The sequence below is a fragment of the Phyllobates terribilis genome, unplaced genomic scaffold (genome assembly GCF_046119375.1).
Source record: "Phyllobates terribilis strain yellow unplaced genomic scaffold, ASM4611937v1 Scaffold_5__5_contigs__length_657084704, whole genome shotgun sequence".
Lineage (NCBI taxonomy): Eukaryota > Metazoa > Chordata > Amphibia > Anura > Dendrobatidae > Phyllobates > Phyllobates terribilis.
The window spans coordinates 235,687,392-235,759,480 of record NW_027362765.1 but is presented as its reverse complement, the minus strand read 5'-3'; positions in this window follow the sequence as shown (position 1 = coordinate 235,759,480).

The window sequence follows — 72,089 nt, the reverse complement described above, 5'->3', positions numbered from 1 at the left end:
CTCGGCTAGTCTGTACGAAGACCTATAGATGTGAGGAAGGAATCCCTACAAGAACTAGGGACTGGGAAAAGTTGGACACCTCCTAGCAGAAATCGTAGCAGTCAAAGACAAACACACAACAAAAAGTAAAGAGGTCAGAAGACCTAGCAAAACTAACAGAGAACGGCAACAGAGCACCAAGCTAGCTCAACAGTAGTAAATACAAATGAAGTCCAGCAATGCCAGGAGGGCGGAGCCGGATTAAATAGGCAAAACTGGTCATGTGACCAGCAAACTAAAAAGAACCTAACAGGAGAGTTGTAACAGATACCCGGCTGCCGCCGGCATGAGGTTGTGAAAAGCTTCCCCCTCCACGAGCTTAAAAGGCCATATTTCAAGTGTAAGAAGCGGCCCAAAAATCTTGCAGTTTAGTTTTGCAGCCTGTGGGTCGGTGGCTGGATGGCTGCCTGCATACTTGCGCTTGCATTCCCAGGAATGGGGTAGGGACAAGTGAACGCTGCACTGGGACAAGGACGTGGACTTTGATTGCTTCAAGTCTGCAATGACAGGTTCATGGCGGGAGGCATCTTCGCATGCGCCAAGGATCACTTATGATGGACATGTAGCACCCTGAGGATTCGGCTGCTACAGGGGTATTGCACCTCAACCCAGAGGTGTGATATTCCACTCCCGGGTAAGGAAGGAGTGTGAAACTGAGCTCGGTAGGCTGCATGCACTACACCCATCCCATTTCCGAGGAGCAGACCGACGGTACTCCCACTTAGAAATGTGCAGGTACGACCGAGTCTGTTCCTGGCTGGAGTGGGAGGGGGGTGGTACATCCCAAGTAGTGTAGGGGCAGATAGGGGGAGCAGCCTGGGTAAAGATAGGAGCTCATTGGGTGCTGGTCACCTGAGCTCACACATAGAGGGTGTATATAAGGTGGGCACCAACTAAGAACAGGGTCAGTTGCAGAGAGAAAGTCAGCGAGCAGAGGAGAAGAGAGACCCAGAGTGAGAGAGGAGAAAGCCAGAAAGACCCAGAGGGGGAAACAGAAAAGGAACTCTAAGAACCCAAATTAAATCCCCGGGTGAAGAGTCGGCATCAGGGTACCGGAACCCAAGCTGGTGGGGGCAAAAACACACCCCAGCCAGAGACCGGAGGCCGTGGGCAGCGTCTGCCACGGCCACCCACCACATCCACCACGAAGGCATACTACGTGGAGGGTCAGGGCACCCAAGGCCAAGGGTCTCCCAACAGAAGGCCCGAGGGAGCTGGACCTGGGTGGATCAATAGTGGGGACGGCCAGAGAAAGGACAGAAGGAGAGCTCAGGGTCACGCTCCGGACTTATTTGGGGGTTGGCTGGATCCAGAACCTGGTGGACGCAGCACGGCTCGGGAGGTCACTCGAAGCTGGAGTGACCGGAACATCAGCAGTGAGTAAACATCCTAAACTGCATAACCCGACTCTGTCTCTGATTGCCGTCTACACTGCATCACCACAACCCCCATCCTCTGCACCTGATCCCCCTGAGGCTATACCCCACCCGTTGAGGGTTATACCATCAAAAGCTGCACCTACACCATCAGCCTCAGCGGACCCTGCTGCAGCGGCGGCCATAGTGACCGCAATACAACGGGTGGCGTAGTCGACATTAAGAACTTAATAACATCTGTAGGACTGCCACATACAACTGAGTTTGACACCCTGGGCACGGACCGGGTCACAGCCACTCGGAAGACTACAACTCCCATCTGATCCGGCTCCGGATATTCCCCCTAAAGAATATGGCCCAGGGGGCGCGTCAGACACACTTTTAGGCAGTGACCTGGGAGTCAGAGATGCTTCCAGAGGTCTTCCCCATGCTGTTCCCATGACTTTTCAGCACTGTATGCATGTGTCTGATGACGTGTCACACACCACATGGCCAAATAAGGTTGTAAAATGTTTAAATGAAATTTCCTGGTGAATGCATTTATCTTGGTTGAAAGCAATGCAAAAGTGCAAAAACGCATAAAAAACGCTACGTGTGAACATAGCCCAAGTTGTGGAGGAGTACTTTTGTTTTTGGTTATTTATTTTGCCTTATATACAAGTCATTACCCTGAAAAGGATGTTCCTTAACATATTTCCCAGGAAAATCCATTTTTGTTTCGTTTTCGTATGTTTTATTGTGAGTTCGTAAAAGTGAAAAGTGAGTCCGTAAAAGTGTTTTATTGTGAGTCCGTAAAAGTTGGCAGCAGTGATCTGGGAGTCAGAGATACTTCCAGGGGTCTTCCCCATGCTGTCCCCATTTCATTTGAGCACTGTTCCCATCGATTTAGGCAATTTTTAGGCCCTCTGCAGACCGCCGGGGGGAGCCGCCTGAAAAATGCTCGAGTTTCCCATAGACTTACATTGGGCTCGTTGCTCGGGTCAAGCACCCGAGTATTCCAATTTGCTCGACCCGAGCAACGAGTACCCGAGCATTTTAGTGCTCTCTCATCACTAGTGATGTGCCATGTAGTCTATATTGTACTCCTCTTCCTCCCTACTAATCCACTTGTTGGATATATAGTATTACTGCTCGGGCAACTAGAACATATGGTGGTGGTGCTGAAGAAGCTCGTGCTACTTGCAGCTTTCACATTCTTATTGCCAGTTGCTGTGGTATGTTTTTTCTCTTTTGTATAACCTCATCTGTTGCCGTTACCAATTATTCTTTTTCCATACATTTTGTACATTAAAATGAACTTTTATATTTTTTAAGCACAATTTCCCCTTGTCGTCAAGGACCAACCAAGAAATTGTAGCTACATGCTAAAGGAACTACAGTGATAATATGCTCCAGTATTGGTGTGGTGAGAACATAATCTAACTTAAACCAATATAAGTGGTGTGCAAAAAATCAGTAATTTGTGACGTACACAATTTATCATCTCATATTGTTTGTTAGAGATTGTGGAGGATGTTATATTGTGTGGGAATCATTAAATGGGGCCAAGATATTTTGTATGAGGGCTATGTGTGGAAAAATGTGGGAAATATCATATTGTGTGGAGGAACTTTAGGGACATCATGCTGTGTGGGGAGCTTTTTAGGGGCTGTGGAAGTTCTGATTCTTGTGTGGATGGCTACGGGGTCCAACAGACTGTGTGTGGGGGAACACCATACTGTGTGGGGAGCTCCTTAGGGGCCTCATGCTGGGGTGGGTATTATGCTGTGTTGGGCATCTGTGGGAGGCATTATACTGTGTTGAGGGTCACTGTGGAGACTTCATAATGTGTTGGCGACACTGTGGTATCATCACAATTTGTGAAGTAACTGTGGCGGCACCATACTGTGTTGGGAGCACAGTGGTGGCATCATATTTTGCATGTGGGAGTACTGTGTGGGAAAATGATGTGGGAGAATTAACTGTGGAGATATCATACTGTGTGGGGGTGGGGAATTTTGGGAGGCATCACACTCTATAGTGGCCACGAAGGGGCTATTGTATTGCGTGAGAACACAAACTTTTTTTTATTTGGAGGGGGGTGGTCAGGAGATGGGAGTCCAATTAATGTTTTGCTAGTGTTTATGCCTAGCTATTATTTGCCTGTAATTTCTATGTATGCATTGAAAGTCATAATCTATTTGTTTTTTAATGACCAGGAGCCAGGGAAGCCAAAAGAACTCAAATATTCATACATCTTTTCTACAGTCTTAAACTTAGGTGTCATTTATTAGAAATGCACAAGATGTGAATATTTTTCTATAATTAAGATGTACACAAATAGGAAGCACATAAAACGTCTTCACTTCAGAGTGAGAGATTAAATATACTGTAATTCAACCTAATTGCTCCTAGTGAAAAATTGATGTATTTACCAGTACCAGAAGTCAATGATCCTGAAGTGAAAATTCACAGTAGATCCTCTGGATTGTCAGCATTGATTAGTTAATGTTTCCAAAGTATGTTCTTCTGTCTCACCACTTGATGTGTTATCTATGTTTATCTTCCTGTATTCATAAAAACGTAATTCTCAATTTATTAGGGTTATAAAACTCCTCAGCTAAACAGATTGATGTAACGCAACTTCATCTGGTGGTCTGAATCATGTATTACAACTCAACTACATTGTTATACAGTAAACTTGGACATTCCCAACCTTAGAATTCGGAATACCATTCCCCAAATCAATAACAAGCTAAGCCATAACTTAAAGGGAGTTTGTCTTCACCAAAATGCAAATTCTGCTACTTAAATATTTATATAGTGAACTTAACCTGTATAAAAAATTATACCATAAATATGCATCTTAGTGGTATAATTGCAGATAGATTGACTTTTGATCCATATGCAAATAGGAGCGCTTTGGTGCACCTTTTGTGTGACAAAGGCAATTATCTCCTCTAATTTGCATATCCTGCAATCTCCCTGATCTTGACTGAAAGAGTATTTTTGCCTCCAAGACTGAACACAGCCTAATCTAAAATCCCTGTTACTACACATGTGCACTGACATTGGAGGAACCTAGTGACTTGCGCACTGTGTCAGGGCGGGTGCACGCTCAGTGTGGCTGCAGGCATACTCTGACAACTGACTCCTGCCAGTCTGTGGCTACTTGCTTACTACATTTAGAAATGTAGCGAGCAAGCTGCTTCAGAGAGAAGCCAGAGATCAGAGCGTGCCCGCCCCCACACTGAACACGTCCCAACCATGGCACTGTGAGCAAGTGACTGCACTCAACCAGTGTCAATGCACAGGAACCGGGATTTGAATTTAGGCAGCACTCCTTGTGGGTGCCTTCATTCGCATATGGAATAAAAATCTATTTATCAGCAGCTTTAACGCTATAATGTATACTACTATTACAATTTCGATTGGTCCTAAGTCCCAAGCATAAATGTTTAAGTACAGTGCTAGTCAGTGCTCACCATTATTGGTACCTCTTAATTTTTTTCATAAACTGTACAATATTTTCAGAAATAAATGCAAATTTACGAATGTTATTATTATTTATTATTATAGCACCATTTATTTCACGCCGCTTTACATGAGAAAAAGGGGTATACATAGCAAAAACAATTACAATAATCTTGAACACAATGTGACAGCGACTGGTACAGGAGAAGCGAGGACCCTGCCCGAGAGGGCTCACAATCTACAAGGGATGGGTGAGGATACAGTAGGTGAGGGTAGAGCTGGTCATGCAGCGGTATGGTGGAGCGGTGGTTACTGCAGATTGTAGGCTTGTCGGAAGAGGTGGGTCTTCAGGCTCCTTTTGAAGGTTTCCTTTACCAAGTTATATCCTTAGGATTTTTTAATTAATGCTCCAAATTAATACAACAATGAAACATTGTTTTTCAACTTCCATGTTGCAATTTTAAAGAAGAACCAGAATAAATAGCATGTGTAGCAATAAAGGCACCCCTAAATAATACTTGGTTGCACACCCTTTGGCATTGCTGACAGACTCCAAACATTTCTTGTAGCCATCTATAAGCTTCTTACAGTTCTCAGATGGAATTTTCTCTCACTCTTCCTTTACAGTTTGTTCAAGCTCTTGAATGTTTGCAGGGATCTTTTTCCCAACGGCAGATTTCAGCTCACCACAAAGATTTTTAATGAGATTAAGGTCAGGACTAGTGATGAGCAAGCACTAAAATGCTTGGGTGTTCGTTGCTCGGGTCGAGCAAATTGAAATGCTCGAGTGCTCGGTCCAAGCAACGAGCCCAATGTAAGTCTATGGTAAACTGCAGAGGGCCTAAAAATTGCCAAATCGATGGAAACAGTGATCAAATGACATGGGAACAGCATGGGGAAGACCCATGGAAGCATCTCTGACTCCCAGGTCACTGCTGTGAACAATGTAGTCAGAGTGTTACACCACTTTTATGGACTCAAAATAAAACATACAAAAACGAAACCAAAATGGATTTTCCTGGAAGAAATATTAAGTAACATCCTTTCCAGGGTAATGACTTGTATATAAAGCAAAATAAAAAAACAAATATGCTCCTCCACACCTTGGGCAATGTTCACACGTAGCGTTTTTTCAACCATTGCTTTCAATGGTGAAAAATGCATTCATTGGGAAATGTCATTTTAAAGGGAATCTGTCACCCCCTGGGAGTTATCAGACATCTACTATGGGCATACAGGTTATAGAAAAGTAAATCTATACATACCTGTGTGGTTCATAGTAAAAGTATGATTGCAGAGAAATGTGTTTTTATGAACTCGGTTTTGCACAGGCTTGGCGTCCTCTGGACGCCAAGAAATTCCCTCCTATCTTCTTAGCAATCCCCGAAATCCCCGCCTATGTGCTTATTTACAATATTCCCCCCCTCCCCTGCATGTCACAGGGCCCTGTGACTTGCACTGATCTCCCTCACTTCCCAGCAATGCGTAAAGCGACGCTCATATAGAGTGCGATTTGTTTCCCCCCGGCCCCGTCTGTCTATGCACTGCGCCGCAGGGTTCTATTGTGCTGGCACCAGGGAGTCACTGACTTCCCAGTGCCTTCGCAATAGAACCTTGCAGCGCAGTGCACAGACAGACGGGGCTGGGGGGAAACAAAGCGTGCTCTATGTGAGCGCCGCTTTGCGCATGCCTGTTAATTGAGTGAGACTAGTGCAGGTCACAGGGCCCTGTGACGTGCAGGGAAAGGGGAGAATATGGTAAATAAGCACATAGGCGGGGATTTCGGGGATTACTAAGAAGGTAGGCGGGGATTTCTTGGCGTCCAAGGGACTCCAAGCCTGTGCACAGCCGAGTTGACCTGGGCCATACAGGTATGTATAGATTTTCTTATCTATAACCTGTATGCCCATAGTAGAGGTCTGATATCTCCCAGGGGGTGACAGATTCCCTTTAACATTGTACTATCTTATCTGGCCATGTGGTGTGTGAGACATGATCAGACACATCCTGTTTCATTTATGAAGGAGGGACGCTGAAAGTCTCAAACACTATTTATATAGGGCCATCAGGCAGCCCTTACTATTCTTAAAATGCCTGCAGTCGGCTATGCTTTGTTGTTACCATTATTAAAGAGTGGGTCTCCTATACTGTTATTGCGTATGCAGTGACTGCAAGGGCTGTCAAAAATTTAGACACACCCCAATACCCCTTTGTAGAGACATAGAGGAGGGTCTCAGTAAAAAAATGTTCCCATTATAAAGGAGTGGGTCTCCTATAGTGGTAATGCTCATGCAGTGACTGCAAGGCCTGCCAAAATTTAGGAAAAACACCAATAACAATTTAAAGACACATAAAGCTGGGTCACAGTAACGAGTATGCCATGTTCCCATTAGAAAGGAGAGGGTCTGCTATACAGTTAGATGGTATGAAGTGAGTTCAACGGCTGCCAAAATTTAGGAAAAACCCAACTAACAATTTAAAGACACATAGAGCTGGGCCACAGTAATGGCATGCCCCTATTAGAAAGGAGAGGATCTGCTATACAGTTATAGGGTATACAGTGAGTCCAACAGCTGCCAAAAATTAGGAAAAACATTACTAACAATTTAAAGACACATAGAGCTAGGTCACAGTAACGAGTTTGATTTGTTCCCATTAGAAAGGAGAGGGTCTGCTATACAGTTATAGGATATGCAGTGAGTCCAACGGCTGCCAAAATTTAGGAAAAACCCTACTAACAATTTAAAGACACATACACTCCCTGACAGAAGTTATGTCGCTTATCCATGTTATGTAAATAAAAGCTTATAAATTGATGCCAATTTATTTTCTTAACCTAAACCAAATTTGGGAGGGTTTCAGCTTTCAAAAGAGTAATTTATAAAACCAATGGATGAATTTAACGTCAGGTTATATGCTTTTATTTACATAACATGGATAAGCGACATAACTTCTGTCAGGGAGTGTAGACCTGGGCCACAGTAACGAGTACGACATGTTTTCATTAGAAAGGAGAGGGTCTGCTAAACAGTTATAGGGTATGCAGTGAGTCCAACGGCTGCCAAAATTTAGGAAAATTCCCTACTAACAATTTAGAGACACATAGAGCTTGGCCACAGTAATGAGTACGACATGTTCCAATTAGAAAGGAGAGGGTCTGCTATAAAGTTATAGGGTATGCAGTGAGTCAAACGTCTGCCAAAACTTAGGAAAAAAACTACTAACAATTTAAAGATACACAGAGCTTGGCCACAGTAATGAGTGCGACATGTTCCCATTAGAATGGAGGGCTTCCTGAAAATAATGTTCCCATTACTAGGAAGTGGGTCTCCCATACTGTTTGCCTATGCAGTGAATGCAATGGCTGCCAAAAATTTGGCGGACCTCCAATGTCTCTTGCAAGAGACGTAGAGTTCGGAGGGTCTCCTGAAAACAATGTTCCCATTATTAGGAATAGGGTCTCCCATACTGTTTGCTTATGCAGTGAATGCAACAGCTGCCAAAAATTTAGAGGAACTCCAATGTTCCTTGCAAGAGACGTAGATATGGTGATATGGTAGATATCGTGGTCATATGGTGGTGGAGGATGAGGATGAGGAGAAGGAGGAGGACAAGAGCAAATAGACAAAATCAGGAAGCATATACCCATGTCTGGGTGTGAAGACAGAGGTGCATGGGAATAGAGTTAGACCTCCCCAAAAAAGACACTGTATTTGAGTTCATGTTACGCTGCTATCATTCGGTAGTGTTGAGAAGTTTGGCCCAATCCAGCCCTTGTTCATTTATATAAGAGTCAGCCTGTCAGCATTTTCAGTTGACAGGCGGATGCGCCTATCGGTTAAAATTCCACCAGCGGCACTAAAAACCTGCTCTGACAAAACGCTAGTGGGAGGGCAGGCCAGGACCTCCAAGGCATATAGAGCCAGTTCATGCCATGTGTCCAGCTTGGATACCCAATAATTATATGGCACAGAGGAATCACGGAGGACATTGGTACGGTCGGCAAGGTACTCTCTCACCATCTTCTGAAACTTTTCCCTCCTTGTGAAAGTAACCCGCTTCTCAAGGCCTGTGTGATGGGAGGCTCTAAGTAAAATATCCCAGAACTTTGACAGTGTTCCCCTGCCTCTGCTGGATTGCGTTTGTGTCTCTCTCACCTGTACTCCTTGGTTGTCCAATGAACTGTGACCTCTGCCGCCAGTGGTTTCAGATGGGAATTTTTTCAATAATTCCTTAACAAGGGCCTTCTCATACTGCCCCATTTTATTAGGCCTGTCCTGCATGGGAATAAGAGACAGAAAGTTCTTCTTGAAGCATGGGTCTAGAAGTGTCACCAACCAGTACTTACTGTCACCCAAAATTTGGACAACGCAAGGGTCACGGGAAAGGCAGCGTAACATAAACTCAGCCATGTGTGCCAGACTGCTAACAGGCAAGACTTTCATGTCCTCACCAAGAGGACGGCTGACCATGCTCTCCTCCTCCTCCCTGTCCTCAGCCCATCCATGTTGAACAGACGGTATGACAGTTGTGCAGGTAGTACCATCTATAGTGCAGGAAACTAGCTACTGTTCTTCCTCCTCCTCTTCCTCATTGTCACCCAATCCACGTTGGGATGAGATGAGGCTGGGCTGTGTGTAATAACCCTATATGGTTCCTTGCTCCATCTCATCATGCTCTGCCTGCAATGCATCCTCTTTAATTGTGAGCAGAGAGTGTTTCAGAAGACAGAGAAGAGGGATGGTGATGCTAATTATGGCATCATTGCCACTCACCATCTTGGTGGACTCTTCAAAGTTTAGGAGGATGGTACAGATGTCTGACATCCTTGTCCACTCCTGAGGTCTTATGTGTGGAGTCTGACCTTAATATCGACTGCCTTATTGATGCTGGTAGTCATCAACTTCTCTGTTCTGCTCACAAATCCTTCCCAACATCTGTAATGTAGAGTTTCAACGTGTGGGGACATTGCACACCAGTCGGTGAGCTGGAAGCTGCAAATGTTGCTGAGGCACAGCAAGGGCGACGGAAGCTGTAGCTGACGTTCTAAAATGGGCATACACATGGCGTACTTTGACAAGCAGATACGGCAGATCTGGGTAGGTTTTGAGAAACCGCTGAACCATGAGGTTAAGCACATGGGCCAGGCATGGTACGTGTGTGAGCTTGCCTCGCCTTAGAGCCGCCACCAGGTTCCAGCCATTGTCACACACGACCATGCCTGGTTGTAGAGTCAGCGGTGTCAGCCACAGATCTGCCTGCTCTGTCAGAGCTGCCACAACTCTTCAGCATTGTTCAGTTTGTCACCTAAGCATATAAGCTTCAGCACAGCCTATTTCCGCTTGGCCGAGGCAGTGCTGCAGTGCTTCCAGCTTGTGACTGATGTGGTCATTTCGGGGATGGAGGCTGAAGAGGAGGAGGAGGAGATGCAGTAGCTGTAGAATGTGGGGGCAACCCTGATTGACCCAGGGCCCGCAATCCTCAGTGTTGGGAGGACGTGTTCCTTCTCAAGGTTTGACTGGGTCTCACTATATTAACCCAGTGTGCCGTCAGTGAGATGTACCGTCCCTGCCCACAAGCACTTGTCCACATGTCTGTTGTTAGGTGGACTTTCCCAGTAACTGCGTTGTTGAGGGCATGGCTAATATTGTGGAACACGTGCTCATGTAATGCAGGGACGTCACACTGGGTGAAATAGTGGCGGCTTGGGACTGAGTACCGAGGGAGGCCGCTGCCATCAGGTTGTGGAAAGCTTCCATCTCCTCGAGCCTAAAAGGCAACATTTTGAGTACAAGCATTTGTAGCAGTGTGGCCTGTGGGGTGTTGGCTGCGTATTTGCGCTTGCGCTCCAAAGACTGGGGTAGGGACAACTGAACGCTGTGCTAGGAAAATGACGTGAATGTGCTTGCTGATGGTGCTAGTTAAGAGTGTGCAATGACACGTGCACGGCGGGAGGCATCTTTGCATGTGCCATGGACAGGGGATAGGCGTGCATGCACAACAGCAGAAGAAGCAGTGGTGTTACCTGTAGACAATGATTTTGGACCCTGGAGTTCCGCCCACTTAGTCGGGTGCTTTGCTGCCATGTGCCTGATGATGCTGGCGGTGGTCAAGCTGCTAGCTTTGCTACCCATGCTGATGCTGGCCTGCCTGGTGGTGCAAATGGCCTTTTTGGGGTTATCTTTAAAAAACAACCAGACTCGGGAAGACCTAACAGTTGTACTGGCAACCTCCGTCGTGTTGGTATTACAGGGAATGCTTTCCCGCCTTGTGTCTGCGGTCACCACACTGCTTCTTCCTGCCTGTTGTGGTGCTACACCTCCTTCCCCCTCTGTGCTGCTGTCCTTGCTCTGAATGTCCCCCTGCCAGGTTTGGTCAGTTACAATATCATCCACCACCTCGTCTTCCACTTCCACACCCTGGTTCTCCTCCTAACTGTCTGGCAATTGTTTCTCATCATCATCATCCACCTCTTGTGACGATAATTGCACTTTCCCACTTAATGTGACTTCGTGTGACCATGGCTGCTCAAATATTTGGGCATCGTTACATGTGATCTCCTCTTGACTCGCTTGAAGCTGGCCGGTCGAGAGGCCCGAATCTACAAATGGAAAAGTGAACAGCTCTTCGGAGTGCCCAAGTGTGAAATCAGATGTCCCCGGGCACTCAGCATGGTGGGAGGAAGGAGGATCAGGGTGAGGAATATGCGATCAAGGCTCACGGCTACTGAGACTTGACCGTGTGGAAGACAGGGTGGTGGTGGTGGTGGCGGCAAAGTGACTGAAAGCATTAGAGCCTATCCAACCAACAACCTTTTGACACTGCTCTGGGTTCAGTAGTGGTGTGCTGCGGTCCCCTAGTAATTGGGATAGGAAGGTCAAGCGACAAGATGTGGGTGTTTGTTGTGACACAATTTCAGCTTGCCCACGGCCACGTAGTCGGCGTTTGCATACACCATCACCATCATGTCCACTTCCCCATCCCTTGCCATGCACCTTGCCCATTTTAAATGGAGGACAATGTTTTCCACGTTCACGAAAAATGGCTGCTTTTGGAATGCAGTTATATGTGATACGTCTGACAGAAAACAACAATTTTAAATAGCAGGCCTGTAGTTGACTAATACTATTCTTCACAGAGACCTAGTGTGAATAGCTTGACTGATACACTGCAATGAATTAAAATGGAACGCAGAAATGGCTGATTTTGGAATGCTGTTAGTTGTGATACATCTGACAGAGAATCACGGTTTTAAATGTCAGGCCTGTAGTTTACTAATACTATTCTTTACAAAGACCTAGTATGAATATCTTGACCGACACACTGCAATGAAATGGAAAGCAGAAGTGGCTGATTTTGGAATGCTGTTATATGCGATACATCTGACAGAGAACCATGCTTTTAAATAGCAGGTCTGTAGTTTACTAATACTATTCTTCACAGAGACTTAGTGTGAATAGCTTGACCGACACACTACAGCGAAATGGAAGGCATAAATGGCTGATTTTCGAACACTGTTATATGTGATACGTCTGACAGAGAACCACGGTTTTAAATATCAGGCCTGTAGTTTACTAATACTCTTCTTCACAGAGACCTAGTGTGAATAGCTTGACCGACACACTGCAACAAAATGGAAAAGGAGGACAATATTTTCCACTTTCAGTTCAAACTGCTGGATTTTTATCGCTGTAATATGGAAAAGATCTGGCTGTATTCTGCAGTGCTAACATGCAAATGGAGCAGAAAAATGGTGTACTCTGGATTACTTTTTAAGCAAATAACCAGGATTAGGACAAAAAAAAATGGCCCTGGCCCCTGGTATAGGTTTTATATAGACCTGATGATCAGGTCTTATATAGACCTGATGACGCTGTGCGGCCAGCCAATCACTGTAATGCCCACAACCAACATGGCTATGGCATTACAGTGCATGGCACGCAATCCCTGCATGTTCATTGGCTCTATAAGAGAGCCAAACATGCAAGGCAGGGACCCGATTTCCCACCCGAGCAACCCGGAAATACTCGCCGAGCACCGAGCTTGTTGGGCTCTGTGATGCATCGGGCGAGTACCGAGCAGTGGTGAGCACTTTTGCTCATCACTAGTCAGGACTCATTGCTGGCAATTTTATAATAGTCCATTTTTTATTTTTCAACCATTCCTGTGTACTTTTGGATGTGTGCTTTGGGTCATTGTCTTGCTGGGGGACCCATGATTTTCGACTCAAACCAAGTTTTCTTATACTGGGTAGGACATTTTGCTCTAAAATCTCTTGATAATTCTTTGATTTCATGATTCCTGTGATATGGTCACAGCCTCCAGTACCAGATGCAGCAAAGCAACCCCACAGCATTATGGATCCTCCACCATGTTTAACTGTTGGTAAGGTGTTCTTTTCCTTATTAACTTCCTTGTGCCATCTGTAAACAAACTGTTGCTTTGCATTGCAAAAAAGCTCTATTTTTGGTTCTGTTCACAGAGCATTATCCCAGAAGGATTGTGGTTTATCAAGGTACTCTTTGGCAAAGATCAGCAATGGTTTCTTCCTTGGCCTTCGCCCATAAAGCTCTGCTTGGTTTAGTGAGCGGCGTTTGGTACTTGCTGAAACAATGATCCCAGACTGTTCCAGGTTGGCCTTCAGGTCTTTGGACGTTTGACATGGTGTTTTTTCCAACAGTCGCACCAACCTTCGAAAACATCTCTTGTCAATTTTTTCTCTTTCACCCTCATCCAGGGAGATTTTTGATTGCTTCATGCTTGGCAAACTCTTTAATAACATTGCGCACTGTTAATACTGGGATACCAAGTTCTTTGAAGAGGGCCCTATACCCTTTGGAAGTCTTGTGTTTGCTAATAATAGCAGTTATGATATCCTCAGACAGCTCCTTGTCTTCACCATTGTGACAATGGAACAGGGCCTACCATGTGGCTTTTTAAAACACTAAAGTTACCATTCATTGGCTAATTCATGTCACATGGGCACCGACAAATAATCATAGGTGAATTTCTTTTGTGATTTACCACACGCGAGTCAAAACGTGTTTCCATACTAAATTAATGTAAAAGGTGCCAATACCAGTGACACAGCAAGCTTTAGGTTTTTCTATTTTTTCCTCCCATTGTTTTTTATTTTAAATTCTTGTTTATCATTTGCTCTTTTGCATTTAACACTAGTGCTCTATACAAAAAACTATTTCACTTGATTCATTTTTTTCAGGAGATATTTCACATTATGGACTTAAACTTCATGGATGCCAATAACAATGAGCAGGACTGTAATTGTGCAATTAAAACCAAATACTGAATTCAAAGCTTGTGTGTTACTGAAAGTGTGATTCCTAAAAATTGAGATATGCAAGCCATTTTTTAAGGACACTCTCCGTAATCCTGAAGCTTAAACCCAACTGCTTAGGTACCAAAGTTTGGGCCTTAGTTAAAATAATATTTTAGCCCATTCCATTGCTCTAATAGTCTATTAATAAAGTACATCTGCTGTCTTTTAACCCTTCTGAAGTCTGCATTGCATCTCCATACCTGTATTGCTCTGCTATTCATTGGTATATATATCACATTCATCTGCTGTGTTTTAACCCTTCTGAAGTCTGCATGGCATCTCCATACCTGCATTGCTCTGCTATTCATTGGTATATATATCTCTTTCATCTACATTTTTTAAGCCATGCTGCTTTAAGGTCATCACACTTACTTGACCAAGTTTATGATCCATGTAGATCTACTAGTCTGTTTTTGTTTTTGCAGTTTTATTGTCTCTTGCTGTCGTAACCTAGCTGATTGATTGCTAACAAGTTAAATCTGTTTTAGATCTAAGCACATACTTCACCCAATATATTGAGACATCGCTAAGGGGTTGCATTTATGCGGGGTGCATTTATGCATAGTTTTTCAAAGTCCCGACACAGTTAGACATGGCAGTTGGACAGGGCAGGAGACAAGTAAGATATGCAAGACAATTAAACAAACTTGCTTCCAGGTCATCTGTTTTGCAAACAGGGTTCACTATTTGTATTTGTGCCATTTATGTTCTGGCTGCTACAATCATACAAATTCACCGTTCCCCCACAAACTCGGCACACTTCATCCATATTAACCCCTCTCTTCTACTATGTACAGCTCTCTTGCTCTCTTCCCAATGTTATACCCCACAGACCCATTCATTCCCACCATATAACACAAGAAACGCTGTCACAAATCACTCAACCATCTGCTCACTCTCTCTATCTTCCTTCTCTACTCCTAATTCAGGACTGTCTTGTACTAATAACATTAACTCTTTCAGAAACCCTGCTAATCTCATTAATATTCCCTGCATGCCTTCGGTCTCTTTCAATTGTGCCCTATGGAATGTGCAGTCAGCATGTAATAAACTCTCCAACATTCATGACTTCTACCTCTCAAATTCCCTTAACCTTCTGGCTCTCACTGAAACATGGATCAAGCAGTCGGACACCACCGCCGCTGCTGCTCTCTTGTATGGTGACCTATACTTCTCTCATACCCCGAAACCTGGCTACAGATCAGGTGGAGTTGTTGGTCTGCTCCTTTCAACAAAATGTACTTTTCAGTTTATCCCCGCAGTACCCTCACTTATCTTCGTCAGTTTCTGGATCACTTTGCCACTTGGCTTCCAAACTTTCTATCCTGTGACATCCCCACCCTCATCATGGGAGACTTTAACATCCCAATTAGCGATCCCCTCTCCCCATCTGCCGCTCATCTTTTATCTCTAACTTCCTAATTCGGCCTTTCACAGCTTACTAATTCTCCTACACATGAAGATGGAAATATTCCTGACCTGATCTTTGCCCTGCTCTGTTCAATACATGACTTAACTAATTCTCCTCTTCCGCTCTCTGACCACAACCTTCTTTCATTCTCTGTCAAGAACTGTCACCATGCTCAAAACACCCCCACTTTCCACACTTATAGAAATATACATGCCATTAATACCCAGAAATTCATGAAAATGTTGCAATCATCATTGACCCCAATCTCCTCACTCTCATGCCCTGACTCTGCACTGAGGCATTACAATGAAACATTGCAATGCACCCTGGATGAAGCCGCACCTCCTACACAGAGAACAACTCGGCACAGACGGCGACAACCCTGGCACATGCTGCAAATACGTTTCCTCCAGCGGTGCTGGATTTCCTCCATTATAAATTTATGCTTAAAACATATAACTCTGCCCTTCACCTCTCCAAACAAACCTTCTTTAACAACCTCATCATCTCACTGTCAAATAATCCTAAACGTCTTCTAGACACTTTACACTCTCTCCTTAATCAAACAGCACAGGCTCTGACTACCGATCTCAGCACTGACGATCTGGCCAATTATTTCAAAGAAAAAATTGACCATATCTGACAGGAAATTTTCTCCCAATCCCCAAATGTTATGCATGCTCCTTCCTCCCACATTGCATCTTGCTCACTTTCGGACTTCGAACCAATTACGGAAGAAGTGACCAGGCTCCTTGCTACCTCTTGCCCTACCACCTGCTCCAGTGACCCTATTCCCTCACATCTCCTTCAGTCCCTTTCTACAGCTGTCACCACTCACCTAATTAAAATATTCAACCTCTCCCTCTCATCTGGTATTTTTCCCTTCGCTTTTAAACACGGCAGCATACAGTACAGACCAAAAGTTTGGACACACCTTCTCATTTAAAGATTTTTCTGTATTTTCATGACTATGAAAATTGTACATTCACACTGAAGGCATCAAAACTATGAATTAACACATGTGGAATTATATACTTAACAAAAAAGTGTGAAACAACTGAAAATATGTCTTATATTCTAGGTTCTTCAAAGTAGACTCCTTTTGCTTTGATGACTGTTTTGCACACTCTTGGCATTCTCTTGATGAGCTTCAAGAGGTAGTCACCAGAAATGGTTTTCACTTCACAAGTGTGCCCTGTCAGGTTTAATAAGTGGTATTTCTTGCCTTATAAATAGGGTTGGGACCATAAGTTTTGTTGTGCAGAAGTCTGGTGGATACACAGTGTTACGCTCACACCTGGACTGACTGGCGTGAGCGTGATTAGTGATCCCACTGTACCATGAAACGAGGAGTGCCTGGAGGGGCGTAACTAAGTATCAACCCGATCCGACCAAGGTCGCACGGTGGCTTAGTCGACTCCGTAAACCAAGGAGAAACCGAGCAGAGGGACCAGGTGCTACTCCGGTCAGACCCCGGTCACAGTTGTTGACCCACACCGGGAAATGAAGAAACGGGCAGGTTAGACTTGCATACAGGCAGGTGGGTATTGGAAGGCACGGCTGGTATGCAGACAGGTGGATACTGGTAAGCACGGCTGGTATGCAGACAGGTGGGCACAGGCAAGCACGGCTGGTATGCAGACAGGTGGGCACTGGCGAGCACGGCTGGTATGCAGACAGGTGGGCACTGGCAAGCACAGCTGGAGTGCAGACAGGGAGGTACTAGCAGGTTGGAGCGCAGGCTGGATAGGGTCCAGTACAGACTGGGAGATAGGTACAGAGCCGCAGATGCGGTAGACAAGCAGAGAAAATCGAAACCACCGGAGCAGAGGACAAGGCAGAGCAGAGAGGAACTACTGGTGCGGTGAGCAAGCAGAGCGGAGCGAAATCCACAGGTGCGGTGGACGAGGCAGAGCAGAGCGAAACTACAGGTGCGGTGGACAAGGCAGAGCAGAGTGGAACCGCTGGTGCGGTGGACAAGGCAGAGCAGAGTGGAACCCCCGGAGCGGTGGGCAAGGCAGAACAGAGCGAAACCGCAGGTGCGGTGGACAAGGCAGAGCAGAGCGAAACCGCACGTTCGGTGGGTAAGTCAGAGCAGAGAGAAACCTCTGGCGCGGTGAGCATGCATAGCCAAACAGGGCTGAAGGTGCAGGCAGAGAGGACAGGGCTCTGTTCACATGGAACAGACTGGAAAACACAGGAAGATGGCTAGAACAAAGGAGGAAGATACGGAGGAAGGAAAAAGGAACAAGCAGAACCAGATTCACACAAGGTACTTACTATGAAGAAGCGAGTGGACACAAAACTCACAAACAGAAGTACAGAGACAACGAGTTGGAGTTAGGTGCAGGTTCAGATACTGCAAGAAAAGGGAAGGTACAGACATAGAGACAAACAGGAAACAGGTTAAGAGACAGTACAGACAGGAACTGACACTGCAATGAGATACAGGAACGAGCCTGGGTATTCAGCCCCCAGAGTGGCGGAAACAGACTAGAAGTCACAGATAACAGGTCTGGGTATACAGCCCCCAGAGGCGGAAGCAGACAAGAAATCACAGATAGCAGGTCTGGGTATACAGCCCCCCGAATGGCGGAAACAGACAAGAAGTCACAGATAGCAGGTCTGGGTATACAGCCCCCAGATTGGCGGAAACAGACAAGAAGCAGAACTGGACCTGGCAACTTCAGAGTCAAGGAGCACACTGAATGTTAGTGTTGCTCAGGCACCTCCTTCTGGGTGGAGGGGGTTTAAATATCCAGTGACTCACAGCAATAGGCTGGAGATGCATTAGGGGTACGCCCACAGCAGCAATAAGAATCAGGAAGTAACCGGGCCACCGCCCTAAGCAGTCAGTCAAGAGACATGCACACAGCATGAACTGGAGCAAGGTTTGCAAGCTGGACTGACAGGTAAGATTGCGGTCTTTCATAGTGGGAGGTGGTGCACTGTGCAAGCACGCCGCCAGGGATGTTACAGTACCCCCCCTTTACGTCCCCTCTTCTTCAAGCCTGCAAGGGTCTTCTGCAGAGAATTTGGAGGCAAATCCTTCTCTTCAAGAGGATTACCTCTTCTGTCCACTAGAGGAAATGAAACTGATCTCATCATCATGATGACTAGGATGCATCCTCCTATCCAGCCATCCTCAGCAACAGATGAAGTGGGTGAAGTACCAGGAACAGCTCACAGGAAAATCTCTCTCCATTTGTTATCAGGTAGCACCCTGGTGGATTCAGGAGACAACTGGAGGTCCTCCACCTGGTTGGAGGGGTGCAGAGACTCGGGGGTAAACACCGCCTTGACGTACACTTTGCCAAGCTTACTGGATGAAGTGGGCGGTGTACCAGGTACCGGGTGTAAGAAAGTCCCTCTCCGTTTATCAGGTAGCACCCCGGGAAATTCAGGAGACAACTGGAGGTCCTCCGCCTGGTTGGAGGGGTGCAGAGACTCGGGGGTAATCACTGCTTTGAAGTACATTTTGCCAAGCTTACTGGATGAAGTGGGCAAAGTACCAGGTACAGGGTGTAGGAAAGTCTCTCTCCCTTTATTATCAGGTAGCACCCCGGCAGATTCAGGAGACAACTGGAGGTCCTCCGCCTGGTTGGAGGGGTGCAGAGACTCAGGGGTAAACACCGCCTTGATGGACGTAGGACCAGATTTATTACAGACGGAGGGTCCTTGCTTTAGGACCATATTCAGACTGGTTTCAGAGATGACATGTCTGTAAGGCGGGATGGTACCTGAAGCCAGATCATTGGTACAATCGTCGAGACTGTGTGGGGACAACGCCTCCGCTTCTCTTCCTTCAGAGACTTCAGCGCACAGCAAGTCAGCGACTAGCAGATCTGGTGAAGAAGAAGATGAAACTGCTGACTGTCCTGAAGATGTGGGGACTGGACACCCCTAGTACCTTAGCAGTCCCCCAGGATACACCATGCAGGATCTCCAGACATGAGCAGGCACTAGATCTCTCGGCTCTGGCCGACCTGTGGGTAAGCCAGTCAGCACCTGGAATGTGAACTTCTTCATGTGTAATGCTCCAATCAGGAGCTTAATTTGTACAGACATATTTTGACTGTTTCTGAGTAGGGCTCGTCCTTCTGCTGACAATGCCCAAACCGGCTTCTGGAGTTGTCGGACGGGAATCAAACACCGACTCTTCAAGGCTTTAAGCCTGAAACTTACGGTTCATCCGAGGCCTGCACTTGCCACGGAGACAGTCATGGTCATCTGCGGAGAGGAAACACTAACGCCAAGGGCAGCCTCTCCTACAGGCCTAATGTCTTGGGATTCTCCAACCTTCGCTGGACAAAGACCGTCAGGGGGTCCCAAACCACCGCAGCGGGACCGCAATCCGATTTTGTGACTGAGTTCTGGCTTCTGCTTTGCCTGACGAACATGGTCAACCTTCATGGATTCAGTGCAGATAGCTGCCTCTACAGGCTGGGGAACAGGAGGTCTTTGGGAGGACAGAATCTGGCGTGATGGTTTACCTCTACGCCTTGCACGTCTGGACTGCCTCTTGAGGTTGGGAAGAGAAGTATTCTGTGGACCATAGTCATCCTGTGTGGATTCTGAGTGGGCAGCAGTCTCTTCGGGCTGGAGAACTGGTAGGCTACCAACACACATTACCCATCGGGGCTGTTCCGGGATATTGGGAAGGGAAACTTTAGCAGAGGCTTCAGGATTAGGGTCATTGAAGACCATTAGAAAGGCCACCAGGAAGGCCTGCAGGTCAAAAACGATAGGATCCCATGCTTCCCATAGGGGGGTGATCCATTTCAAGGCATCACCCGCTAGGTAGGACATCATGAATGCCACTTTAACCCGATTGGTAGGAAAATAGTGAGCATGGAACTTGAAATGCAGCATGCATTGCTCCACAAATTCACGGCTTCATTTTGGATCCCCATAGTACCGTAGTGGATCCGCAGGAACGAGTGCTGATAGATCCATTTGGGCTGGTGCGTAAATCGCCTGGGCCACAGCTTGAGAAAAAATTTTTTCTTGGCGCACATATTCGCCAGACAAGGATTCAAAATGTCTGAGAGAGCGAAGGGCCATGGGGCTCAACGGGAACCATGGCCTGAGCAAACTGTTACGCTCGCGCCTGGACTGACTGACGTGAGCGTGATTAGTGATCCCACTGGACCATGAACCGAGGTGTGCCTGGAGGGGTGTAACTAAGTATCAACCCGATCCGACCAAGGTCGCACGGCGGCTTGGTCGACTCCGTGAACCAAGGAGGAACCGAGCAGAGGGACCAGGTGCTACTCCAGGTCAGACCCCGGTCACAGCTGTTGACCCACACCGGGGAATGCAGAAACGGGCAGGTTAGACTGGCATACAGGCAGGTGGGTATTGCCAGGCATGGCTGGTATGCAGACAGGTGGATACTGGTAAGCACGGCTGGTAAGCAGACAGGTGGGTACTGGCAAGTATGGCTGGTACGCAGACAGGTGGGCACTGGCAAGCACGGTTGGTATGCAGACAGGTGGGCACTGGCGAGCACGGCTGGTATGCAGACAGGTGGGCACTGGCAAGCACGGCTGAAGTGCAGACAGAGAGGTACTAGCAGGTTGGAGCGCAGGCTGGATAGGGTCCAGTACAGACTGGGAGATAGGTACAGAACCGCAGATGTGGTAGACAAGCAGAGTAAAGCGAATCCACCGGAGCGGAGTACAAGGCAGAGCAGAGAGGAACTGCTGGTGCGGTGAGAAAGCAGAGCGGAGTGAAAACGGCAGGTGCAGTGGAGGAGGCAGAGCAGAGCAAAACCGCAGGTGCGGTAGACAAGGCAATGCAGAGCGGAACCGCCAGAGTGGTAGGCAAGGCAGAGCAGAGCGAAACCGCAGGTGCGGTGGACAAGGCAGAGCGGAGCGAAACCGCAGGTGCGGTGGACAAGGCAGAGCAGAGTGAAACTGCAGGTGCGGTGGACAAGGCAGAGCAGAGCCTGGCTTCTTTCCATGCTGTCTGCTTGCCTCTGTTCTGGCTGCTTAAGGGCGGCGCCCGATCTCTTTCTGCTTCTTGTAGCTGCTGTGGGCACACCCCTAATGCGTCCTCAGCCTATTGCTGTCCGTCACTGCATATTTAAACCAGCTTCACCTGGAACCTAGTGCCTGAGCAACATGTTCATTCAGTGTGCTCCTTCACTCTGAATGTGCCAGGTCCTATTCTGTGTTTTCTTGCCTGCCTGTCTGCCTTCCTGGAGGCTGTATTTCCAGGCCTGTCTGAAAACGATCCTAGCCTGTTCGTCCCGCCCTCTATGGGCCGCATACCCAGACTCGCTCCTGTATCTCGCTGCAGTAACAGTTCCTGTCTGAACTGTCTACTAACCTGCTTCCTGTTTTTCTCTATGTCCGTACCTTCCCTTTCTCCTGCATTGTCTGAACTAGCACTTGGCTTTACCTTGGCTCGTTCCTGTATTTTGTAGCAGTAACAGTTCCTGTCTGAACTGTCTCCTAACCTGCTTCCTGTTTCTCTCTATGTCCGTAACTTCCCTTTCTCCTGCATTGTCTGAACCAGCACTTGGCTTTACCTGGGCTCGTTCCTGTATTTGTTGCAGTAACAGTTCCTGTCTGAACTGTCTCTTAACCTGTTTCCTGTTTTTCTCTATGTCCGTACCTTCCCTTTTTCTGCAGAGTCTGAACCTGCTCCTAACTCCTACTCGTTGTCGCTGTACTGCCGTTTGTGAGTTTAGAGTCCACTCGCTACTTCATTGCAAGTATCTTGTGTATATCTGGTTCTGCATTTCCCTTCCAGTCTGTTCCGTGTAAACAGAGCCCTGTCCCCTCTGCTCTGCCTTGCTCGCCGCTCCGGCGGTTTCTGCCCGCTCTGCCTTGTTCGCCGCTCCGGCGGTTCTTGCCTGCTCTGCCTTGCTCACCGCTCCGGCGGTTCTTGCCTGCTCTGCCTTGCTCACCACTCCGGCGGTTCTTGCCTGCTCTGCCTTGCTCACCGCTCCGGCGGTTCTTGCCTGCTCTGCCTTGCTCACCGCTCCGGCGGTTCTTGCCTGCTCTGCCTTGCTCTCCGCTCCGGCGGTTCTAGCCTGCTCTGCCTTGCTCACCGCTCCGGCGGTTCTTGCCTGCTCTGCCTTGCTCACCGCTCTGGCGGTTTCTGCCTGCTCTGCCTTTGCTCACCGCTCCGGCGGTTCTTGCCTGCTCTGCCTTGCTCACCGCTCCGGCGGTTCTTGCCTGCTCTGCCTTGCTCTCCGCTCTGGCGGTTCTTGCCTGCTCTGCCTTGTTCACCGCTCCGGCGGTTCTTGCCTGCTCTTCCTTGCTCACTGCTCCGGCGGTTTCTGCCTGCTCTGCCTTTGCTCACCGCTCCAGGCGGTCTCACCCTGCTTTGCTCTTGCTCATCGCTCCTGGCGGTCTCATCCTGCTTTGCTCTTGCTCACCGCTCGTGGCGGTCTCACCCTGCTTTGCTCTTGCTCACCGCTCCGGCGGTTTCTGCCCGCTCTGCCTTGTTCACCGCTCCGGCGGTTCTTGCCTGCTCTGCCTTGCTCACCGCTCTGGTGGTTCTTGCCTGCTCTGCCTTGCTCACCGCTCCGGCGGTTCTTGCCTGCTCTGCCTTGCTTACCGCTCCGGCGGTTCTTGCCTGCTCTGCCTTGCTCACCGCTCCGGCGGTTCTTGCCTGCTCTGCCTTGCTCTCCGCTCCGGCGGTTCTTGCCTGCTCTGCCTTGCTCACCGCTCCGGCGGTTCTTGCTTGCTCTGCCTTGCTCGCCGCTCTGGCAGTTTCTGCCTGCTCTGCCTTTGCTCACCGCTCCGGCGGTTCATGCCTGCTCTGCCTTGCTCACCGCTCCGGCGGTTTCTGCCTGCTCTGCCTTTGCTCACCGCTCCAGGCGGTCTCACCCTGCTTTGCTCTTGCTCATCGCTCCTGGCGGTCTCACCCTGCTTTGCTCTTGCTCACCGCTCCTGGCGGTCTCACCCTGCTTTGCTCTTGCTCACCGCTCCGGCGGTCTCGTCCTGCTCTGCTCTTGCTCACCGCTCCATCGGTCTCGCTCTGCTCCGCTTGTCTACCGCATCTGCGGTTCTGTTCCTGAGCCCCAGTCTGTTTTGGACCTTATCCTGTCTGTGCTCCAACCTGCTAGTGCCTCCCTGTCTGCACTCCAGTCGTGCCTGCCTGTACCCCCGACCTGCATACCAGTCGTGCTTATCCGTTCCCGCCTGCCTGTATACCAGTCGTGCCTGCCTATACCCACCAGTCAGTGTGCCAGCCGAACCTGCCTGTTCCAGTATTCCCCGGTGTGGGTCAACAGCCGTGTCCAGGGTCTGACTTGGAGTAGCACCTGGTCCCTCTGCCCGGTTCCTCCCTGGTGCACAGGCGTCGTATGCTGTCGTGCGACCTTGGTCGGGTCAGGCAGATACTTAGTTACGCCCCTCCAGGCACTCTCCGTTTCATGGTCCAGTGAGATCACTAAACATGCACACGCCAGTCAGTCCGGGCGTGGGCATAACAGTTTTGCTCAGGCCATGGTTCCCGCTGAGCCCCACGGCCTTTCGCCCTCAGAGACCTTTTTGAATCCGGGTCCGGCAAATACGTGCATCAAGAAAATTTTTTTTTTTCCTCTAGCCGAGTTCCAGGCAAGTTACGCATCCGTCCAGTTGGAGCTTTCTGCACCCGTTCCTGCGGCTCCGCCACGGCACTATGGGGATCCAAAACTAAGCCGTGCGTTTGTATGGCAATGCATGCTGCCGTTCCAGTTCTATGCTCCCGATTTTCCTACCGACCGGATTAAAGTGGGATTTATTATGTCCTACCTGGCGGGTGATGCCTTGAAATGGATCACCCCCCTATGGGAGTCACAAAATCCCATCGTCCTTGACCTGCAGGCCTTCCTGGTGGACTTTCTAATGGTCTTCGATGACCCTAATCCTGGGGCCTCTGCTGAAGCTTCCCTTCCCAGTGTCCCGGAGCAGCCCTGATGGGTGATGTGTGTGGGTAGCTCACCAGTTCTCCTGCCCAAAGAGACTGCTGTCCACCCAGAAGCCGGACCGAAGATGGTCCCAAAGCAGGGACTCTCCATCTTTAGTGAATCTGGCGATACGTCCATCGAGGAGGAGGATGCTCCCAAGTCTCTGCACCCCTCTGACCAGGCGGAGGACCTCCAGTTGCCTCTGGAATCCTCCGGGGTACTACCTAATGGCAAATGGAGAGAGACTTTCCTGCACCCGGTACCCGATACTTTGCCTGCTCCATCTAGTGAGCTTGACAATGGGTACCTCAAAGCTGTGGTTACCCCCGAGTCTCTGCGCTCCTCCAGCCAGGCGGGGGACCTCCAACTCTCTCCTGAACCCTCCGGGATGCTACCTGATTGCAAATGGACAAAGACTTTCTTACACTCTGTACCTGGTGCTTCGCCCACTTCATCCAGTGAGCAGGACCAAGTGCTGTCCGAAGCTATGGTTACCCCTGAGTCTCTGCACCCCTCCAACCAGCCGGAGGACCTCCAGTTGTCTCCTGAATTCACCGGGGTGCTCTCTGATAATAAATGGAGAGAGACTTTTCATGTGTGCTGTTCCCGGTACTTCACCCATTTCTTCTGTTGCTAAGGATGGCTTGATGGGAGAAAGCATCCTAGCTACCAAGATAATGAGACCAGGTTCGTTTCCTCTGGTGGACAGAAGAGGTAGTCCTCTTGAAGAGAAGGATTGGCCTCCAAATTCTCTGCAGAATACCCATACAGGCTTGAAGAATAGGGGGCGTAAAGGGGGGGGTACTGTAACATACCTGGTGATGTTCTTGCATAGTGCTCCATCCCCCACTATGCAAGATCGCAAACTTAATCACCAGTCCAGTCTGCTAGCCTGGCTTCTTTCCATGCTGTCTGCTTGCCTGTGTTCTGGCTGCTTAAGGGCGGCGCCCGATCTCTTCCTGCTTCTTGTAGCAGCTGTGGGCACACCCCTAATGCGTCCTCAGCCTATTGCTGTCAGTCACTGGATATTTAAACCAGCTTCACCAGGAAGCTGGTGCCTGAGCAACGTGTTCATTCAGTGTGGTCCTTCACTCTGAATGTGCCAGGTCGTATTCTGTGTTTTCTTGCCTGCCTGTCTGCCTTCCTGGAGGCTGTATTTCCAGGCCTGTCTGAACACGCTGCTAGCCTGTTCGTCCCGCCCTCTGGGGGCCGCATACCCAGACTCGCTCCTGTATCTCGCTGCAGTAACAGTTCCTGTCTGAACTGTCTCCTAACCTGCTTCCTGTTTTTCTCTATGTCCGTACCTTCCCTTTCTCCTGCATTGTCTGAACCAGCACTTGGCTTTACCTTTGCTCATTCCTGTATTTTGTTGCAGTAACAGTTCCTGTCTGAACTGTCTCCTAACCTGCTTCCTGTTTCTCTCTATGTCCGTACCTTCCCTTTCTCCTGCATTATCTGAACCAAAACTTCGCTTGACCTTGGCTCGTTCCTGTATTTGTTGCAGTAACAGTTCTTGTCTGAACTGTCTCCTAACCTGCTTCCTGTTTCTCTCTATGTCCGTACCTTCCCTTTCTCCTGCATTGTCTGAACCAGCACTTGGCTTTACCTTGGCTCGTTCCTGTATTTGTTGCAGTAACAGTTCCTGTCTGAACAGTCTCCTAACCTGTTTCCTGTTTTTCTCCAAGTCCGTACCTTCCCTTTTTCTGCAGAGTCTGAACCTGCTCCTAACTCCTACTCATTGTCGCTGTACTACCGTTTGTGAGTTTAGAGTCCACTCGCTACTTCATTGCAAGTATCTTGTGTGTATCTGGTTCTGCCTTTCCCTTCCAGTCTGTTCCGTGTAAACAGAGCCCTGTCCCCTCTGCTCTGCCTTGCTTGCCACTCCGGCGGTTTCTGCCCGCTCTGCCTTGTTCGCCGCTCCAGCGGTTTCTGCCTGCTCTGCCTTCTTCCCCGCTCCGGCGGTTCTAGCCTGCTCTGCCTTGCTCACCGCTCCGGCGGTTCTTGCCTGCTCTGCCTTGCTCACCGCTCCGGCGGTTCTTGCCTGCTCTGCCTTGCTCACCGCTCCAGCGGTTCTTGCCTGCTCTGCCTTGCTCTCCGCTCCGGCGGTTCTTGCCTGCTCTGCCTTGCTCACCGCTCCGGCGGCTCTTGCCTGCTCTGCCTTGCTCACCGCTCCGGCGGTTTCTGCCTGCTCTGCCTTTGCTCACTGCTCCAGGCGGTCTCACCCTGCTTTGCTCTTGCTCATCGCTCCTGGCGGTCTCACCCTGCTTTGCTCTTGCTCACCGCTCGTGGCGGTCTCACCCTGCTTTGCTCTTGCTCACCACTCCGGCGGTCTCGCCCTGCTCTGCTCTTGCTCACCGCTCCGGCGGTCTTGTCTGCTCCACTTGTCTACCGCATCTGTGGTTCTGTTCCTGAGTCCCAGTCTGTATTGAACCTTATTCCGTCTGTGCTCCAACCTGCTAGCGCCTCCCTGTCTGCACTCCAGCCGTGCATGCCTGTACCCCCGACCTGCATACCAGTCGTGCTTATCAGTACCCGCCTGTCTGCATACCAGTCATGCCTGCCTATACCCACCAGTGAGTGTGCCAGCCGAACCTGCCTGTTCCAGTATTCCCCGGTGTGGGTCAACAGCCGTGTCCGGGGTCTGACCTGGAGTAGCACCTGGTCCCTCTGCCGGGTTCCTCCCTGGTGCACAGGCGTCGAATGCCATCGTGCGACCTTGGTCGGATCGGTCAGATACTTAGTTATGCCCCTCCAGGCACTGTCCGTTTCATGGTCCAGAGGGATCACTAAACACGCACATGCCAGTCAGTCTGGGTGTGTGCATAACAGAACAGACAGGAAAATACAGAAGGATGGCTAGAACACAGGAGGAAGATACGGAGGAAGGGAAAAGGGACAAGCAAAACCAGATTCACACAAGGTACTTACTATGAAGTAGCGAGTAGTGTTGAGCCACCCCCGTAGTGTTCGAGTTCGGTTCGGTTCGTCGAACACCCATGTGTTCGCCGAACTGTTCGTCGAACACCTTCGAACACCTTTAAAACCAGCGGCAGGCAAACAAAAACACATAGAAACACATAGAAAACACCTTCAAAGGTGTCCAAAAGCTGACAAACTGCTCAGAAGACGCAACTAACACATGGAAAAGTGACAAGTACATATAGTCATGCGAAAAGAAAAGAGGTAGAGGAGAAAAAGGAGGGGGAGACACAGATATAAGCATGTCATGCCCTTCTAAAATCCAAAAAGTGAGAAGCCGACACGGCCAGTCCGCTCCTGCCCGTGCCACCTCCGTGTCGCCGGGTTTGTGCCAGAGCCGCGGTGAACCCTGATGGCCAGCCCCCCTCTCCCAATACTGGTGCCTGTCCGCTGGTGGGTTGAGCGAGCCCCCCTGTGGTGGAGGCAGCTCTAAGCTTTTTAATTTAAATTGTCTCTCTAATTTGAATAAATACACTTTAAATCCATTTACAAGGATCTATTGGAGGGCAAGTCTCATGCCAGCAGCCGCGTAATTCCAGTTCCAGTAGCGTCCACTAAAGCTGCTGCAGTTAAAAAGCTTTTACAAGGATCGAGCTCGGCTGTCCACCGCAAGGCATCCTACTGCCAGTCCCAGCCCCTATGCCTTGGGGTGCCTCCTGATGCTCTTCACTGAGTATCCCGTGGTCCCGAAGCATTTCCTTTGAAAAAATGAAGTGTCCAAACTACAGGTGGTGTAGCTTGCTTAACAGCCGGTATAATCCGCTGACTAGCAGACACTGCTACTAGGCACAAAGTATTTCCTGGGCTAGATGCAGTTAAAAATTTGTAATTAGATACTCTCGTTGGATGCTGAGAAAGCATTCCATAGAGTCTCCTGGCACGCCATATATGATTCTCTTAAAAAGCTTGGGGTAGGGGTCTAGGTGACCCTTTTATAGCCAAAATCACGGCCCTGTAACGCAATACGTCACCTAGGCTGAAGATAAATGGAACTGTAGCACCCTGAGGGCTCGGTTGCTACAGAGGTATTGCACCTCACCCAGAGGTGTGATATCTCACTCTCAGGTAAGGATGGAGTGTGGATCAGGACCCGACACCTGCATGCATTACACCACATTGCCGTGGGGCAGGGCGACCAATATGCCCCTGAGATGTTCACGACAGTCCCTGTCCCTGGCTGGAGTGGGGGGAGGGAACACTGAGGAAGGGGAACCCTGTAGTGCAGGAGCAGGGAGAAAGCAGTTCCTGGGTGCATTGAGAAGGGAGTGTAAAAGGTGGGCACCATCTTAGTTCAGTGCAGAGAAGTCTGAGCAGAAGTGACAGGGAGCAGGGGCTCTGCATGAGCTCTGCTCCAGAGGCGGGCCTAGTAACAGAGGCCCAGGCCTGGAAGAAGGAGAAGGAAGGAAGAGGAGCGGAGAAGGCTCCAGGAACGAGGAACGAAGGGATCCCAGGGGTGCGGACGGGCGAGTCGCCACCGCACGCCCAAGTCCACCTGCGTGGAGGGGTCAGGCCAAAGGGGGAGACCGGTCCCCGAAACTAGTGGAGGCGGGAAACGACCCTCAGCTAGAAACCGGAGGCTGTGACATTTTATGTGGCGCAGCCCCTCGCTACACCCGCTAGGAAGGCACCACATAGGGTCAGGGAAACTGGCGCCAAGTTTACCAAGAGGAGGCCCGAGGCAGCCGGACAGAAGGGTTGATAAGAAAGGCCAGACAAAGGACACACAAAGGGGGTCCTGTGAAGCGCTCCAAAGTTATCTGGGAGTTGTCTGAGCCCCTCACCTGGTGAGCACAGTACGACGTGGGCAGCCGTTACCTGCAGACATGGTCTGGATAATAAGAACTGTGAGTAAAGGCCCTGGACTGCATCACTGACTCCGTGTCGTTACTGCTGCTGCCTTGCACCATCACCCCCATCCTCCGCATACACTGGCCTGAGCCTATATTCCTCCCGTGGGTAGTTATGCTATGCTCTGCTGCACCCACAACACCAGCATCAGTGGTCTGCCCTGCAGCGGCGGTTCACTCTGACCGCAATCCACGGGTGGCGTAGTCGGACATTTAAACATCAAAACCACATAAATAGTTCCGCCACTGGTTTGACCGCCCTGAGCCACGGAACCGGGTCGCCGCCACGGAGACTACAACCACCAGCATCCACCAAAAAGGGTCCGGCTCCGGGTGTCCCAAGGCCCAGGGGGTGCATCAGAACATTTTCATCACCTTTCACAATCACCAATGGGACAAGGCAGGGATGTCCTCTGTCCCCTCTCTTATACATCCTAGTGACGGAGCACTTGCTCTCATCAATTCGCCATAACCCCAATATTAGGTGGATTGAGGTGGGAGGCACCGAGTACAAGTGCTCTCTATTTGCTGATGATGTCCTAGTATATATCATTCAATCACATATATCCATCCATGCTGTTATGGCTGATATAGATCACTTTGTTACATGGTCAAATTTTAAAATCAATGCAGCGAAGTCTGAGGCCCTCGATGTCTCCCTCCCCAAATCCATACAGGATTCCATCCAGTCCAACTTTCCCTTTGCCTGGCCCTCACAGGGTATCAAATACTTAGGAATTCCTATTCATAGAGAACTCTCCCATCTATGTTATCTTAATTTTGGGCCCTTTATTGAACAACTCCATACAGACAACGGTTGACAAGTTAGAACTGTAAGATTCACTATGTGAACCACTGGTGTTTTGTGGAAAAGCACAAGTACACTGTGTTCCAAATTATTATGCAAAAAGTGTTTAGGAGTGATAAGGGAAGAATTTGTTTGTCAGTTAAACTCATTGATGGTGATGTGTGTCAGGGCTCTTTATATCACTGTAAGCAATTGCAGACACCTGTGCTAATTAGTTTTACAGGTGTGTCCAATGAAAGGCAAGACTACTTAAGAAGGCTGTCCCACATTATTAAGCAGCCTACATTTTCTGCCAAAATGGGAAAGAAAAAGGATGTGTCGGCTGCTGAGAAGCAACAAATTGTGGAGTGTTTAGGTCAAGGCATGACTACAATCAACATTGTGCGATGATCAGGATGAAGTGTCTTGGCAATCAAGAAGTATGTAGCTGATTCACAGTACACACGTGTGCGTGCTGATAAGGGCAAATTGAGGACTCTTTCCTACAGGCAATTATTTCAGGTTAAAAGAGCAGCAGCAAAAAAGCCTTGTCATAGCAGCAGACAAGTTTTTGAAGTGCTGGTGCCTCCAGCGTCCTCTGAACAACAAGATGCAGGGTCCTTCAGAGGTTTGCAGCTGTGCATACGCCATCCTGTCGAACTCCTCTATCCACTTCACACAAGCAGAAACGGCTCCAGTGGCCCAAACATTACATGAAGACTGATTTCAAAACTGTTTTGTTCACGGATGAGTGCCGTGCAACGCTCGATGGTCCAGATGGATGGAGTGGAGGATGGCTGGTTGATGAACACCCCACGCAAACACGGCTACAGCGCCAACAAGGAGGAGGTGGAGTAATGTTTTGGGCTGGAATCATGGGGAGAGAGATTGTCGGCCCCTTTGGGATCCCTGAAGGGGTAAAGATGAACTCCATAATGTATGTGGAGTTTCTCAAACAGCACTTCCTGCCATGGTTCAAGAAGAAGAACCGTGTATTCCAAAGCAAGATCATTTTTATGCATGATAATGCACCATCTCATGCTGCACATAAAATATCTGCATCTCTGGCTGATATGGGCATAAAAGGGGACAAACTTATGGTGTGAACCCCATGCTTCCCTGACCTCTACCCCATTCAGAACCTCTGGAGCATCATCAAAAGGAGTGTCTATGATGGCGGGAGGCAGTTCACATCTAAGCAACAGCTCTGGGAGGGTATTCTGTCCTCATGCAAAACAATTGAAGCAGAAACCATCCAAAACCTGACAAATTCAATGGACGAGAGAGTTCAGAACTCCTTTCGAACAAGGGGTCCTATGTGAAAATGTAACATCACCTAGAATAAAGTTTTGAGTTGAAAACTGTTTGATTTCAGTTTCTAATAATCTGCTAATGCTTATAATTTCAAAAATGACCATTTTTTTGGTCTTTATTAAAATGAAAAGGTTGATCGAAAAGTTTGGGGGATCTAAGAGTGTGGCAACCCAGTAGTCAGGATTACTTCGAATTCTGACAATATGAGGGTCATGTTGCAGGTAGTGCAGCAAGAAGGCACTTATGTATCTTGTGCATCTCGGAGCCCCAAAATTATTTTCCGGGCTAGATGCAGCTAAAAATTATTATTAATTTTAAATCTGGTGGAGCTTAGTATAGATGGCCTAATAGAATCAGTGCTGCACACTGCTACAAAGCCCAAATTATTTTCCAGCCAAGGTACAGATAAACATGATTAGTAATTTTAAATCTGGTGGAGCTTAGTATAGATGGCCTAATAGAATCAGTACTGCACACTGCTACAAAGCCCAAATTATTTTCCAGCCAAGATACAGATAAACATGATTAGTAATTTTAAATCTGGTAGAGCTTATTATAGATTGCCTAATAGAATCAGTGCTGCACACTGCTACAAAGCCCAAATTATTTTCCAGCCAAGATACAGATAAACATGATTAGTAATTTGAAAGCTTAAAACGGTTGGTGAGGTGATTTTAACCAATCATCAAGCTTTTACTCTCCCCAGGATGACACAGGGGTAGAAAAGTCATTTCGGATCCATGATTTGTTCATCTTTATGAACGTGAGTCTGTCTACATTATCAGTGGAGAGCCGCGTGCGCTTATCTGTCAGCACACCACCAGCAGCGCTGAACACACGTTCAGACAGAACGCTGGCTGCGGGGCATGACAAGATCTCCAAGGCGTAAGTGGCTAGCTCCGGCCATTTATCCAGATTGGAAGCCCAAAAAGAGCAAGGGTCCAGTGACACAGTCATGGCTTCAATGTTTACTTGGAGATACTCCTGTACCATCGTCTCTAGGAGTTGACTATGTGTCAGACTTCTTGTCTCCTGTGGCCTTGCAAAGGATGGGCTAAAAAAGTGGTGAAATGATTCCGCAAAATTGATGTTACCAGCAGATACTGTGGTTCTGTTACGGTTTGAGTGCTGAACACTCGACGGTCCCACGGTTGGCATGTTGGAACTGTGAGATTCACTACGTGCACCACTGGTGTTTTGTGGAAAAGCACATGTAAGATTCTGCAACAGTCTCTGCTGATACTCCTGCATGCGTGCATCCCTTTCTATGGCAGGAATAATTTCTGCAAATTTACTTTTGTACCGGGGATCTAACAGTGTGGCAACCCAGTAGTCAGGATTATTTCTAATTCTCACAATTCGAGGGTCATGTTGCAGGTTGTGCAGCAATAAGGCACTCATGTGTTTTGCGCATCCAGGAGCACCAAGTCCCTGTTGTGTTGGTGGCGAGGTAACAATCATGCTTCCTTCCTCTGTCCTCTCCCCCCAACCTCGCACAACAGAAATGTGATCAAGGTCTCCCTCATCTGATGAGTCTTCCATCAGTTCGTCCTCCACTTCTTCCTGGGCTCCTGCACCTTCCTCACTAGTTTGGCTGCTACCATGCGCCCTGGTAAAACCATCTCCCCCACCCTCACATGCCTGCCGCCTTGGTGCTGCCGACCGTCTGGACCTTGCAGATGTTAGCCCTTCCGCATACAACTCCTCCTCCTCTACTTCCTCCACCTCCTCTTGTGCCACCACCTGACTCCGAATTCTGTTTAACATGTGCTCCAGCATGTAAATCACCGGAATAGTCATGCTGATAATGGCATCGTCAGCACTAAACATCTTCGTCGCCATTTGAAAACTGTGCAGAAGGGTGCATAGGTCCCTGATCTGAGACCACTCCTCCAGCATGATTTGCCCCCCCTCTGGATCTCGTTGGCCCAGGCTATACGTCAGAACGTATTGCATCAGGGCTTGTCGGTGCTGCCACAGTCGCTGCAACATGTGCAGAGTTGAATTCCACCGGGTAGGCACATCGCATTTTAGCCGGTGAAGTGGCAGGCCCAACGACTTCTGTAGAGATGTAAGTCGCTGAGCTGCAGGATGCGAATGGCGGAAGTGAGCACACAGCGACTGTGCCCTCTGCAGAAGGACATCTAGTCCGGGATAGTGGGCTAAAAATTGCTGGACAACCAGGATCAACACGTGAGCCATACAAGGCACGTGTGTGACCTTGCCCCGGCGAAGGGCCGCACCCAGGTTTGCAGCATTGTTGCACAAGGCCTTCCCTGGTTTCAGGTCCAGTGGAGACAACCATTCATGAAATTGGTTCTCCAGAGCTGACCACAACTCCTCAGCTGTATGACTCACATTTCCCAGACATTTCAAAGTAAAAACCGCCTGATGACATTGAGCCCTACTGCCAGCATAGTAAGGAGGTGTGCAGGATCCCTTCTGCGCAGTTAGAAAGCTTGTGGCATGACCAGACAGGCTTTGGGTACAGGTGGAGGACCGAGAGGAGGTTGAGGAGGCAGAAGCAGTGGAGGAACTTTGAGATAAAGAGGATTGACGCACAACTCGTGGGGACCGCAAGACTTGGACAGCAGCCCCTTGTCCTGCTGTCACCATAGTTACCCAGTGCCCAGTCAGCGACATGTAACACCCCTGTCCATGCCTACTCGTCCAAGTGTCTGTGGTGAAATGCACCCTGTCACACACAGAGTTTCTCAAAGAAGCGGTGATGTTGTGTGCGACATGCTGGTGGAGCGCAGGCACACCTTTCTTTGAGAATTAGTGCCGACTGGGCATCTGGTACTGGGGCACTGCGACGGACATAAGGTCTCGAAAATCCTCTGTGTCCACCAGGCGGAAAGGCAGCATTTCTGTAGCCAAGAGCTTGCAGATGGTGAAATTCAACCTCTTAGCTTTCTCATGGCTAGGAGGAAATGGTCTTTTACTTGTCCACATCTGAGGGACCGAGTGCTGGCTATTGTGCTTAGACGGGGTTGATAAGGGTGTCCCCGGCAAACTGCCGGTCTGTGAGGAAGATGCAGGCGGACATGTTAGGTTGCTTTGAACCAAAGGTGGTGCTATCGATGTCGGACAGCGCTCAACACCAGCTGGTGTTACCACCTCCAAAGAAAATGATGACCTGCCAATCACGCTGGCTGTTGCGGGTAAAGAGGTGGCAGGTCTGCTCCCCAAAACAGGTGTGACTGCTGTCCCCCCAGTCACAGAGGATGAAGAGGCCGCGGATGCACAAGATATGGCAGACGGCGGTTGGCCCGGCCGGCTAGGCCGCATTGTAGCACAGTGAGCTTCCCACTGCAACTTATGCTTCATGTCCATGTGCCGGTTCATGCATGAAGTACTCAAACTATGTATTTTTTGGCCTCTACTTAGCTTTTGCTGACAAATGTTACAGATAACACGAGTTGGGTCATCTTTATCGATCTGAAAAAATGCCCAGGCTATGCAAGGCTTAGCACCCATGCGACCTGAAGAGTCACCACGACTTGTGGTGAGAGGCAGAGTTGTGTTTGAGGATGCAGTTGTTTACGTGCTTCCAGTACTACGTCTCTGTCCAGGAAGGCGCAACCTGACCTCGTCGTCACTAGCATCCTCCTCCACCTCCTCTGCTGACCTCATCTCTTGGCTGACTGTGGGTTGACAGTAAGTGGGATCTCCAACCTCATCATCATCACCCTGTGCGTTATCACACCCGTCGTCCTCAGAGCCAACCTGTTCCTGCCCTGACAAAAAACTAAAGTTGTCGCTCCAATCAGGTATTTGAGTCTCATCATCGTCTTCCTCATTGTCTCCACCAACAGGAGTTACAGTTTGGGAATGAGGGTCTACATTATGGTCAGAACCTTCTGCGTCTGGTCCTGGATCCGACTCATAAAGATTCTGGGCATCAGTGCAGATCATTTCCTCGTCTGGATTCACAGAAGCGCTGGAGTCGACCTCTGATTCCCAGGCTATAGTATGAGTAAACAGCTCTGCAGACTCAACCATCTGTTCTACCTCATGCTCAGACGGGCAGCTGGAGATTTGGGAGCTGTGAGGAAGCAAGTGCGATTGGAGTGACACCTTTGAGGACTGGAGTATTTGTGATGTTGAAGTTGATGTGGAAGAGAGCCCACTTAAAGGAACACTTGATATCCGTTGAAGGACCTGCTGTTTTTGTGCCTCATCTGGAATTTGTAGCGATTGGCGTGGCCGTAAGAAAGGAATCTTATCACATTGTCGGCTTAAAGAAGTAGACATTTTAGTTTGGCTGGAAGATGGTCTTTCTTCTGCAGATGTTACTGTTGCTTTAACACCTACCCCACGGACACAACCTTTTTTCCCCTTCCCAACACGCCTATTCCCCCTTCCACCAGCAGCAGGCCTTTTTCCACTCATTTTGGTGGTTAACTAATTCACAACTCTGGAGTTGTTTGCACAAAAAAACAATGGATGGGAACCGAGCAGAGCTGAGTGGCCAAACTGTGGTATTAGGCCAAAACTATTGGCTGGGTTAGATGCAGAAAAAAATTATATTCAATTTGCAACCTGATGGAGGTCAGTATAGATGGACTAATAGAACAAGTCCCACTCACAGCTAGAAGCCCAAATATTTTTTCAGAGGTAGATGCAGAAAAAAATTGTATTCAGTTTGCAACCTGATGGAGGTCAGTATAGATGGACTAATAGAGAAAGTCCCACACACTGCTAGAAGGCCAAATATTTTTTCAGAGCTAGATGCAGATAAAAATTATTTTTAATTTTCAACCTGATGGAGGTCAGTATAGATGGACTAATAGAGAAAGTCCCACACACTGCTAGAAGGCCAAATATTTTTTCAGAGCTAGATGCAGAAAAAAATTATATTCAGTTTGCAACCTGATGGAGGTCAGTATAGATGGACTAATAGAACAAGTCCCACACACAGCTAGAGGCCCAAATATTTTTTCAGAGGTAGATGCAGATAAAAATTATTTTTAATTTGCAACCTGATGGAGGTCAGTATAGATGGACTAATAGAGAAAGTCCCACACACTGCTAGAAGGCCAAATATTTTTTCAGAGCTAGATGCAGACAAAAAATTATTTTGAATTTGCAACCTGATGGAGGTCAGTATACGTGGACTAATAGAACAAGTCCCACACACTGCTAGAAGGCCAAATATTTTTTCAGAGCTAGATGCAGAAAAAAATTATATTCAGTTTGCAACCTGATGGAGGTCAGTATAGATGGACTAATAGAGAAAGTCCCACACACAGCAAGAAGCCCAAATATTTTTTCAGAGGTAGATGCAGAAAAAAATTATATTCTGTTTGCAACCTGATGGAGGTCAGTATAGACGGACTAATAGAACAAGTCCCACACACAGCTAGAAGCCCAAATATTTTTCAGAGGTAGATGCAGAATAAAAATATATTCAGTTTGCAACCTGTTGGAGGTCAGTATAGATGGACTAATAGAGAAAGTCCCACACACTGCTAGAAGGCCAAATATTTTTTCAGAGCTAGATGCAGACAAAAAATAATTTTTAATTTGCAACCTGATGGAGGTCAGTATAGATGGACTAATAGAGAAAGTCCCACACACTGCTAGAAGGCAAAATATTTTTTCAGAGCTAGATGCAGATAAAAATTATTTTTAATTTGCAACCTGATGGAGGTCAGTATAGATGGACTAATAGAGAAAGTCCCACACACTGCTAGAAGCCCAGATATTTTTTCAGAGCTAGATGCAGATAAAAATTATTTTTAATTTGCAACCTGATGGAGGTCAGTATAGATGGACTAATAGAGAAAGTCCCACACACTGCTAGAAGGCCAAATATTTTTTCAGAGCTAGATGCAGACAAAAAATTATTTTGAATTTGCAACCTGATGGAGGTCAGTATAGATGGACTAATAGAACAAGTCCCACACACAGCTAGAAGCCCAAATATTTTTTCAGAGGTAGATGCAGATAAAAATTATTTTTAATTTGCAACCTGATGGAGGTCAGTATAGATGGAATAATAGAGAAAGTCCCACACACTGCTAGAAGGCCAAATATTTTTTCAGAGCTAGATGCAGACAAAAAATTATTTTGAATTTGCAACGTGATGGAGGTCAGTATAGATGGACTAATAGAACAAGTCCCAAACACTGCTAGAAGCCCAAATATTTTTTCAGAGATAGATGCAGAAAAAAATTATATTCAATTTGCAACCTGATGGAGGTCAGTATAGATGAACTAATAGAGAAAGTCCCACACACTGCTAGAAGGCCAAATATTTTTTCAGAGCTAGATGCAGACAAAAAATTATTTTGAATTTGCAACCTGATGGAAGTCAGTATAGGTGGACTAATAGAACAAGTCCCACACACTGCTAGAAGGCCAAATATTTTTTCAGAGCTAGATGCAGAAAAAAATTATATTCAGTTTGCAACATGATGAAGGTCAGTATAGATGGACTAATAGTACAAGTCCTACACACAGCTAGAAGCCCAAATATTTTTTCAGAGGTAGATGCAGAAAAAAAATATATTCAGTTTGCAACCTGATGGAGGTCAGTATAGATGGACTAATAGAGAAAGTCCCACACACTGCTAGAAGGCCAAATATTTTTTCAGAGCTAGATGCAGACAAAAAATTATTTGTAATTTGCAACCTGATGGAGGTCAGTATAGATGGACTAATAGAACAAGTCCCACACACTGCTAGAAGGCCAAATATTTTTTCAGAGCTAGATGCAGAAAAAAATTATATTCAGTTTGCAACCTGATGGAGGTCAGTATAGATTGACTAATAGAACAAGTCCCACACACAGCTAGAAGCCCAAATATTTTTTCAGAGGTAGATGCAGAAAAAAATTATATTCAGTTTGCAACCTGATGGAGGTCAGTATAGATGGACTAATATAACAAGTCCCACACACAGCTAGAAGCCCAAATATTTTTTCAGAGGTAGATGCAGAAAAAAAATATATTCAGTTTGCAACCTGATGGAGGTCAGTATAGATGGACTAATAGAGATAGTCCCACACACTGCTAGAAGGCCCAATATTTTTTCAGAGCTAGATGCAGACAAAAAATTATTTTTAATTTGCAACCCGATGGAGGTCAGTATAGATGGACTAATAGAGAAAGTCCCACACACTGCTAGAAGGCCAAATATTTTTTCAGAGCTAGATGCAGACAAAAAATTATTTTGAATTTGCAACGTGATGGAGATCAGTATAGATGGACTAATAGAGAAAGTCCCACACATTGCTAGAAGGCCAAATATTTTTTCAGAGCTAGATGCAGACAAAAAATTATTTTGAATTTGCAACGTGATGGAGGTCAGTATAGATGGACTAATAGAACAAGTCCCACACACTGCTAGAAGGGCAAATATTTTTTCAGAGCTAGATGCAGAAAAAAATTATATTCAGTTTGCAACCTGATGGAGGTCAGTATAGATGGACTAATAGAACAAGTCCCACACACTGCTAGAAGCCCAAATATTTTTTCAGAGCTAGATGCAGAAAAAAATTATATTCAATTTGCAACCTGATGGAGGTCAGTATAGATGGACTAATAGAATGATGCTATGCCCAAAAGATTTTACTTCACTAGGTGCAGTAAAAACATTGGTTTGCTATACACAGGTGGTATATCTTGCAACACAGATAGGCTACTCCACTGACTAACACACTCTGCAATAGGCCAAAAATGATTAGCTTTGCTAGATTCCGCCAAATGCTGTGAAAAAAACTTGCACAGCACTGGCACAGACCTGCCTGGCAAAAACTGATAGGAACTGATGTAACCTAGTCCTGAAAAGGACTGCAATTACAATTAGTCTTTACTCCCACAACCTACCTATTTAAGAGCACAGACCTGCCTGATAATAGTCGTAGGAAATGCTGTAACCTAGTCCTTAAAAGGACTGCAATCACAACTATTCCCTACTCCCAAGCTATCTGTAGATTTGTGCGAAAATTATCTTGAAATTAACAAGGTATAGCGCACACAGCAACAGCGGTGCCGTCTAACACGCAGCTGCAGCAGTGAGAAAATGGTGGCGACGGGGAAAATGGCTTGGTCTTATAAGGCAAGGACATGTGACATACACTGCCAATGACACATGCTCTTGCTTGTGTGAAAAAAAGCACTTCGCTCTGTGTGTGCGCTGCTGATAGGCTGACAGATTGCACCTCCCCACTGTAAATGCGGGAAAGAAAAAAAAAAATGGAGATCTTCATTATTTCTGCAGAGATCCATCCCCTGCCCCTCCCCCCACCCCGCTGTACACTCAAACTGCGTATTAACATTAATTTTCATCATTACTGAGAAAAAATCCAGTTATGATTTTGGTGCACGAACAGTTATCGAACATAACCTCGAACAGCCGAATTTTTCTCAAATCGTTCGTGTTCGCCGAACGGCTCGAACACCGCCCAAAACAGCTCGAATTTGAGATTGGCGAACAGTTCGAGTCGAACAACGCTCATCTCTAGTAGCGAGTGGACACAAAACTTACAAACAGAAGTACAGAGACAACGAGTTGGAGTTAGGTCCAGGTTCACATACTGCAGGAAAAGGGAAGGTACGGACATAGAGACAAACAGGAAAAAGGTTAAGAGACAGTACAGACAGGAACTGACACTGCAACGAGATACAGGAACGAGCCTGGGTATTCAGCCCCCAGAGTGGCGGAAACAGACTAGAAGTCACAGATAACAGGTCTGGGAATGCAGCCCCCAAAGTGGCGGAAACAGACTAGAAGTCACAGATAACAGGTCTGGGTATACAGCCCCCAGAGGTGGAAACAGACAAGAAGTCACAGATAGCAGGTCTGGGTATACAGCCCCCAGAATGGCGGAAACACACAAGAAGCAGTACTGGACCTATCAACTTCAGAGTCAAGAAGCACACTGAATGTTAGTGTTGCTCAGGCACCTCCTTCTGGGTGGACGGGGTTTAAATATCCAGTGACTTACAGCAATAAGTTGGAGACGCATTAGGGGTGCGCCCACAGCAGCTATAAGAATCAGGAAGTAACCGGGCCGCCGCCCTAACCAGTCAGTCAAGAGACATGCACACAGCATGAACTGGAGCAAGGTTTGCAGGCTGGACTGACAGGTAAGATTGCGGTCTTGCATAGTGGGAGGTGGTGTACTATGCAAGCACGCCGCCAGGGATGTTACACACAGCTAATAGTCCTACTGAATAGACTGTTTGAATTTGTGTTATGGCAAGAAAAAAGCAGCTAAGTAAAGAAAAACGAGTGGCCATCATTACTTTAAGAAATGTAGGTCAGTCAGTGCGAAAAATTGGGAAAACTTCGAAAGTGTCCCCAAGTGCAGTTGCAAAAACCATCAAGCACTACAAAGAAACTGGCTCACATGAGAACCACCCCAGGAAAGGAAGACCAAGAGTCACCTCTGCTTCTGAAGATAAGTTTATCCGAGTCACCAGCCTCAGAAATCGCAGGTTAACAGCAGCTCAGATTAGAGACCAGATCAATGCCACACAGAGTTCTAGCAGCAGACACATCTCTTCAACAATTGTTAAGAGGAGACTTTGTGCAGCAGGCCTTCATGGTAAAATAGCTGCTAGGAAACCACTGCTAAGGACAGACAACAAGCAGAAGAGAATTGTTTGGATTAAAGAACACAAGGAATATACATTAGACCAGTGGAAATCTGTGCTTTGGTCTGATGAGTCCAAATTTGAGATCTTTGGTTCCAACCACTGTGTCTTTGTGCGACGCAGAAAAGGTGAACGGATGGACTCTACATGCCTGGTTCCCACCATGAAGTATGGAGGAGGAGGTGTGATGGTGTGGGGGTGCTTTGCAGGTGACACTGTTGGGGATTTATTCAAAATTGAAGGCATACTAAACCAGCATGGCTACCACAGCATCTTGCAGGGGCATGCTATTCCATCCGGTTTGCGTTTAGTTGGACCATCATTTATTTTTCAACAGGACAATGAGCCCAAACACACCTCCAGGCTGTGTAAGGGCTATTTGACCAAGCAGTAGAGTGTTGGGGTACTACGCCAGATGACCTGGCCTCCACAGTCACCAGACCTGAACCCAATCGAGATGGTTTGGGGTGAGCTAGACCGCAGAGTGAAGGCAAAAGGGCCAACAAGTGCTAAGCATCTCTGGGAACTCCTTCAAGATTGTTGGAAGACCATTTCCGGTGACTACCTCTTGAAGCTCATCAAGAGAATGCCAAGAGTGTGCAAAGCAGTCATCAAAGCAAAAGGTGGCTACTTTGAAGAACCTAGAATATAAGACATATTTTCAGCTGTTTCACACTTTTTTGTTAAGTATATAATTCCACATGTGTTAATTCATAGTTTTGATGCCTTCAGTATGAATGTACAATTTTCATAGTCATGAAAATACAGAAAAATCTTTTATTGAGAAGGTGTGTCCAAACTTTTGGTCTGTACTGTACATCCATTACTTAAAAAAACATCTCTCGATCAGAACTGTGCTGTTACTACAGACCTGTTTCCAATTTTCCCTTTATCTCAAAACTTCTGAAATGCCTGGTCCACTCCCGTCTAATCCGCTATCTCTCAAATAACTCTCTCCTCGACCCTCTATAATCTGGTGTCCGCGCTTTACACTCTACTGAAACTGCACTCACTGAAGTCTCTAATGATCTACTAACAGCCAAATCTAATTGTCACTAGAGATGAGCGTTGTTCTACTCGAACTGTTCGCCAATCTCAAATTCGAGCTGTTTTGGGCGGTGTTCGAGCCGGTCGGCGAACACGAACAATTTGAGAAAAATTCGGCTGTTCGAGGTTATGTTCGATAACTGTTCGTGCACCAAAATCATAACTGGATTTTTTCTCAGTAATGATGAAAATTAATGTTAATACGCAGTTTGAGTGTACAGCGGGGCGGGGGAAGGGGCAGGGGATGGATCTCTGCAGGAACAATGAAGATCTCCATTTTTTTTTCTCTTTCCCGCATTTGCAGTGGGGAGGTGCAATCTGTCAGCCTATCAGCAGCGCACACACGGAGCGAAGTGCTTTTTTTCACACAAGCAAGGGCATGTGTGATTGACAGTGTATGTCACATGTCCTTGCCCTATAAGACCAAACCATTTTCCCCGTCGCCACCATTTTCTCACTGCTGCAGCTGCGTGTTAGACGGCACCGCTGTTGCTGTGTGCGCTATACCTTGTTAATTTCAAGCCAATTTTCGCACAAATATACAGATAGCTTGGGAGTAGGGAATAGTTGTGATTGCAGTCCTTTTAAGGACTAGGTTACAGCATTTCCTACGACTTTTATCAGGCAGGTCTGTGCTCTTAAATAGATAGATTGTGGGAGTAAAGACTAATTGTAATTGGAGTCCTTTTCAGGACTAGGTTACATCAGTTCCTATCAGTTTTTGCCAGGCAGGTCTGTGCCAGTGCTGTGCAAGTTTTTTTCACAGCATTTGGCTGAATCTAGCAAAGCTAATCCTTTTTGGCCTATTGCAGAGTGTGTTAGTCAGTGGAGTAGCCTATCTGTGTTGCAAGATATACCACCTGTGTATAGAATACCAATTTTTTTACTGCACCTAGTGAAGTAAAATCTTTTGGGCATAGCATCATTCTATTAGTCCATTTATACTGACCTCCATCAGGTTGCAAACTGAATATAATTTTTTTCTGCATCTAGCTCTGAAAAAATATTTGGGCTTCTAGCAGTGTGTGGGACTTGGTCTATTAGTCCATCTATACTGACCTCCATCAGGTTGCAAATTAAAAATAATTTTTTTCTTCATTTAGCTCTGAAAAAATATTTGGGCTTCTAGCAGTGTGTGGGACTTGTTCTATTAGTCCTTCTATACTGACCTCCAGCAGGTTGCAAATTGAATATAATTTTTTTCTGCATCTAGCTCTGAAAAAATATTTGGGCTTCTAGCGGTGTGTGGGACTTGGTCTATTAGTCCATCTATACTGACCTCCATCAGGTTGCAAATTAAAAATAATTTTTTTCTGCATCTAGCTCTGAAAAAATATTTGGGCTTCTAGCAGTGTGTGGGACTTGGTCTATTAGTCCATCTATACTGACCTCCATCAGGTTGCAAATTAAAAATAATTTTTTTCTGCATCTAGCTCTGAAAAAATATTTGGGCTTCTAGCAGTGTGTGGGACTTGGTCTATTAGTCTATCTATACTGACCTCCATCAGGTTGCAAATTAAAAATAATTTTTTTCTTCATTTAGCTCTGAAAAAATATTTGGGCTTCTAGCAGTGTGTGGGACTTGTTCTATTAGTCCTTCTATACTGACCTCCAGCAGGTTGCAAATTGAATATAATTTTTTTCTGCATCTAGCTCTGAAAAAATATTTGGGCTTCTAGCGGTGTGTGGGACTTGGTCTATTAGTCCATCTATACTGACCTCCATCAGGTTGCAAATTAAAAATAATTTTTTTCTGCATCTAGCTCTGAAAAAATATTTGGGCTTCTAGCGGTGTGTGGGACTTGGTCTATTAGTCCATCTATACTGACCTCCATCAGGTTGCAAATTAAAAATAATTTTTTTCTGCATCTAGCTCTGAAAAAATATTTGGGCTTCTAGCAGTGTGTGGGACTTGGTCTATTAGTCCATCTATACTGACCTCCATCAGGTTGCAAATTGAATAAAAAAAATTTCTGCATCTAGCTCTGAAAAAATATTTGGGCTTCTAGCGGTGTGTGGGACTTGGTCTATTAGTCCATCTATATTGACCTCCATCAGGTTGCAAATTAAAAATAATTTTTTTCTGCATCTAACCCAGCCAATAGTTTTGGCCTAATACCACAGTTTGGCCACTCAGCTCTGCTCGGTTACCATCCATTGTTTTTTTGTGCAAACAACTCCAGAGTTGTGAATTAGTTAACCACCAAAATGAGTGGAAAAAGGCCTGCTGCTGGTGGAAAGGGGAATAGGCGTGTTGGGAAGGGGAAAAAAGGTTGTGTCCGTGGGGTAGGTGCAGAAGAAAGACCATCTTCCAGCCAAACTAAAATGTCTACTTCTTTTAGCGGACAATGTGATAAGATCCCTTTCTTACGGCCACGCCAATCGCTACAAATTCCAGATGAGGCACAAAAACAGCAGGTGCTTCAACGGATATCAAGTGCTCCTTTAAGTGGGCTCTCCTCCACATCAACTTCAACATCACAAATACTCCAGTCCTCAAAGGTGTCACCCAAATCGCACTTGCTTCCTCACAGCTCCCAAATCTCCAGCTGCCCGTCTGAGTATGAGGTAGAACAGATGGTTGAGTCTGCAGAGCTGTTTACTCATACTATAGCCTGGGAATCAGAGGTCGACTCCAGCGCTTCTGTGAATCCAGACGAGGAAATGATCTGCACTGATGCCCAGAATCTTTATGAGTCGGATCCAGGACCAGACGCAGAAGGTTCTGACCATAATGTAGACCCTCATTCCCAAACTGTAACTCCTGTTGGTGGAGACAATGAGGAAGACGATGATAAGACTCAAATACCTGATTGGAGCGACAACTTTAGTTTTTTGTCAGGGCAGGAACAGGTTGGCTCTGAGGACGACGGGTGTGATAACGCACAGGGTGATGATGATGAGGTCGGAGATCCCACTTACTGTCAACCCACAGTCAGCCAAGAGATGAGGTCAGCAGAGGAGGTGGAGGAAGATGCTAGTGACGACGAGGTCAGGTTGCGCCTTCCTGGACAGAGACGTAGTACTGGAAGCACGTCAACAACTGCATCCTCAAACACAACTCTGCCTCTCACCACAAGTCGTGGTGGCTCTTCAGGTCGCATGGGTGCTAAGCCTTGCATAGCCTGGGCATTTTTTCAGATCGATAAAGATGACCCAACTCGTGTTATCTGTAACATTTGTCAGCAAAAGCTAAGTAGAGGCCAAAAAATACATAGTTTGAGTACTTCATGCATGAACCGGCACATGGACATGAAGCATAAGTTGCAGTGGGAAGCTCAGTGTGCTACAATGCGGTCTAGCCGGCCGGGCCAACCACCGTCTGCCATATCTTGTGCATCCGCGGCCTCTTCATCCTCTGTGACTGGGGGGACAGCAGTCACACCTGTTTTGGGGCGCAGACCTGCCACCTCTTTACCCGCAACAGCCAGCGTGATTGGCAGGTCATCATTTTCTTTGGAGGTGGTAACACCAGCTGGTCTTGAGCGCTGTCCGACATCGATAGCACCACCTTTGGATCAAGGCAACCTAACATGTCCGCCTGCATCTTCCTCACAGACCGGCAGTTTGCCGGGGACACCCTTATCAACCCCGTCTAAGCACAATAGCCAGCCCTCAGTCCCTCAGATGTGGACAAGTAAAAGACCATTTCCTCCTAGCCATGAGAAAGCTAAGAGGTTGAATTTCACCATCTGCAAGCTCTTGGCTACAGAAATGCTGCCTTTCCGCCTGGTGGACACAGAGGATTTTCGAGACCTTATGTCCGTCGCAGTGCCCCAGTACCAGATGCCCAGTCGGCACTACTTCTCAAAGAAAGGTGTGCCTGCGCTCCACCAGCATGTCGCACACAACATCACCGCTTCTTTGAGAAACTCTGTGTGTGACAGGGTGCATTTCACCACAGACACTTGGACGAGTAGGCATGGACAGGGGCGTTACATGTCGCTGACTGGGCACTGGGTAACTATGGTGACAGCAGGACAAGGGGCTGCTGTCCAAGTCTTGCCGTCCCCACGAGTTGTGCGTCAATCCTCTTTATGTCATTTTTCCTCCACTGCTTCTGCCTCCTCAACCTCCTCTCGGTCTTCCACCTGCACCCAAAGCCTGTCTGGTCATGCCACAATCTTTCTAACTGCGCAGAAGGGATCCTGCACACCTCCTTACTATGCTGGCAGTAGGGCTCAACGTCATCAGGCGGTTTTTACATTGAAATGTCTGGGAAATGTGAGTCACACAGCTGAGGAGTTGTGGTCAGCTCTGGAGAACCAATTTCATGAATGGTTGTCTCCACTGGACCTGAAACCAGGGAAGGCCGTGTGCGACAATGCTGCAAACCTGGGTGCGGCCCTTCGCCGGGGCAATGTCACACACGTGCCTTGTATGGCTCACGTGTTGAACCTGGTTGTCCAGCAATTTTTAGCCCACTATCCCAGACTAGATGGCCTTCTGCAGAGGGCACGGTCGCTGTGTGCTCACTTCCGCCGTTCGCATCCCGCAGCTCAGCGACTTACATCTCTACAGAAGTCGTTGGGCCTGCCACTTCACCGGCTAAAATGCGATGTGCCTACCTGGTGGAATTCAACTCTGCACATGTTGCAGCGACTGTGGCAGCACCGACAAGCCCTGGTGCAATATGTTCTGACGTATAGCCTGGGCCAACGAGATTCAGAGGTGGGGCAAATCACGCTGGAGGAGTGGTCTCAGATCAGGGACCTATGCACCCTTCTGCACAGTTTTGAAATGGCGACGAAGATGTTTAGTGCTGACGATGCCATTATCAGCATGACTATTCCGGTGATTTACATGCTGGAGCACATGTTAAACAGAATTCGGAGTCAGGTGGTGGCACAAGAGGAGGTGGAGGAAGTAGAGGAGGAGGAGTTTTATGCGGAAGGGCTAACATCTGCAAGGTCCAGACGGTCGGCAGCACCAGGGCGGCAGGCATGTGAGGGTGGGGGAGATGATTTTACCAGGGCGCATGGTAGCAGCCAAACTAGTGAGGAAGGTGCAGGAGCCCAGGAAGAAGTGGAGGACGAACTGATGGAAGACTCATCAGATGAGGGAGACCTTGATCACATTTCTGTTGTGCGAGGTTGGGGGGAGAGGACAGAGGAAGGAAGCATGATTGTTACCTCGCCACCAACACAACAGGGACTTGGTGCTCCTGGATGCGCAACACACATGAGTGCCTTCTTGCTGCACTACCTGCAACATGACCCTCGAATTGTGAGAATTATAAATAATCCTGACTACTGGGTTGCCACACTGTTAGATCCCCGGTACAAAAGTAAATTTGCAGAAATTATTCCTGCCATAGAAAGGGATGCACGCATGCAGGAGTATCAGCAGAGACTGTTGCAGAATCTTACATGTGCTTTTCCACAAAATACCAGTGGTGCACGTAGTGAATCTCACAGTTCCAACTTGCCAACCGTGGGACCGTCAAGTGTTCAGCACTCAAACCGTAACAGAACCACAGTATCTGCTGGTAACATCAATTTTGCGGAATCATTTCACCACTTTTTTAGCCCATCCTTTGCAAGGCCACAGGAGACAAGAAGTCTGACACATAGTCAACGCCTAGAGACGATGGTACAGGAGTATCTCCAAGTAAACATTGAAGCCACGACTGTGTCACTGGACCCTTGCTCTTTTTGGGCTTCCAATCTGGATAAATGGCCGGAGCTAGCCACTTACGCCTTGGAGATCTTGTCATGCCCCGCAGCCAGCGTTCTGTCTGAACGTGTGTTCAGCGCTGCTGGTGGTGTGCTGACAGATAAGCGCACGCGGCTCTCCACTGATAATGTAGACAGACTCACGTTCATAAAGATGAACAAATCATGGATCCGAAACGACTTTTCTACCCCTGTGTCATCCTGGGGAGAGTAAAAGCTTGATGATTGGTTAAAATCACCCTACCAACCGTTTTAAGCTTTCAAATTACTAATCATGTTTATCTGTATCTTGACTGGAAAATAATTTGGGCTTTGTAGCAGTGTGCAGCACTGATCCTATTAGGCCATCTATAATAAGCTTCACCAGATTTAAAATTAAAAATAATTTTTAGCTGCATCTAGCCCGGAAAATAATTTTGGGGCTCCGAGATGCGCAAGACACATAAGTGCCTTCTTGCTGCACTACCTGCAGCATGACCCTCATATTGTCAGAATTCGAAGTAATCATGACTACTGGGTTGCCACACTCTTAGATCCCCCAAACTTTTCGATCAACCTTTTCATTTTAATAAAGACCAAAAAAATGGTCATTTTTGAAATTATAAGCATTAGCAGGTTGTTAGAAACTGAAATCAAACAGTTTTCAACTCAAAACTTTATTCTAGGTGATGTTACATTTTCACATAGGACCCCTTGTTCGAAAGGAGCTTCTGAACTCTCTCGTCCATTGAATTTGTCAGGTTTTGGATGGTTTCTGCTTCAATTGTTTTGCATGAGGACAGAATACCCTCCCAGAGCTGTTGCTTAGATGTGAACTGCCTCCCGCCATCATAGACACTCCTTTTAATGATGCTCCAAAGGTTCTGAATGGGGTAGAGGTCAGGGGAGCATGGGGGTCACACCATAAGTTTGTCCCCTTTTATGCCCATATCAGCCAGAGATGCAGATGTTTTATGTGCAGCATGAGATGGTGCATTATCATGCAGAAAAATGATCTTGCTGTGAAATACACGGTTCTTCTTCTTGAACCATGGCAGGAAGTGCTGTTTGAGAAAATCCACATACATTATGGAGTTCATCTTTAGCGCCTTCAGGGATCCTAAAGGGGCCGACAATCTCTCTCCCCATGATTCCAGCCCAAAACATTACTCCACCTCCTCCTTGTTGGCGCTGTAGCCGTGTTTGCGTGGGGTGTCCATCAACCAGCCATCCTCCACTCCATTCATCTGGACCATCGAGCGCTGCACGGCACTCATCCGTGAACAAAACAGTTTTGAAATCAGTCTTCATGTAATGTTTGGCCCACTGGAGCCATTTCTGCTTGTGTGAAGTGGATAGAGGAGGTCGACAGGATGGCGTATGCACAGCTGCAAACCTCTGAAGGACCCTGCATCTTGTTGTTCGGGGGACGTTGGAGGCACAAGCAGCTTCAAAAACTTGTCTGCTGCTATGACAAGGCTTTTTTGCCGCTGCTCTTTCAACCTGACGTAATTGCCTGTAGGAAAGAGTCCTCAATTTGCCCTTATCAGCACGCACACGTGTGTACTGTGAATCAGCTACATACTTCTTGATTGCCAAGACACTTCATCCTGATCATCGCACAATGTTGATTGTAGTCATGCCTTGACCTAAACACTCCACAATTTGTTGCTTCTCAGCAGCCGACACATCCTTTTTCTTTCCCATTTTGGCAGAAAATGTAGGCTGCTTAATAATGTGAGAGAGCCTTCTTAAGTAGTCTTGCCTTTCATTGGACACACCTGCCAAACTAATTAGCACAGGTGTCTGCAATTGCTTACAGTGATATAAAGAGCCCTGACACAAATCACCATCAATGAGTTTAACTGACAAACAAACAAATTCTTCCCTTATCACTCCTAAACACTTTTTGCATAATAATTTGGAACGCGGTGTACATGTGCTTTTCCACAAAACACCAGTGGTTCACGTAGTGAATCTTACAGTTCTAACTTGCCAACCGTGGTCTGTATGGAATTGTTCAATAAAGGGCCCAAAATTAAGATAACATAGATGGGAGAGGTCTCTATGAATAGGAATTCCTAAGTATTTGATACCCTGTGAGGGCCAGGCAAAGGGAAAGTTGGACTGGATGGAATCCTATATGGATTTAGGGAGGGAGACATCGAGGGCCTCAGACTTCGCTGCATTGATTTTAAAATTTTACCATGTAACAAAGTGATCTATTTCAGTCATAACAGCAGGGATGGATATATGTGATTGAGTGATATATACTAGGACATCATCAGCAAATAGAGAGCACTTGTACTCGGTGCCTCCCACCTCAATCCACCTAATATTGGGGTTATGGCGAATTGATGAGAGCAGGTGCTCCGTCACTAGGATGTATAAGAGAGGGGACAGAGGACATCCCTGCCTTGTCCCATTGGTGATTGTGAAAGGTGATGAAAATGTTCTGACGCACCCCCTGGGCCTTGGGACACCCGGAGCCGGACCCTTTTTGGTGGATGCTGGTGGTTGTAGTCTTCGTGGCGGCGATCCGGTTCCGTGGCTCAGGGCGGTCAAACCAGTGGTGGAACTATTTATGTGGTTTTGATGTTTAAATGTCCGACTACGCCACCCGTGGATTGCGGTCAGAGTGAACCGCCGCTACAGGGCAGACCGCTAAGGCTGGTGTTGTGGGTGCAGCAGAGCGTAGCATAACTCCCCACGGGAGGAGTATAGCCTCAGGGCAGTGTATGCGGAGGATGGGGGTGATGGTGCAGGGCAGCAGCAGTAACGACACGGAGTCAGTGATGCAGTTCAGGGCCTTTACTCACAGTTCTTATTATCCAGACCACGTCTGCAGGTAACGGCTGCCCACGTCGTACTGTGCTCACCAGGTGAGGGGCTCAGACAACTCCCAGATAACTTTGGAGCGCTTCACAGGACCCCCTTTGTGTGTCCTTTGTCTGGCCTTTCTTACCAACACTTCTGTCCGGCTGCCTCGGGCCTCCTCTTGGTAAACTTGGCGCCAGTTTCCCTGACCCTATGTGGTGCCTTCCTAGCGGGTGGAGCAAGGGGCTGCGCCACATAAAATGTCAGAGCCTCCGGTTTCTAGCTGAGGGTCGTTTCCTGCCTCCACTAGTTCGGGGACCGGTCTCCCCCTTTGGCCTGACCCCTCCACACAGGTGGATTCGGGCGTGCGGTGGCGACTCGCCCGTCCGCACCCCTGGGATCCCTTCATTCCTCGTTCCTGGAGCCTTCTCCGCTCCTCTTCCTTCCTTCTCCCTCTTGCAGGCCTGGGCCTCTGTTACTAGGCCCGCCTCCGGAGCAGAGCTCATGCAGAGCCCCTGCTCCCTGCCACTTCTGCTCAGACTTCTCTGCACTGAACTAAGATGGTGCCCACCTTTTATACTCCCTTCTCAATGCACCCAGGAACTGCTTCCTCCCCGCTCCTGCACTGCAGGGTTCCCCTTCCTCAGTGTTCCCTCCCCCCACTCCAGCCAGGGACAGGGACTGTCGTGCCCATCTCAGGGGCATATTGGTCGCCCTGCCCCACGGCAATGTGGTGTAATGCATGCAGGTGTCGGGTCCTGATCCACACTCCATCCTTATCTGAGAGTGAGATATCACACCTCTGGGTGAGGTGCAATACGTCTGTAGCAACCGAGCCCTCGGTGCTACAGTTCCATTTATCTTCAGCCTAGGTGACGTATTGTGATACAGGGCCGTGATTTTGGCTATAAAAGGGTCCCCTAGACCCCTACCCCAAGCTTTTTAAGAGAATCATATATGGCGTGCCAGGAGACTCTATGGAATGCTTTCTCAGCATCCAACGAGAGTATCTACTTACAAATTTTTAACTGCATCTAGCCCAGGAAATACTTTGTGCCTAGTAGCAGTGTCTGCTAGTCAGCGGATTATCCCGGCTGTTAAGCAAGCTACACCACCTGTAGTTTGGACACTTAATTTTTTCAAAGGAAATGCTTCGGGACCACGGGATACTTAGTGAAGAGCATCAGGAGGCACCCCAAGGCATAGGGGCTGGGACTGGCACTAGGATGCCTTGCGGTGGACAGCCGAGCTCGATCCTTATAAAAGCTTTTTAACTGCAGCAGCTTTAGTGGACGCTACTGGAGCTGGAATTACGCGGCTGCTGGCATGAGACTTGCCCTCCAATAGATCCTTGTAAATGGATTTAAAGTGTATTCATTCAAATTAGAGGGACAATTTAAATTAAAAAGCTTAGAGCTGCCTCCACCACAGGGGGGCTCTCTCGACCCACCAGCGGACAGGCACCAGTATTGGGAGAGGGGGGCTGGCCGTCAGGGTTCACCGCGGCTCTGGCACAAACCCGGCGACACGGAGGTGGCACGGGCAGGAGCGGACTGGCCGTCTCGGCTTCTCACTTTTTGGATTTTAGAAGGGCATGACATGCCTATATCTGTGTCTCCCCCTCCTTTTACTCCTCCACCTCTTTTCTTTTCGCATGACTATATGTACTTGTCACTTTTCCATGTGGTAGTTGTGTCTTCTGAGCAGTTTGTCAGCTTTTGGACACCTTTGAAGGTGTTTTCTATGTGTTTCTATGTGTTTTTGTTTGCCTGCCATTGGTTTTAACGGTGTTCGAAGGTGTTCGACGAACAGTTCGACGAACAGTTCGGCGAACACACGGGTGTTCGACGAACCGAACCGAACTCGAACACTACGGGGGTGGCTCAACACTAATTGTCACTACTCCTTGCTGATACTCCTGGATCTCTCTGCGCTATTGAACACCATGGATCACCATCAACTCCTCACTATGGTCTGCTCTATTGGCCTCAAGGACACTGTTATATCCTGGTTCTCCTACCTATCTGACTGCTCCTTCACTGTATCTTTTGCTGGCTCCTCTTCCTCTCCCCTTCCCCTTATTGTCGGGGTTCCTCAACGATCAGTCCTAGGCCCCCTCCTCTTCTCCTTATGCACCATTCCTATTGGACAAACAATCAGCAGATTTGGTTTTCAGTACCATCTCTATGCTGATGACACCCAATTATACATGTCTTATCCGGGCATCACCCCTGCATTATTACAAAATACCAGTGATTGTCTTTCCGCTATCTCTAACACTATATCCTCCCTCTATCTAAAATTGAATCTGTCAACAACTGAACTACTCGTATTTCCTCCCTCCACTAACCTACCTATGCCCGATATTGCCATTTCTGTTTGTGGCTCTACCATTATTCCCCAGCAACAAGCCCACTGTCTTGAGGTCATACTTTATTTCAGATCTTTCCTTCATTCCTATCTAGTGTTGAGCGAGCATGCTCGACACTGCTAGGTACTCGCCCGAGCATCTCGCTACTCGGGATGTACGGCGAGCACCGAGCATTTCCGGGTTACTCGGGCGGGAGCTCGGGTCTCCGCCCTGCATGTTTGGCGCTCTATACAGAGCCAATGAACATGCAGGCATTGCCAGCCAGTCACTGTAATGCCGCAGCCATGTTGTTTGTGGGCATTACAGTGATTGGCTGGCCGCATAGCGTCACCTCGAGTATTTAAAACTGGGCGCCGCCATCTTGGACACAGTCGCCCGGGATCAGACAGTGTAGGGAGAGTGCTGCTGAGCTAGGGAGAGATATATTGTGCGAAATAGCTAGTGTAGGGTCTCTAAAGCCTGCCAAATCAAACAAACAGTCCTTCTCAGGACTAATATCCATCCCAGATATCAGGCAGGCAGGCAGGCTGTATAGGAGACGCAGTGATTATACCAACAAACAGTGCATTACAGTCCTGTGTGCTCCTGCTGGTCAAATTGCTAAACTTATCCCCCAGTCTCAGGGGCCTGGAAAAATCCTTTTTTTTCCATCTAAATCCTGTATTTTTTTTTTTCCTCAGTCAGGCTGTACAAATACGCGTCTTATTAACCTTTTGGTATCCCCCCCCCCCACACACACACACAAAAAAATTGAGTGAGTCTGTGACTGTTCAGACACCAATATATCTGTTTAAAAGATTCTGGAGTAGGCCAGATAACTAGAACTGTGGTTTTGCAGTTCCACGATTCAAATCTCTGCATTATCCAGCTTTTGGCCTTTTTTTCGTAAAAAAACAGTAATAGTGTCTCCCTGACTGTTCAGACACAAATATATCTGTTTAAAAGATTCTGGTGTATGCCAGATAACTAGAACTGTGGTTTTGTAGTTCCACGGTTCAAATCTCTGTATTATCCAGCTTTTGGCCTTTTTTCCATAAATAAAACAGTAATAGTGTCTCCCTGACTGTTCAGACACAAATATATCTGTTTAAAAGATTCTGGTGTAGGCCAGATAACTAGAACTGTGGTTTTGCAGTTCCACAGTTCAAATCTCAGTATTATCCAGCTTTTGGCCTTTTTTCCGTAAAAAAACCCAGTAATAGTATCTCCCTGACTGTTCAGACACAAATATATCTGTTTAAAAGATTCTGGTGTAGGCCAGAGAAATAGAACTGTGGTTTTCCTCTTCCACGGTTCTAATCTCCTTTTTATTACCCTTTTTCCATTGATAGTGCGAGTGTAAGCTATTTTACTTCATTTGCAATGGGCAAGGCGCGTGGCAAGGGACGTGGAACTGGACGTTCTGGTGATGGTGCGTGTAGAGGACGGGGCCGTGGCCAAGGTGAAAATGTGCCACAACCAACAGCCACATCTTTTCGCTCCCACTTCGTGGCCGAATGACTAGGGAAGCACACTACAACACCAGTATTGCGAACTGATCAGTGTGAACAGGTTATTAATTGGATAGCAGATAATACTTCCAGTTACCTGGGCACCACCACCTCCGGTCTGTCTTCCACACGGTCAAGTTTTAGTAGCCGTGAGTCTCGACCACATACTCCTCCTCACCATGATGCTCCTTCCTCCCACCATGCCGAGTGTCGTCAGACAGCAACTGATCCCACAGTTGGACACTCTGAAGAGCTGTTCACTGGTCCATTTCCATATTTGTGCCCCTCGCCTGCTCCTCTTGAAGTGGTGGAAGAGGAGATCCCATGTAGCGATGCCCAAATATTTGAACAGCCACGGCCTTAGGCAGTCGACGCCGGCAATATGTCACAAGAGGTGGACGATGACGAGACACAATTGCCACGAAGTGAGGAGGAGGTTCATGGTGCGCAAGTGGAAGAGGAGGAGGTGGTGGATGATCTAGTGACTGACTCAACGTGGCTGGAGGACATCCAGAGCGAGGCCAGAAGCACAAAGGAGGAGGGAGGCAGAGTACCCCAACAGGCAGGAAGAAGCAGTGTGGTGGCCGCACACAGAAGACGGGCAACAGTTCTCCGTAACACCAACACGAGGGACGTTGCCAGTACAACAGGTAGGTCTTCCAGAGTCTGGAATTTTTTTAAAGACTCTGCTGATAACCCTAAAAAGGCCATTTGTACCACCTGCCATGCCAGCATCAGCAGGGGTTACAAAACTACCAGCCTGACCACCACCAGCATGATCAGGCACATGTCAGCAAAGCACCCGACTTTGTGGGGCGAACCCCAGGGTCCACGACCAGTGTCAGCGGGTGTCACCACTGCTTCTTCCGCTGCTGTGTGTGTAAGAGAACCCCCTGTTGTGCGTGCAAGGCAATCCCCTGTCCATACTGCATGCAAAGATGCCCGCTCCTCTAAGTCTTCACTTGTTATGGCAGTTTCTCAAGAAACAGCATCAACGTCCATTGTCCCTCCGCAGCGTTCAATTGTCCATATCCCAGACCTTTGAACGAAAGTTCAAATTCGCAGCCAACGCCCCACAGGCCACAATCCTAAATTCGCACATTTCACGACTGTTTGGTTGGAAATGCTGCATTTTAGGATGGTGGAGACGGAATCCTACCGCAACCTTACGACGGTGGCCGTCCCTAGGTACTCGGTCCCCAGCCGACACTATTTTGCCCGGTGTGCCATCCCCACACTACACAAGCACGTGTCCCAAAACATCTGCCGTGCCCTCAACAACGCAGTTACTGGGAGAGTCCACCTGTCAAAGGACATGTGGACAAGTGCTTATGTCCAGGCACGGTACATCTCCTTGATGGCACACTGGGTAATCATAGTGGAAGCTGGGACCCAGTCGGACCTTGGGATGGAACACATTCTCCCCACACCGAGGATTGTGGGTGTTATGTTCTGCTACCAGAGCTAAGGAAAGAGAGGAGATCTGTCCCTACGATAGAACTCAACTGAATCCCTACGATGTAACAGGGGACCTGATCCTGCGATCAGACCTGCTAAAGTCCTAAGCTAGTCTGTACGGAGACCTATAGATGTGGGGATGGAATCCCTACAAGTACTAAGAACTGGGAGGAAAATGGACACCTCCTAACAGAAATAGTAGCAGACAGACGAACATACAAAATACATAGAACATAGAGGTCCGTAGACCAAGCAAACTAACAGAGTTGGATACAGAGCACAGGCTAGCTAGAAAGTAGTTATACAATGAAGTCCAGCAAAGCCAGAAGGGCGGAGCAGGATTAAATAGGCCAACAAGGTCATGTGACCAGCAAAGGAAAAAACCTAAGAGCAAGGTTCTAACAGTTATACAATGAAGTCCAGCAAAGCCAGAAGGGCGGAGCAGGATTAAATAGGCCAACAAGATCATGTGACCAGCAAAGGAAAAAACCTAAGAGCAAGGTTCTAACAGTACCCCCCCTTCTAAGAGGATCCTCCGGATCCCCTAGGACCAGGCTTATCAGGAAATCTCCTGTGAAATGCTCTGATAAGTCTGGACGCGGAAACATCATCTGACCTCACCCAAGAGTTATCCTCGGGTCCGAAACCTTTCCAGGCCACAAGATACTGCAAACTACCTCTATACCGTCTAGAGTTAAGGATGCGAGAAATTTCATATTCCCCATCCTCCACCACCGGAGGAACAGAGGCAGAGGCGTCACCATCCGACACAACAGCTTTTTTTAACAGAGAGACATGAAATACCGGATTAATTCTCCAGGAGGTAGGAACCTCCAACCTAACAGCAGATTGGTTGACAACCTGAAGCACCTTAAAGGGCCCTACAAACTTGGGACCCAATTTCTTAGAAGGAATCCTTTCTGTCTGGCCATTAGATTCAGGATGATATCCAGACGAGAACGATAAATGAACTCCCAACCTGTCACAAAAGGCACGCCAAAAACGAGCCACGAACTGAGGACCCCTATCAGAAACAATGTCAGTAGGAACGCCATGAAGTCTGACAATTTCCTTGACAAAGGCCTTAGCGAGAGTTTTAGCGCAGGGCAGTTTGACGAAGGGAACCAAGTGACACATCTTGCTAAAACGGTCCACGACCACCCAGATGACAGTAAAACCCTCAGAGGGGGGAAGGTCAGTTATAAAGTCCATAGCCAAATGTGTCCAAGGAGCACTGGGAACCTCCAAAGGACAAAGCAACCCCGCAGCAGGAGTATGTGAGGACTTAGATCTAGCACATATAGTACATTGACGCACCCACTTAATGACTTCCTTCTGCCATCCAGGCCACCAAAAACTGCGACCCACCAGTCTCTTGGTCTCAGAGATTCCGGGATGACCTGCCAACCGAGATTCGTGACACTCAACAAACAAATCTCTCCTAAAGGTCCCAGGCACAAACAACCTCCCATGAGGAGTGTTAGATGGGGCATTCTCCTGTGCTTTAAGAATCTCATCTTCCAAAACGGAGTCCAAAGCAGCTATCACAACACCTTCTTGTAAAATGTTCTCCTCTTTCTCAGCACCGACTATGGGAGAAAAACTGCGAGACAAGGCATCCGCCTTAACATTCTTAGTACCAGGGATGTAAGTAACGGAGAAATTAAACCGCGAGAAAAACAGTGCCCACCTAGCCTGACGGGCATTCAGGCGCTTGGCAGCATCAAGATATATCAGATTTTTATGATCCGTAAGAACCTGAACGGGAAATTCCGCACCTTCCAAGAAGTGGCGCCAGTGTTCAAATGCGAGTTTAATAGCCAATAATTCCTGATTACCAATATCGTAATTCAGTTCAGTCTCCGAAAATTTTTTTGAAAAAAAGGCACAGGGTTGTAATCCATCCCCGTTATCCTGAGACAATGCTGCGCCAACCCCCACAGAGGAAGCATCAACCTCAACCAAAAACGGCTTAGTCACATCAGGCTGCATAAGGATAGGAGCAGAGGTGAACCTCTCCTTGAGATACACAAAAGCTTCAATAGCCTCAGAAGACCACTGAACCGCATCAGCACCTTTCCTGGTGAGATCGGTCAGAGGTTTGACAATACTAGAAAAATTTTTTATGAATTTTCTATAATAATTGGCGAAACCTAAAAACCTCTGTATCGATTTCAAACCAATAGGCCTAGGCCATTCCTGTACAGCTTGAACTTTAACCGGGTCCATCTCAAAACCTTCGCTGGAGATAATGTAACCCAAAAAACTAATTCTCTGTACAGCGAACTCACATTTCTCCAGCTTAGCAAAAAGCGAATTGTCCATTAACAACTGTATTACCTCACGTACGCTCCGCCAATGAGACTCCAGATCCGGCGAATAAATCAAAATGTCATCCAAATACACAACCACATTTTTGCCGATCAAAGGTCTAAGGATGTCATTAATAAGATTCTGAAAAAATGCAGGAGCATTGGTAAGACCAAAAGGCATCACCAGATTCTCAAAATGACCCACAGGAGTGTTAAAAGCAGTCTTCCATTCGTCACCCTCCTTCATGCGCAACAGATTGTATGCCCCCTTAAGGTCAATTTTAGAGAACCACTTGGCCCCCATTAACTGGTTAAATAAATCAGGAATCAATGGCAGTGGGTAAGGATTGCGTACAGTAATTTTGTTAATCTCACGAAAATCCAGACAAGGACGTAAACCGCCGTCCTTTTTTTTTACAAAAAAAAATCCAACCGCCACAGGAGACTTAGAAGGCCTAATGTGACCGGCGGCCAAACTTGTCTGTATGTATTCCTCCAAAGCCTTCCTCTCAGGAATAGTAAGGTTAAATAAACGACTTTTAGGAAGAGTCGCTCCAGGGACAAATTCAATAGAACAATCATAGTCTCTATGGGGAGGCAAAACCTGCGATTCCTTCTCAGAAAAAACTCTCCAAAAATCCTGAATAGGAACAGGCAATTCTCCCCTATCCAAAGCTGCAATACGCCCGTTACAACACTTGTCATAACATTTATGGCTCCAGGATTTAATTTCACTGGTAGACCAATCCAGTACAGGATTGAGAAATTTTAACCAGGGCAATCCCAATATTACTGGAGAAGGCAAGTTATTCAACACTACCAAATCCAATTTCTCATGGTGAACACCATTAATAGTGAGAGGAAATTCACAGACCTTGAGAGTAATATTCTTCAAAGGGGAACCATCCACAGAAACCACAGCAATGGGGGATGATAAAGGTCCGGGTTTTAAATTGAGTCTTTCCAAGAATCCCCCATCAATTACATTCAGAGTAGACCCACAATCGACAAACACCCGAAATTCCATTAATTTTTCCTGAGCAATCGTGGAAGCAGCTAAAAATACACCCTTGGAATTTAAACAGGCAATACGGGCATGACTGACCATTTTTTTTTTTTCTTTCTTCATACGAAGCTCACAGCCTTTAATCAAATGACCAGATTTTCCGCAATAGAAACACAAGCCTTCAAAAAGTCTACGGTCTTTTTCTTGAGAGCGAGGTGCCACCGATCCAATCTCCATCGGTTCACCACTGTTAGTACACTCATTCTCATAACCAAAAACTGACATAGCAGAGGATTTGCTCTCATTAACCCTTGCACGCAGTCTTCTATCCACCCGTATAGCTAATTGCATAGCCTGTTGCAAATCTTCAGGTGTAGGATAAGCAATTAGCAGGTCTTTAACCCTTTCATTGAGCCCAGCAAGAAATAGACTTTTCAGAGCAGAATCGTTCCACCCTGTTTGAGTAGACCATCGACGGAAATGAGTACAATATTTTTCCACATTACCTGATCCCTGTCTTAAACGTCTTAACTCAGTCTCAGCTGATGCGACACGGTCAGGATCATCATATAATAGCCCCAAAGCAGAAAAAAAACTATCCACTGATCTGAAGCATGTATCACTAGTTTGCAAAGAAAAGGCCCACTCCTGAGGCTCTTTGCGCAAAAGTGACATTATGAACCCTATGCGCTGGGATTCATCCCCAGAGGACTTGGGTCTCAAACGAAAATATAATAAGCAAGCATTTTTAAATGAAAAAAATTCTCGGTGTTCACCAAAAAATAAATCCGGCAAACATACCTTAGGCTCCAAGAAATGTGCTCCAGGACAGTTACTCACGTGCTGACGGAGCTCGGCCACCTCCAGAGAGAGTCCCTGCAGGCGATGAGCCAAATCCTGAACCGACACCATGATGGAACAGAAAAATCTTTCCTTAGAAAATTTGAGGGCTGGACTTACTGTTATGTTCTGCTACCAGAGCTAAGGAAAGAGAGGGGATCTGTCCCTACGATAGAACTCAACTGAATCCCTACGATGTAACAGGGGACCTGATCCTGCGATCAGACCTGCTAAAGTCCTAAGCTAGTCTGTACGGAGACCTATAGATGTGGGGATGGAATCCCTACAAGTACAAAGGACTGGGAGGAAAATGGACACCTCCTAACAGAAATAGTAGCAGACAGACGAACATACAAAATACATAGAACATAGAGGTCCGTAGACCAAGCAAACTAACAGAGTTGGATACAGAGCACAGGCTAGCTAGAAAGTAGTTATACAATGAAGTCCAGCAAAGCCAGAAGGGCGGAGCAGGATTAAATAGGCGAACAAGGTCATGTGACCAGCAAAGGATAAAACCTAAGAGCAAGGTTCTAACAGTTATACAATGAAGTCCAGCAAAGCCAGAAGGGCGGAGCAGGATTAAATAGGCCAACAAGGTCATGTGACCAGCAAAGGAAAAAACCTAAGAGCAAGGTTCTAACAGTGGGCCCTATGTCAGTCAGAGTACAGATCCTGCATATCATCTCCTCCTCCTCCTCATGTTCAGCCTCCATCTCAGATATCACCACTAGAGATGAGCGTTGTTCTACTCGAACTGTTCGCCAATCTCAAATTTGAGCTGTTTTGGGCGGTGTTCGAGCCGTTCGGCGAACACGAACGATTTGAGAAAAATTCGGCTGTTCGAGGTTATGTTCGATAACTGTTCGTGCACCAAAATCATAACTGGATTTTTTCTCAGTAATGATGAAAATTAATGTTAATACGCAGTTTGAGTGTACAGCGGGGTGGGGTGAGGGGCAGGGGATGGATCTCTGCAGGAATAATGAAGATCTCCATTTTTTTTTCTCTTTCCCGCATTTGCAGTGGGGAGGTGCAGTCTGTCAGCCTATCAGCAGCGCACACACGGAGCGAACTGCTGTTTTTCACACAAGCAAGGGCATGTGTGATTGGCAGTGTATGTCACATGTCCTTGCCCTATAAGACCAAGCCATTTTCCCCGTCGCCACCATTTTCTCACTGCTGCAGCTGCATGTTAGACGGCACCGCTGTTGCTGTGTGCGCTATACCTTGTTAATTTCAAGCCAATTTTCGCACAAATCTACAGATAGCTTGGGAGTAGGGAATAGTTGTGATTGCAGTCCTTTTAAGGACTAGGTTACAGCATTTCCTATGACTTTTATCAGGCAGGTCTGTGCTCTTAAATAGATAGATTGTGGGAGTAAAGACTTTTCAGGACTAGGTTACATCAGTTCCTATCAGTTTTTGCCAGGCAGGTCTGTGCCAGTGCTGTGCAAGTTTTTTTCACAGCATTTGGCTGAATCTAGCAAAGCTAATCCTTTTTGGCCTATTGCAGAGTGTGTTAGTCAGTGGAGTAGCCTATCTGTGTTGCAAGATATACCACCTGTGTATAGAATACCAATTTTTTTACTGCACATAGTGAAGTAAAATCTTTTGGGCATAGCATCATTCTATTAGTCCATCTATACTGACCTCCATCAGGTTGCAAATTGAATATAATTTTTTTCTGCATCTAGCTCTGAAAAAATATTTGGGCTTCTAGCAGTGTGTGGGACTTGTTCTATTAGTCCATCTATACTGACCTCCATCAGGTTGCAAACTGAATATAATTTTTTTCTGCATCTAGCTCTGAAAAAATATTTGGCCTTCTAGCAGTGTGTGGGACTTTCTCTATTAGTCCATCTATACTGACCTCCATCAGGTTGCAAATTAAAAATAATTTTTATCTGCATCTAGCTCTGAAAAAATATTTGGCCTTCTAGCAGTGTGTGGGACTTTCTCTATTAATCCATCTATACTGACCTCCATCAGGTTGCAAATTAAAAATAATTTTTATCTGCATCTACCAGTCCATTTCCCCAGTCCATCTACCAGTCCATTTCCCCAGTCCATACTTATTGATCCCAGTCCATAGTTAATTGACACACCGTCCACACTTATTTAATCCACCTGACCCACTCAGCTGATCCCCCGTCCATACTTAATTGATACTTAATTGATCCCCCGTCCATACTTAACTGATCCCGCGCCGATATCTAATGGATACACTTGCACATCCCTAATTGATCCCCGTCCATACACCTATATATAAATAATTGTGTTTTGTACTTGTACATATATACTGACTGTATCCCCATATTTAGAATGACGTCCATGTTGGCCGGAGCCGTGCAGTGTACATCTTGCGCAATGTATGCATTCCCTGAGCTACCGCTCAGGGATCCAAACTGCTGCGAGAGATGTGAGCATATCGTGCACTTGGAAGCCCAAATCCTGGATCTAAGTGCTCAGATAGCGGTACTGAGGAGCATCGACAACATGGAACGGAGTTTGCTGCTCACCGAGCAGACACTCAATGGGTCAACACTGGGGGTGGAGCTTAGTGGGGAAGCGCAGGCTGAACAGGCACGGAGCTGGGTAACAGTTAGAAGGGATAGAGGGAAGAAGTATAGGAAGGCTGGTTCAGAACTGGCATTATTGGAGCACGACAGATCCTCTGACCGCCGGGGGAGTGTATGCTCCAGTAATGAGGGGGAGGGGGGAAGTGTAGGGCAGGCTAGACAGGTCCTGGTATTGGGTGACTCTATTATTAGGGGGACAGACAGGGCAATCTGTCACAAAGACCGGGATCGCCGAACGGTGTGCTGCCTCCCTGGCGCTCGAGTCCGGCACATCGCGGATCGGGTTGACAGGTTACTGGGTGGGGCTGGCGAAGACCCAGCGGTCATGGTCCACATTGGCACCAATGACAAAGTGAGTGGTAGATGGAGGGTCCTTAAAAATGATTTCAGGGATCTAGGTAGGAAGCTTAGGGCAAGGACCTCCAAGGTAGTTTTCTCAGAAATACTACCAATCCCGCGAGCCACACAGGAGCGCCAACGGGAGGTTAGGGAGGTGAATAAGTGGCTAAAGAGTTGGTGCAAGGCAGAAGGGTTTGGGTTCATGGAGAACTGGGCCGACTTCGCTGTCGGCTACAGGCTCTACCGTAGGGACGGGCTGCACCTCAATGGGGAGGGTGCAGCGGTGCTGGGGAAGAAGATGGCTAATAGGTTGGAGGAGTTTTTAAACTAGAGACGGGGGGGGGGAAACCAAGGAAATAGGTGGGATGTGAGGCAAGCAAGGGGGAAGGGGAGAAGTGAATATAATGAGGGTGGAGAGGGGGGTGGGGATAGTACAGTTAGATCGTTAGAGAAGAATAGGATGCTAAATAACCCCAAAGTTTTATCTTGCATGCTGACCAACGCAAGAAGCCTGACCAATAAGGCGGATGAGCTGTGGGCGCTTATATCGGAGGAGAGGTATGACATCGTAGGTATAACAGAGACTTGGCTAGACGATAGCTACGACTGGGCGGTAAATTTAACAGATTATAGTTTATTTAGAAGGGACCGGAAACAGGGGAAGGGCGGAGGAGTCTGCTTATATGTAAAGTCACGTCTAAAGCCCAGACTAAGGGAAGATATAGGAGAGGGAGAAGAGGGGGTCGAGTCCATGTGGGTAGAGATAGAGGGGGCAAAAAATAATAATAAAATATTACTGGGGGTCTGCTATAAGCCACCCAATATAACAGAGGAGAATGAGAAACTGCTATTAGGACAAATAGACAAAGTATCAAAACATAATGAGGTGATTGTAATGGGGGACTTCAACTACCCGGATATTGACTGGGAAACAGAAACCTGTAGATCACAGAAAGGAAAAAGGTTCTTGACAAATATCAAGGATAATTATCTCTCCCAACTAGTGCAGGAACCAACGAGAGGGAAGGCAGTGTTGGACTTAATATTGACTAATAGGCCTGATAGAATAACTGAGGTACAGATAGGGGGGCACCTAGGTAATAGCGATCATAATATTATCAATTTCAAAATGCCCTTCAGTAGGGTTATTAATAAGGGAACAACTAAAACATTAAACTTTAGGAGGGCGAAGTTTGATCAGCTGAAAGAAAACCTTCAACTTATAGACTGGGACAAAGTTCTTAATCAAGGAAATACGAATAGTAAATGGGAAACCTTCAAAAGAATTCTCAATACTCAGTGCGAGAGGTATATACCGTATGGGAATAAAAGGGCCAGAAATAAGAGGAAACCAATATGGTTGAATAAGAACGTAAAAGGGGCGTTAAATAGCAAAAAAGAGGCATTCAAGAGATTAAAACAGGAAAACAGCAAGGAGGCACTAATGTGTTACAAGGAAAAAACGAGAACCTGCAAGAAACAAATAAAAATAGCAAAGGAGGAAACAGAGAGACGTATTGCTAGGGAAAGTAGATCAAATCCCAAACTGTTCTTTACGTATATAAATAGTAAAAGGATTAAATCGAATAATATTGGACCGATAAAAAGTGATGAAGGCAAAATCATAGAGAAAGATGAGGATAAAGCTAATCTATTAAATAAATTTTTTTCGTCAACTTTCACAAAGGAAAAAGAACTAACAGGCGAAATGAGAAGTGACAAGCTTAATCCTCCACTAAGTATGACAAATCTAACCCAAGCTGGGGTACAGAAACGCCTCAGTAACATTAAAATAAACAAATCACCAGGACCTGATGGCATACACCCACGGGTACTAAGGGAACTAAGTAATGTGATAGACAGACCGTTATATCTTATATTTAAGGACTCTGTTGAGACTGGGTCTGTACCACTTGATTGGCGACAGGCGAATGTAGTGCCAATATTCAAAAAGGGAGCAAAAAGTAACACCGGAAACTATCGGCCGGTGAGTCTGACGTCCGTTGTGGGAAAAATTTTTGAAGGCTTTATTAATGAGGCAATCATGGAGCATCTTGACGCTAATAATCTATTAACCCCGAACCAACATGGATTCATGAGGAATCGCTCCTGCCAAACAAACCTGATTGACTTCTACGAGGAGGTTAGCTCTCGAGTAGATCAGGGGGAACCAGTGGATGTCATGTATCTCGACTTCTCAAAAGCGTTCGATAGCGTGCCACATAATAGGTTGGTATACAAAATGAGAATGATGGGGCTGGGGGAAAATGTCTGCAAGTGGGTAGCTAACTGGCTAAAGGATAGAAGGCAGAGGGTGGTTATAAATGGAATATACTCAGATTGGGTAAGCGTCACTAGTGGGGTACCACAGGGGTCTGTACTAGGCCCAATGTTATTTATTATCTTTATTAACGACATAGTTAACGGGATAAATAGTAAAATATCAATATTTGCAGATGACACAAAGTTATGTAAAACAATTAATACAAAAGAGGATAGTGAAGACCTACAGAGGGATTTGGATAAGCTGGGTAGGTGGAGCATTAAATGGCAAATGAGGTTTAATGAGGAGAAATGTAAGGTCATACATATGGGAAGGAAAAATGGAAGTCACCAGTACTCACTGAATGGGAAATCATTGGGGAATTCAGAGATGGAGAAGGACTTGGGCATCTTGATTGATAGCAAACTAAATTGGAGTGCCCAAAGTCAGGCCGCTGCTGTAAGGGCAAACAGGGTAATGGGATGTATCAGAAGAGGTATAGCTGCAAAGGATGAGAACATTGTTCTTCCACTGTACAAAGCACTGGTCAGACCACACTTGGAATACTGTGCTCAGATATGGGCCCCAATATATAGAAAGGATATAAATGAGCTTGAAAAGGTACAAAGGAGGGCAACAAAATTAATAAGGGGAATGGAGGGACTGCAATACCCAGAGAGGTTGGCAAAACTAGGACTATTTAGCCTGGAAAAGAGAAGGTTGAGGGGGGACATAATAAATGTGTACAAATATGTTAGGGGACAGTATAGAGACCTTGCCCGGGATTTGTTCAAAAGGAGGGATATTACGGTAACAAGAGGGCATTCACTAAGACTGGAAGAGAAAAGGTTTCAGCACCAGCATAGGAAGGGGTTCTTTACGGTAAGAGCAGTGAGAATATGGAATTCACTGAGTGAGGAGACGGTAATGTCGGATTCACTAAACCAGTTCAAGCGGCGACTGGATGCTTTTCTAGATACCAGGCAGATTTCTGCATATACTTAAAAATAGAATAAAATAGTAGGTTGATACAGGGATTTATTCTGACTGCTGGTTTCAGAGTCGGGAGGGAATTTTTCCTCAGGTGAAGATTGGCTAAATCATTTGGGGTTTTTGCCCTCCTCTGGATCAACTTTAGCAATTACAGAACTAACAGGTCGAACTTGATGGACGCAAGTCTTTATTCGGCTTTACTAACTATGTAACTATGTAACCTCTGAAAAAATATTTGGGCTTCTAGCTGTGTGTGGGACTTGTTCTATTAGTCCATCTATACTGACCTCCATCAGGTTGCAAACTGAATATAATTTTTTTCTGCATCTAGCTCTGAAAAAATATTGGGCTTTTAGCTGTGTGTGGGACTTGTTCTATTAATCCATCTATACAGACCTCCATCAGGTTGCAAACTGAATATATTTTTTTTCTGCATCTACCTCTGAAAAAATATTGGGCTTCTAGCTGTGTGTGGGACTTGTTCTATTAATCCATCTATACAGACCTCCATCAGGTTGCAAACTGAATATAATTTTTTTCTGCATCTAGCTCTGAAAAAATATTTGGCCTTCTAGCAGTGTGTGGGACTTTCTCTATTAGTCCATCTATACTGACCTCCATCAGGTTGCAAATTAAAAATAATTTTTATCTGCATCTAGCTCTGAAAAAATATTTGGCCTTCTAGCAGTGTGTGGGACTTTCTCTATTAGTCCATCTATACTGACCTCCATCAGGTTGCAAATTAAAAATAATTTTTAGCTGCATCTACCTCTGAAAAAATATTTGGGCTTCTAGCTGTGTGTGGGACTTGTTCTATTAGTCCATCTATACTGACCTCCATCAGGTTGCAAACTGAATATAATTTTTTTCTGCATCTAGCTCTGAAAAAATATTTGGCCTTCTAGTAGTGTGTGGGACTTGTTCTATTAGTCCATCTATACTGACCTCCATCAGGTTGCAAATTAAAAATAATTTTTATCTGCATCTAGCTCTGAAAAAATATTTGGCCTTCTAGCAGTGTGTGGGACTTTCTCTATTAGTCCATCTATACTGACCTCCATCAGGTTGCAAATTAAAAATAATTTTTATTTGCATCTAGCTCTGAAAAAATATTTGGCCTTCTAGCAGTGTGTGGGACTTTCTCTATTAGTCCATCTATACTGACCTCCATCAGGTTGCAAACTGAATATAATTATTTTCTGCATCTACCTCTGAAAAAATATTTGGGCTTCTAGCTGTGTGTGGGACTTGTTCTATTAGTCCATCTATACTGACCTCCATCAGGTTGCAAACTGAATATAATTTTTTTCTGCATCTAGCGCTGAAAAAATATTTGGCCTTCTAGTAGTGTGTGGGACTTTCTCTATTAGTCCATCTATACTGACCTCCATCAGGTTGCAAATTAAAAATAATTTTTATCTGCATCTAGCTCTGAAAAAATATTTGGCCTTCTAGCAGTGTGTGGGACTTTCTCTATTAGTCCATCTATACTGACCTCCATCAGGTTGCAAATTAAAAATAATTTTTATCTGCATCTACCTCTGAAAAAATATTTGGGCTTCTAGCTGTGTGTGGGACTTGTTCTATTAGTCCATCTATACTGACTTCCATGAGGTTGCAAACTGAATATCATTTTTTCTGCATCTAGCTCTGAAAAAATATTTGGCCTTCTAGCAGTGTGTGGGACTTTCTCTATTAGGCCATCTATACTGACCTCCATCAGGTTGCAAATTAAAAATAATTTTTATCTGCATCTACCTCTGAAAAAATATTTGGGCTTCTAGCTGTGTGTGGGACTTGTTCTATTAGTCCATCTATACTGACTTCCATGAGGTTGCAAACTGAATATCATTTTTTCTGCATCTAGCTCTGAAAAAATATTTGGCCTTCTAGCAGTGTGTGGGACTTTCTCTATTAGGCCATCTATACTGACCTCCATCAGGTTGCAAATTAAAAATAATTTTTATCTGCATCTACCTCTGAAAAAATATTTGGGCTTCTAGCTGTGTGTGGGACTTGTTCTATTAGTCCATCTATACTGACCTCTATCAGGTTGCAATCTGAATATAATTTTTTTCTGCATCTAGCTCTGAAAAAATATTTGGCCTTCTAGCAGTGTGTGGGACTTTCTCTATTAGTCGATCTATACTAACCTCCATCAGGTTGCAAATTAAAAATAATTTTTTTTCTGCATCTACCTCTGAAAAAATATTGGGCTTCTAGCTGTGTGTGGGACTTGTTCTATTAATCCATCTATACAGACCTCCATCAGGTTGCAAACTGAATATAATTTTTTCTGCATCTACCTCTGAAAAAATATTTGGGCTTCTAGCTGTGTGTGTGACTTGTTCTATTAGTCCATCTATACTGACCTCCATCAGGTTGCAAACTGAATATAATTTTTTTCTGCATCTAGCTCTGAAAAAATATTTGGCCTTCTAGCAGTGTGTGGGACTTGTTCTATTAGTCCACCTATACTGACCTCCATCAGATTGCAAATTCAAAATAATTTTTTGTCTGCATCTAGCTCTGAAAAAATATTTGGCCTTCTAACAGTGTGTGGGACTTTCTCTATTAGTCCATCTATACTGACCTCCATCAGGTTGCAAACTGAATATATTTTTTTTCTGCATCTAGCTCTGAAAAAATATTTGGGCTTCTAGCTGTGTGTGGGACTTGTTCTATTAGTCCACCTATACTGACCTCCATCAGATTGCAAATTCAAAATAATTTTTGTCTGCATCTAGCTCTGAAAAAATATTTGGCCTTCTAACAGTGTGTGGGACTTTCTCTATTAGTCCATCTATACTGACCTCCATCAGGTTGCAAACTGAATATATTTTTTTTCTGCATCTAGCTCTGAAAAAATATTTGGGCTTCTAGCTGTGTGTGGGACTTGTTCTATTAGTCCATCTATACTGACCTCCATCAGGTTGCAAATCGAATATAATTTTTTTCTGCATCTAACCCAGCCAATAGTTTTGGCCTAATACCACAGTTTGGCCACTCAGCTCTGCTCGGTTCCCATCCATTGTTTTTTTGTGCAAACAACTCCAGAGTTGTGAATTAGTTAACCACCAAAATGAGTGGAAAAAGGCCTGCTGCTGGTGGAAAGGGGAATAGGCGTGTTGGGAAGGGGAAAAAAGGTTGTGTCCGTGGGGTAGGTGTTAAAGCAACAGTAACATCTGCAGAAGAAAGACCATCTTCCAGCCAAACTAAAATGTCTACTTCTTTTAGCGGACAATGTGATAAGATCCCTTTCTTACGGCCACGCCAATCGCTACAAATTCCAGATGAGGCACAAAAACAGCAGGTGCTTCAACGGATATCAAGTGCTCCTTTAAGTGGGCTCTCCTCCACATCAACTTCAACATCACAAATACTCCAGTCCTCAAAGGTGTCACCCCAATCGCACTTGCTTCCTCACAGCTCCCAAATCTCCAGCTGCCCGTCTGAGTATGAGGTAGAACAGATGGTTGAGTCTGCAGAGCTGTTTACTCATACTATAGCCTGGGAATCAGAGGTCGACTCCAGCGCTTCTGTGAATCCAGACGAGGAAATGATCTGCACTGATGCCCAGAATCTTTATGAGTCGGATCCAGGACCAGACGCAGAAGGTTCTGACCATAATGTAGACCCTCATTCCCAAACTGTAACTCCTGTTGGTGGAGACAATGAGGAAGACGATGATGAGACTCAAATACCTGATTGGAGCGACAACTTTAGTTTTTTGTCAGGGCAGGAACAGGTTGGCTCTGAGGATGACGGGTGTGATAATGCACAGGGTGATGATGATGAGGTTGGAGATCCCACTTACTGTCAACCCACAGTCAGCCAAGAGATGAGGTCAGCAGAGGAGGTGGAGGAAGATGCTAGTGACGACGAGGTCAGGTTGCGCCTTCCTGGACAGAGACGTAGTACTGGAAGCACGTCAACAACTGCATCCTCAAACACAACTCTGCCTCTCACCACAAGTCGTGGTGGCTCTTCAGGTCGCATGGGTGCTAAGCCTTGCATAGCCTGAGCATTTTTTCAGATCGATAAAGATGACCCAACTCGTGTTATCTGTAACATTTGTCAGCAAAAGCTAAGTAGAGGCCAAAAAATACATAGTTTGAGTACTTCATGCATGAACCGGCACATGGACATGAAGCATAAGTTGCAGTGGGAAGCTCAGTGTGCTACAATGTGGCCTAGCCGGCCGGGCCAACCACCGTCTGCCATATCTTGTCCATCCGCGGCCTCTTCATCCTCTGTGACTGGGGGGACAGCAGTCACACCTGTTTTGGGGCGCAGACCTGCCACCTCTTTACCCGCAACAGCCAGCGTGATTGGCAGGTCATCATTTTCTTTGGAGGTGGTAACACCAGCTGGTGTTGAGCGCTGTCCGACATCGATAGCACCACCTTTGGATCAAGGCAACCTAACATGTCCGCCTGCATCTTCCTCACAGACCGGCAGTTTGCCGGGAACACCCTTATCAACCCCGTCTAAGCACAATAGCCAGCCCTCGGTCCCTCAGATGTGGACAAGTAAAAGATCATTTCCTCCTAGCCATGAGAAAGCTAAGAGGTTGAATTTCACCATCTGCAAGCTCTTGGCTACAGAAATGCTGCCTTTCCGCCTGGTGGACACAGAGGATTTTTGAGACCTTATGTCCGTCGCAGTGCCCCAGTACCAGATGCCCATTCGGCACTACTTCTCAAAGAAAGGTGTGCCTGCGCTCCACCAGCATGTCGCACACAACATCACCGCTTCTTTGAGAAACTCTGTGTGTGACAGGGTGCATTTCACCACAGACACTTGGACGAGTAGGCATGGACAGGGGCGTTACATGTCGCTGACTGGGCACTGGGTAACTATGGTGACAGCAGGACAAGGGGCTGCTGTCCAAGTCTTGCCGTCCCCACGAGTTGTGCGTCAATCCTCTTTATGTCAAAGTTCCTCCACTGCTTCTGCCTCCTCAACCTCCTCTCGGTCTTCCACCTGCACCCAAAGCCTGTCTGGTCATGCCACAAGCTTTCTAACTGCACAGAAGGGATCCTGCACACCTCCTTACTATGCTGGCAGTAGGGCTCAACGTCATCAGGCGGTTTTTACTTTGAAATGTCTGGGAAATGTGAGTCACACAGCTGAGGAGTTGTGGTCAGCTCTGGAGAACCAATTTCATGAATGGTTGTCTCCACTGGACCTGAAACCAGGGAAGGCCGTGTGCGACAATGCTGCAAACCTGGGTGCGGCCCTTCGCCGGGGCAATGTCACACACGTGCCTTGTATGGCTCACGTGTTGAACCTGGTTGTCCAGCAATTTTTAGCCCACTATCCCAGACTAGATGGCCTTCTGCAGAGGGCACGGTCACTGTGTGATCACTTCCGCCGTTCGCATCCCGCAGCTCAGCGACTTACATCTCTACAGAAGTCGTTGGGCCTGCCACTTCACCGGCTAAAATGCGATGTGCCTACCCGGTGGAATTCAACTCTGCACATGTTGCAGCGACTGTGGCAGCACCGACAAGCCCTGGTGCAATACGTTCTGACGTATAGCCTGGGCCAACGAGATCCAGAGGTGGGGCAAATCACGCTGGAGGAGTGGTCTCAGATCAGGGACCTATGCACCCTTCTGCACAGTTTTGAAATGGCGACGAAGATGTTTAGTGCTGACGATGCCATTATCAGCATGACTATTCCGGTGATTTACATGCTGGAGCACATGTTAAACAGAATTCGGAGTCAGGTGGTGGCACAAGAGGAGGTGGAGGAAGTAGAGGAGGAGGAGTTGTATGCGGAAGGGCTAACATCTGCAAGGTCCAGACGGTCGGCAGCACCAAGGAGGCAGGCATGTGAGGGTGGGGGAGATG